This window comes from Gorilla gorilla, chromosome 14 (assembly GCF_029281585.2).
Source record: "Gorilla gorilla gorilla isolate KB3781 chromosome 14, NHGRI_mGorGor1-v2.1_pri, whole genome shotgun sequence".
NCBI lineage: Eukaryota > Metazoa > Chordata > Mammalia > Primates > Hominidae > Gorilla > Gorilla gorilla.
Window position 1 is genome coordinate 13,735,637 of NC_073238.2, and position 72,089 is coordinate 13,807,725.

Genomic DNA, 72,089 nt, shown 5'->3' on the forward strand with positions numbered 1-72,089 from the left:
CGGGAATGGAAATGGAACGGGAATGGTAATGGAACTGGAATGGAAATGGAACGGGAATGGAAAAGAAACGGGAATGGAAATGGAACGGGAATGGAAATGGAATGGGAATGGAAATGGAATGGAACGGAATGGAATGGAATGGAATGGAATGTACCGGAGTGGAGTGGAGTGGAGTGGAGTGGAGTAGAGTGCACTGGAACGGAATGGAATGGAATGGAATGGAATGGAACGGAACGGAATGTACCCGAGAAGCACGGAATGGAATGGAATGGAATGGAATGGAATGGAATGGAATGTACCGGAGTGGAGTGGAGTGGAATGGAGTGGAGTGGAGTGGAGTGGAGTGGAATGGAATGGAATGGAATGGAATGGAATGGAATGCAATGGAATGCAATGGAATGGAAAGGAATGGAATGGAATGGAATGGAATGGAATGGAATGGAATGGAATGGACAGCAGTAGAATGGAATGGAATGGAATGGAATGGAATGGAATGGAATGGAATGGAATTCAATGGAATGGAATGGAATGGAATGGAATGGAATTCAATTTAATGGAATGGAAGGGAGTGGAATGGAGTGGAGTGGAGTGGAGTGGAGTGCAGTGGAGTGGAATGGAATGGAGTGGAATGGAATGGAATGGAATGGAATGGAATGGAATGGAATGGAATGGAATGGAATTCAATGGAGTGGAATGGAATGGAATGGAATGGAATGGAATGGAACGGAATTCAATGCAATGGAATGGAATGGAATCGAATTGAGTCAAATGGAATGGAATGGAATAGAATGGAATCAACCCGAGTAGAACGGAACGGAACGCAACGGAACGGAACGGAACGGAACGGAACGGAATGGAATGTAATGGAATGGAATGGAATGGAATGGAATGGAGTGGAATGGAATGCAATGGAATGGAATGGAATGGAATGGAATGGAATGGAATGGAATGGAGTCGAATGGAATCGAATGGAATGGAATGGAATAGAATGGAATCAACCCGAGTAGAACGGTACGGAACGGAACGGAACGGAACGGAACGGAACGGAATGGAATGATCAACCCGTGTAGAATGGAATGGAATGGAATTGAATAGAATGGAATCAACCCTAGTTGAACGGAACGGAACGCAACGGAACGGAACGGAACGGAACGGAATGGAATGGAATGGAAAGGAACGGAATTCAATGGAATGGTATGGAATGGAATGGAATTCTATGGAATGGAATGGAATTCAATGGAATGGAATGGAATGGAATGGAATGGAATGGAATGGAATGGAATGGAATGGAATGGAATTCAATGGAATGGAATGGAATGGAATGGAATGGAATGGAATGGAATTCAAATGGAATGGAATGGAATGGAATTCTATGGAATGGAATGGAGTGGAATCGAATGGAATCGAATGGAATCGAATGGAATCGAATGGGATCGAATGGAATGGAATGAAATAGAATGGAATCAACCCGAGTAGAACGGAGCGGAACGCAACGGAACGGAACGGAACGGAACGGAACGGAAAGGAATGGAATGGAATGGAATGGAACGGAATTCAAAGGAATGGAATGGAACAGAATGGAATTCAATGGAAAGGAATGGAAAGGAATGGAATGGAATTCAATGGAATGGAATGGAATGGAATGGAATGGAATGGAATGGAATGGAACGGAATTCTATGGAATGGAATGGAATGGAATTCAATGGAATGGAATGGAATGGAATGGAATGGAATGGAACGGAATTCAATGGAATGGAATGGAATGGAATGGAATTCAATGGAATGGAATGGAATTCAATGGAATGGAATGGAATGGAATGGAATGGAATGGAATGGAATGGAATGGAATTCAATGGAATGGAATGGAATGGAATGGAATGGAATGGAATGGAATGGAATGGAATGGAATGGAATGGAATAGAATGGAATCAACACGAGTAGAACGGAATGGAATGGAATGGAATGGAATGGAATGGAATGGAATGGAATGGAATGGAATGGAATGTACCAAAGTAGAACGGAATGGAATGGAATGGAATGGAATGGAATGGAATGGAATGCAATGTACCCGAGTAGAACGGAATGGAATGGAATGGAATGGATTGGAATGGAATGGAATGGAATGGAATGGAATGTAACCGAGTAGAACGGAATGGAATGTAATTGAATGGAATGTAACCGGGTTGAACGGAACGGAAAAGAATGGAATGGAATGGAATGGAATGGAATGGAATGGAATGGAATGGAATTGAGTGCAATGCAATGCAATGGAATGCAATGGAATGGAAAGGAATGGAATGGAATGGAATGGAATCTACCCGAGTAGAACGGAATGGAATGGAATTGAATGGAATGTAACCGAGTAGAACGGAACGGAATGGAATGGAATGGAATGGAATGGAATGCAATGCAATGGAATGGAATGGAATGGAATGGAATGGAATGGAATGGACACCAGTAGAATGGAATGGAATGGAATGGAATGGAATGGAATGGAATGGAATGGAATGGAATGGAATGGAATCTACCCGAGTAGAACGGAATGGAACGGAATGGAATGGAATGGAATGGACAGGAGCAGAACGGAATGGAATGCAATGGAATGGAATGGAATGTACCCGAGCAGAACGGAATGGAATGAAATGGAAATGGAAAGGGAATGGAAATGGAACGGGAATGGAAATGGAACGGGAACGGAAATGGAACGGGAATGGAAATGGAACGGGAACGGAAACGGAACGAGAACGGAAATGGAACGGGAACGGAAACGGAACGGGAACGGAAATGGAACGGGAATGGTAACAGAACAGGAATGGAAATGGAACGGGAATGGAAAAGGAACGGGAATGGAAATGGATCGGGAATGGAAATGGAACGGGAATGGTAATGGAACGGGAATGGAAATGGAACGGGAATGGAAAAGAAACGGGAATGGAAATGGAACGGGAATGGAAATGGAATGGGAATGGAAATGGAATGGAATGGAATGGAATGGAATGGAATGTACCGGAGTGGAGTGGAGTGGAGTGGAGTAGAGTGCACTGGAACGGAATGGAATGGAATGGAATGGAATGGAACGGAACGGAATGTACCTGAGAAGCACGGAATGGAATGGAATGGAATGGAATGGAATGGAATGGAATGGAATGTACCGGAGTGGAGCGGAGTGGAATGGAGTGGAGTGGAGTGGTGAGGAGTGGAATGGAATGGAATGGAATGGAATGGAATGGAATGGAATGGAATGCAATGGAATGCAAAGGAATGGAAAGGAATGGAATGGAATGGAATGGAATGGAATGGAATGGAATGGAATGGAATGGACAACAGTAGAATGGAATGGAATGGAATGGAATGGAATGGAATGGAATGGAATGGAATGGAATGGAATGGAATGGAATTCAATGGAATGGAATGGAATGGAATGGAATTCAATGGAATGGAATGGAATGGAATGGAATTCAATGGAATGGAATGGAATGGAATGGAATTCAATGGAATGGAATGGAATGGAATGGAATTCTATGGAATGGAATGGAGTGGAATCGAATGGAATCGAATGGAATCGAATGGAATGGAAAGGAATAGAATGGAATCAACCCGAGTAGAACGGAGCGGAACGCAACGGAACGGAACGGAACGGAACGGGACGGAACGGAACGGAATGGAATGGAATGGAACGGAATTCCATGGAATGGAATGGAATGGAACGGATTTCAATGGAATGGAATGGAATGGAATGGAATGGAATGGAATGGAATGGAATGGAATGGAATGGAATGGAATGGAATTCAATGGAATGGAATGGAATGGAATGGAATGGAATGGAATGGAATGGAATGGAATTCCATGGAATGGAATGGAATGGAATGGAATGGAATGGAATGGAATTCAATGGAATGGAATGGAGTGGAATGGAATGGAATCGAATGGAATTGAATGGAATCGAATGGAATTGAATGGAATCGAAAGGAATCAAATGGGATCGAATGGAATGGAATGGAATAGAATGGAATCAACCCGAGTAGAACGGAATGGAATGGAATGGAATGGAATGGGATGGAATGGAATGGAATGGAATGGAATGGAATTCAATGGAATGGAATGGAATGGAATGGAATGGAATGGAATGGAATTCAATGGAATGGAATGGAACGGAATGGAATTCAATGGAATGGAATGGAATGGAATGGAATGGAATTCAATGGAATGGAATGGAATGGAATGGAATGGAATCTACCCGAGTAGAACGGAATGGAACGGAATGGAATGGAATGGAATGGACAGGAGCAGAACGGAATGGAATGCAATGGAATGGAATGGAATGTACCCGAGCAGAACGGAATGGAATGAAATGGAAATGGAAAGGGAATGGAAATGGAACGGGAATGGAAATGGAACGGGAACGGAAATGGAACGGGAACGGAAATGGAACGGGAACGGAAACGGAACGAGAACGGAAATGGAACGGGAACGGAAACGGAACGGGAACGGAAATGGAACGGGAATGGTAATGGAACGGGAATGGAAATGGAACGGGAATGGAAATGGAACGTGGATGGAAATGGATCGGGAATGGAAATGGAACGGGAATGGTAATGGAACTGGAATGGAAATGGAACGGGAATGGAAAAGAAACGGGAATGGAAATGGAACGGGAATGGAAATGGAATGGGAATGGAAATGGAATGGAACGGAATGGAATGGAATGGAATGGAATGTACCGGAGTGGAGTGGAGTGGAGTGGAGTGGAGTAGAGTGCACTGGAACGGAATGGAATGGAATGGAATGGAATGGAACGGAACGGAATGTACCCGAGAAGCACGGAATGGAATGGAATGGAATGGAATGGAATGGAATGTACCGGAGTGGAGTGGAGTGGAATGGAGTGGAGTGGAGTGGAGTGGAGTGGAATGGAATGGAATGGAATGGAATGGAATGGAATGCAATGGAATGCAATGGAATGGAAAGGAATGGAATGGAATGGAATGGAATGGAATGGAATGGAATGGAATGGACAGCAGTAGAATGGAATGGAATGGAATGGAATGGAATGGAATGGAATGGAATGGAATTCAATGGAATGGAATGGAATGGAATGGAATGGAATTCAATTTAATGGAATGGAAGGGAGTGGAATGGAGTGGAGTGGAGTGGAGTGGAGTGCAGTGGAGTGGAATGGAATGGAGTGGAATGGAATGGAATGGAATGGAATGGAATGGAATGGAATGGAATGGAATTCAATGGAGTGGAATGGAATGGAATGGAATGGAATGGAATGGAACGGAATTCAATGCAATGGAATGGAATGGAATCGAATTGAGTCAAATGGAATGGAATGGAATAGAATGGAATCAACCCGAGTAGAACGGAACGGAACGCAACGGAACGGAACGGAACGGAACGGAACGGAATGGAATGTAATGGAATGGAATGGAATGGAATGGAATGGAGTGGAATGGAATGCAATGGAATGGAATGGAATGGAATGGAATGGAATGGAATGGAATGGAGTCGAATGGAATCGAATGGAATGGAATGGAATAGAATGGAATCAACCCGAGTAGAACGGTACGGAACGGAACGGAACGGAACGGAACGGAACGGAATGGAATGATCAACCCGTGTAGAATGGAATGGAATGGAATTGAATAGAATGGAATCAACCCTAGTTGAACGGAACGGAACGCAACGGAACGGAACGGAACGGAACGGAATGGAATGGAATGGAAAGGAACGGAATTCAATGGAATGGTATGGAATGGAATGGAATTCTATGGAATGGAATGGAATTCAATGGAATGGAATGGAATGGAATGGAATGGAATGGAATGGAATGGAATGGAATGGAATGGAATGGAATGGAATTCAATGGAATGGAATGGAATGGAATGGAATGGAATGGAATGGAATTCAATGGAATGGAATGGAATGGAATGGAATGGAATTCAATGGAATGGAATGGAATGGAATGGAATGGAATGGAATGGAATGGAATCGAATGGAATCGAATGGAATCGAATGGAATCGAATGGAATCGAATGGAATGGAATGGAATAGAATGCAATCAACCCGAGTAGAATGGAATGGAATGGAATGGAATGGGATGGAATGGAATAGAATGGAATGGAATGGAATGGAATGGAATTCAAATGGAATGGAATGGAATGGAATTCTATGGAATGGAATGGAGTGGAATCGAATGGAATCGAATGGAATCGAATGGAATCGAATGGGATCGAATGGAATGGAATGAAATAGAATGGAATCAACCCGAGTAGAACGGAGCGGAACGCAACGGAACGGAACGGAACGGAACGGAACGGAAAGGAATGGAATGGAATGGAATGGAACGGAATTCAAAGGAATGGAATGGAACAGAATGGAATTCAATGGAAAGGAATGGAAAGGAATGGAATGGAATTCAATGGAATGGAATGGAATGGAATGGAATGGAATGGAATGGAATGGAACGGAATTCTATGGAATGGAATGGAATGGAATTCAATGGAATGGAATGGAATGGAATGGAATGGAATGGAACGGAATTCAATGGAATGGAATGGAATGGAATGGAATTCAATGGAATGGAATGGAATTCAATGGAATGGAATGGAATGGAATGGAATGGAATGGAATGGAATGGAATTCAATGGAATGGAATGGAATGGAATGGAATGGAATGGAATGGAATGGAATGGAATGGAATGGAATAGAATGGAATCAACCCGAGTAGAACGGAATGGAATGGAATGGAATGTAATGGAATGGAATGGAATGGAATGGAATGGAATGGAATGTACCAAAGTAGAACGGAATGGAATGGAATGGAATGGAATGGAATGGAATGGAATGCAATGTACCCGAGTAGAACGGAATGGAATGGAATGGAATGGATTGGAATGGAATGGAATGGAATGGAATGGAATGTAACCGAGTAGAACGGAATGGAATGTAATTGAATGGAATGTAACCGGGTTGAACGGAACGGAATGGAATGGAATGGAATGGAATGGAATGGAATGGAATGGAATGGAATTGAGTGCAATGCAATGCAATGGAATGCAATGGAATGGAAAGGAATGGAATGGAATGGAATGGAATCTACCCGAGTAGAACGGAATGGAATGGAATTGAATGGAATGTAACCGAGTAGAACGGAACGGAATGGAATGGAATGGAATGGAATGGAATGCAATGCAATGGAATGGAATGGAATGGAATGGAATGGAATGGAATGGACACCAGTAGAATGGAATGGAATGGAATGGAATGGAATGGAATGGAATGGAATGGAATGGAATGGAATGGAATGGAATCTACCCGAGTAGAACGGAATGGAACGGAATGGAATGGAATGGAATGGACAGGAGCAGAACGGAATGGAATGCAATGGAATGGAATGGAATGTACCCGAGCAGAACGGAATGGAATGAAATGGAAATGGAAAGGGAATGGAAATGGAACGGGAATGGAAATGGAACGGGAACGGAAATGGAACGGGAATGGAAATGGAACGGGAACGGAAACGGAACGAGAACGGAAATGGAACGGGAACGGAAACGGAACGGGAACGGAAATGGAACGGGAATGGTAACAGAACAGGAATGGAAATGGAACGGGAATGGAAAAGGAACGGGAATGGAAATGGATCGGGAATGGAAATGGAACGGGAATGGTAATGGAACGGGAATGGAAATGGAAGGGGAATGGGAAAGAAACGGGAATGGAAATGGAACGGGAATGGAAATGGAATGGGAATGGAAATGGAATGGAATGGAATGGAATGGAATGGAATGTACCGGAGTGGAGTGGAGTGGAGTGGAGTAGAGTGCACTGGAACGGAATGGAATGGAATGGAATGGAATGGAACGGAACGGAATGTACCTGAGAAGCACGGAATGGAATGGAATGGAATGGAATGGAATGGAATGGAATGGAATGTACCGGAGTGGAGCGGAGTGGAATGGAGTGGAGTGGAGTGGTGTGGAGTGGAATGGAATGGAATGGAATGGAATGGAATGGAATGGAATGGAATGCAATGGAATGCAAAGGAATGGAAAGGAATGGAATGGAATGGAATGGAATGGAATGGAATGGAATGGAATGGACAACAGTAGAATGGAATGGAATGGAATGGAATGGAATGGAATGGAATGGAATGGAATGGAATGGAATGGAATGGAATGGAATTCAATGGAATGGAATGGAATGGAATGGAATTCAATGGAATGGAATGGAATGGAATGGAATTCAATGGAATGGAATGGAATGGAATGGAATTCAATGGAATGGAATGGAATGGAATGGAATTCTATGGAATGGAATGGAGTGGAATCGAATGGAATCGAATGGAATCGAATGGAATGGAAAGGAATAGAATGGAATCAACCCGAGTAGAACGGAGCGGAACGCAACGGAACGGAACGGAACGGAACGGGACGGAACGGAACGGAATGGAATGGAATGGAACGGAATTCCATGGAATGGAATGGAATGGAACGGATTTCAATGGAATGGAATGGAATGGAATGGAATGGAATGGAATGGAATGGAATGGAATGGAATGGAATTCAATGGAATGGAATGGAATGGAATGGAATGGAATGGAATGGAATGGAATGGAATGGAATTCCATGGAATGGAATGGAATGGAATGGAATGGAATGGAATGGAATTCAATGGAATGGAATGGAGTGGAATGGAATGGAATCGAATGGAATTGAATGGAATCGAATGGAATTGAATGGAATCGAAAGGAATCAAATGGGATCGAATGGAATGGAATGGAATAGAATGGAATCAACCCGAGTAGAACGGAATGGAATGGAATGGAATGGAATGGGATGGAATGGAATGGAATGGAATGGAATGGAATTCAATGGAATGGAATGGAATGGAATGGAATGGAATGGAATGGAATTCAATGGAATGGAATGGAACGGAATGGAATTCAATGGAATGGAATGGAATGGAATGGAATGGAATTCAATGGAATGGAATGGAATGGAATGGAATGGAATCTACCCGAGTAGAACGGAATGGAACGGAATGGAATGGAATGGAATGGACAGGAGCAGAACGGAATGGAATGCAATGGAATGGAATGGAATGTACCCGAGCAGAACGGAATGGAATGAAATGGAAATGGAAAGGGAATGGAAATGGAACGGGAATGGAAATGGAACGGGAACGGAAATGGAACGGGAATGGAAATGGAACGGGAACGGAAACGGAACGAGAACGGAAATGGAACGGGAACGGAAACGGAACGGGAACGGAAATGGAACGGGAATGGTAATGGAACGGGAATGGAAATGGAACGGGAATGGAAATGGAACGTGGATGGAAATGGATCGGGAATGGAAATGGAACGGGAATGGTAATGGAACTGGAATGGAAATGGAACGGGAATGGAAAAGAAACGGGAATGGAAATGGAACGGGAATGGAAATGGAATGGGAATGGAAATGGAATGGAACGGAATGGAATGGAATGGAATGGAATGTACCGGAGTGGAGTGGAGTGGAGTGGAGTGGAGTAGAGTGCACTGGAACGGAATGGAATGGAATGGAATGGAATGGAACGGAACGGAATGTACCCGAGAAGCACGGAATGGAATGGAATGGAATGGAATGGAATGGAATGGAATGGAATGTACCGGAGTGGAGTGGAGTGGAATGGAGTGGAGTGGAGTGGAGTGGAGTGGAATGGAATGGAATGGAATGGAATGGAATGGAATGCAATGGAATGCAATGGAATGGAAAGGAATGGAATGGAATGGAATGGAATGGAATGGAATGGAATGGAATGGAATGGACAGCAGTAGAATGGAATGGAATGGAATGGAATGGAATGGAATGGAATGGAATGGAATTCAATGGAATGGAATGGAATGGAATGGAATGGAATTCAATTTAATGGAATGGAAGGGAGTGGAATGGAGTGGAGTGGAGTGGAGTGGAGTGCAGTGGAGTGGAATGGAATGGAGTGGAATGGAATGGAATGGAATGGAATGGAATGGAATGGAATGGAATGGAATTCAATGGAGTGGAATGGAATGGAATGGAATGGAATGGAATGGAACGGAATTCAATGCAATGGAATGGAATGGAATCGAATTGAGTCAAATGGAATGGAATGGAATAGAATGGAATCAACCCGAGTAGAACGGAACGGAACGCAACGGAACGGAACGGAACGGAACGGAACGGAATGGAATGTAATGGAATGGAATGGAATGGAATGGAATGGAGTGGAATGGAATGCAATGGAATGGAATGGAATGGAATGGAATGGAATGGAATGGAATGGAGTCGAATGGAATCGAATGGAATGGAATGGAATAGAATGGAATCAACCCGAGTAGAACGGTACGGAACGGAACGGAACGGAACGGAACGGAACGGAATGGAATGATCAACCCGTGTAGAATGGAATGGAATGGAATTGAATAGAATGGAATCAACCCTAGTTGAACGGAACGGAACGAAACGGAACGGAACGGAACGGAACGGAATGGAATGGAATGGAAAGGAACGGAATTCAATGGAATGGTAAGGAATGGAATGGAATTCTATGGAATGGAATGGAATTCAATGGAATGGAATGGAATGGAATGGAATGGAATGGAATGGAATGGAATGGAATGGAATGGAATGGAATGGAATGGAATGGAATGGAATTCAATGGAATGGAATGGAATGGAATGGAATGGAATGGAATGGAATTCAATGGAATGGAATGGAATTGAATGGAATGGAATTCAATGGAATGGAATGGAATGGAATGGAATGGAATGGAATGGAATTGAATCGAATGGAATCGAATGGAATCGAATGGAATCGAATGGAATCGAATGGAATGGAATGGAATAGAATGCAATCAACCCGAGTAGAATGGAATGGAATGGAATGGAATGGGATGGAATGGAATAGAATGGAATGGAATGGAATGGAATGGAATTCAAATGGAATGGAATGGAATGGAATTCTATGGAATGGAATGGAGTGGAATCGAATGGAATCGAATGGAATCGAATGGAATCGAATGGGATCGAATGGAATGGAATGAAATAGAATGGAATCAACCCGAGTAGAACGGAGCGGAACGCAACGGAACGGAACGGAACGGAACGGAACGGAAAGGAATGGAATGGAATGGAATGGAACGGAATTCAAAGGAATGGAATGGAACAGAATGGAATTCAATGGAAAGGAATGGAAAGGAATGGAATGGAATTCAATGGAATGGAATGGAATGGAATGGAATGGAATGGAATGGAATGGAACGGAATTCTATGGAATGGAATGGAATGGAATTCAATGGAATGGAATGGAATGGAATGGAATGGAATGGAACGGAATTCAATGGAATGGAATGGAATGGAATGGAATTCAATGGAATGGAATGGAATTCAATGGAATGGAATGGAATGGAATGGAATGGAATGGAATGGAATGGAATTCAATGGAATGGAATGGAATGGAATGGAATGGAATGGAATGGAATGGAATGGAATGGAATAGAATGGAATCAACCCGAGTAGAACGGAATGGAATGGAATGGAATGGAATGGAATGGAATGGAATGGAATGGAATGGAATGGAATGTACCAAAGTAGAACGGAATGGAATGGAATGGAATGGAATGGAATGGAATGGAATGGAATGCAATGTACCCGAGTAGAACGGAATGGAGTGGAATGGAATGGATTGGAATGGAATGGAATGGAATGGAATGGAATGTAACCGAGTAGAACGGAATGGAATGTAATTGAATGGAATGTAACCGGGTTGAACGGAACGGAATGGAATGGAATGGAATGGAATGGAATGGAATGGAATGGAATGGAATGCAATGGAATTGAGTGCAATGCAATGCAATGGAATGCAATGGAATGGAAAGGAATGGAATGGAATGGAATGGAATCTACCCGAGTAGAACGGAATGGAATGGAATTGAATGGAATGTAACCGAGTAGAACGGAACGGAATGGAATGGAATGGAATGGAATGGAATGCAATGCAATGGAATGGAATGGAATGGAATGGAATGGAATGGAATGGACACCAGTAGAATGGAATGGAATGGAATGGAATGGAATGGAATGGAATGGAATGGAATGGAATGGAATGGAATGGAATCTACCCGACTAGAACGGAATGGAACGGAATGGAATGGAATGGAATGGACAGGAGCAGAACGGAATGGAATGCAATGGAATGGAATGGAATGTACCCGAGCAGAACGGAATGGAATGAAATGGAAATGGAAAGGGAATGGAAATGGAACGGGAATGGAAATGGAACGGGAACGGAAATGGAACGGGAATGGAAATGGAACGGGAACGGAAACGGAACGAGAACGGAAATGGAACGGGAACGGAAACGGAACGGGAACGGAAATGGAACGGGAATGGTAACAGAACAGGAATGGAAATGGAACGGGAATGGAAAAGGAACGGGAATGGAAATGGATCGGGAATGGAAATGGAACGGGAATGGTAATGGAACGGGAATGGAAATGGAACGGGAATGGAAAAGAAACGGGAATGGAAATGGAACGGGAATGGAAATGGAATGGGAATGGAAATGGAATGGAATGGAATGGAATGGAATGGAATGGAATGGAATGTACCGGAGTGGAGTGGAGTGGAGTGGAGTAGAGTGCACTGGAACGGAATGGAATGGAATGGAATGGAATGGAACGGAACGGAATGTACCTGAGAAGCACGGAATGGAATGGAATGGAATGGAATGGAATGGAATGGAATGGAATGTACCGGAGTGGAGCGGAGTGGAATGGAGTGGAGTGGAGTGGTGTGGAGTGGAATGGAATGGAATGGAATGGAATGGAATGGAATGGAATGGAATGCAATGGAATGCAAAGGAATGGAAAGGAATGGAATGGAATGGAATGGAATGGAATGGAATGGAATGGAATGGAATGGACAACAGTAGAATGGAATGGAATGGAATGGAATGGAATGGAATGGAATGGAATGGAATGGAATGGAATGGAATGGAATTCAATGGAATGGAATGGAATGGAATGGAATTCAATGGAATGGAATGGAATGGAATGGAATTCAATGGAATGGAATGGAATGGAATGGAATTCAATGGAATGGAATGGAATGGAATGGAATTCTATGGAATGGAATGGAGTGGAATCGAATGGAATCGAATGGAATCGAATGGAATGGAAAGGAATAGAATGGAATCAACCCGAGTAGAACGGAGCGGAACGCAACGGAACGGAACGGAACGGAACGGGACGGAACGGAACGGAATGGAATGGAATGGAACGGAATTCCATGGAATGGAATGGAATGGAACGGATTTCAATGGAATGGAATGGAATGGAATGGAATGGAATGGAATGGAATGGAATGGAATGGAATGGAATGGAATGGAATTCAATGGAATGGAATGGAATGGAATGGAATGGAATGGAATGGAATTCCATGGAATGGAATGGAATGGAATTCCATGGAATGGAATGGAATGGAATGGAATTCAATGGAATGGAATGGAATGGAATCGAATGGAATGAAATGGAATGGAATGGAATGGAATAGAATGGAATCAACCCGAGTAGAACGGAATAGAATGGAATGGAATGGAATGGAATGGAATGGAATGGAATGGAATGGAATGGAATGGAATGGAATGGAATGTACCAAAGTAGAACGGAATGGAATGGAATGGAATGGAATGGAATGGAATGGAATGGAATGGAATGTACCCGAGTAGAACGGAATGGAATGGAATGGAATGGATTGGAATGGAATGGAATGGAATGGAATGGAATGGAATGTAACCGAGTAGAACGGAATGGAATGTAATTGAATGGAATGTAACCGAGTTGAACGGAACGGAATGGAATGGAATGGAATGGAATGGAATGGAATGGAATTGAGTGCAATGCAATGCAATGGAATGCAATGGAATGGAAAGGAATGGAATGGAATGGAATGGAATCTACCCGAGTAGAACGGAATGGAATGGAATTGAATGGAATGTAACCGAGTAGAACGGAACGGAATGGAATGGAATGGAATGGAATGCAATGGAATGGAATGGAATGGAATGGAATGGAATGGAATGGAATGGAATGGAATGGAATGGACACCAGTAGAATGGAATGGAATGGAATGGATTGGAATGGAATGGAATGGAATGGAATGGAATGGAATGGAATCTACCCGAGTAGAACGGAATGGAACGGAATGGAATGGAATGGAATGGACAGGAGCAGAACGGAATGGAATGCAATGGAATGGAATGGAATGTACCCGAGCAGAACGGAATGGAATGAAATGGAAATGGAAAGGGAATGGAAATGGAACGGGAATGGAAATGGAACGGGAACGGAAATGGAACGGGAATGGAAATGGAACGGGAACGGAAACGGAACGAGAACGGAAATGGAACGGGAACGGAAACGGAACGGGAACGGAAATGGAACGGGAATGGTAACGGAACGGGAATGGAAATGGAACGGGAATGGAAAAGGAACGGGAATGGAAATGGATCGGGAATGGAAATGGAACGGGAATGGTAATGGAACTGGAATGGAAATGGAACGGGAATGGAAAAGAAACGGGAATGGAAATGGAACGGGAATGGAAATGGAATGGGAATGGAAATGGAATGGAATGGAATGGAATGGAAAGGAATGGAATGTACCGGAGTGGAGTGGAGTGGAGTGGAGTGGAGTAGAGTGCACTGGAACGGAATGGAATGGAATGGAATGGAATGGAACGGAACGGAATGTACCCGAGAAGCACGGAATGGAATGGAATGGAATGGAATGGAATGGAATGGAATGTACCGGAGTGGAGTGGAGTGGAATGGAGTGGAGTGGAGTGGAGTGGAGTGGAATGGAATGGAATGGAATGGAATGGAATGGAATGCAATGGAATGCAATGGAATGGAAAGGAATGGAATGGAATGGAATGGAATGGAATGGAATGGAATGGACAGCAGTAGAATGGAATGGAATGGAATGGAATGGAATGGAATGGAATGGAATTCAATGGAATGGAATGGAATGGAATGGAATTCAATGGAATGGAATGCAATGGAATGGAATTCAATGGAATGGAATGGAATGGAATGGAATTCTATGGAATGGAATGGAGTGGAATCGAATGGAATCGAATGGAATCGAATGGAATGGAATGGAATAGAATGGAATCAACCCGAGTAGAACGGAACGGAACGCAACGGAACGGAACGGAACTGAACGGGACGGAACGGAACGGAATGGAATGGAATGGAACGGAATTCCATGGAATGGAAAGGAATGGAATGGAATGGAATGGAATGGAATGGAATTCAATGGAATGGAACGGAATGGATTGGAATGGAATGGAATAGAATGGAATCAACCCGAGTAGAACGGAACGGAACGCAACGGAACGGAACGGAACGGAACGGAACGGAATGGAATGGAATGGAACGGAATTCAGTGGAATGGAATGGAATGGAATGGAATTCTATGGAATGGAATGGAATGGAATGGAATGGAATGGAATTCCATGGAATGGAATGGAATGGAATGGAATGGAATGGAATGGAATGGAATTCAATGGAATGGAATGGAGTGGAATGGAATGGAATCGAATGGAATTGAATGGAATCGAATGGAATTGAATGGAATCGAATGGAATCAAATGGGATCGAATGGAATGGAATGGAATAGAATGGAATCAACCCGAGTAGAACGGAATGGAATGGAATGGAATGGAATGGGATGGAATGGAATGGAATGGAATGGAATGGAATGGAATTCCATGGAATGGAATGGAATGGAATGGAATGGAATGGAATGGAATTCAATGGAATGGAATGGAACGGAATGGAATTCAATGGAATGGAATGGAATGGAATGGAATGGAATGGAATTCAATGGAATGGAATGGAATGGAATGGAATGGAATCTACCCGAGTAGAACGGAATGGAACGGAATGGAATGGAATGGAATGGACAGGAGCAGAACGGAATGGAATGCAATGGAATGGAATGGAATGTACCCGAGCAGAACGGAATGGAATGAAATGGAAATGGAAAGGGAATGGAAATGGAACGGGAATGGAAATGGAACGGGAACGGAAATGGAACGGGAATGGAAATGGAACGGGAACGGAAACGGAACGAGAACGGAAATGGAACGGGAACGGAAACGGAACGGGAACGGAAATGGAACGGGAATGGTAATGGAACGGGAATGGAAATGGAACGGGAATGGAAATGGAACGTGGATGGAAATGGATCGGGAATGGAAATGGAACGGGAATGGTAATGGAACTGGAATGGAAATGGAACGGGAATGGAAAAGAAACGGGAATGGAAATGGAACGGGAATGGAAATGGAATGGGAATGGAAATGGAATGGAACGGAATGGAATGGAATGGAATGGAATGTACCGGAGTGGAGTGGAGTGGAGTGGAGTGGAGTAGAGTGCACTGGAACGGAATGGAATGGAATGGAATGGAATGGAACGGAACGGAATGTACCCGAGAAGCACGGAATGGAATGGAATGGAATGGAATGGAATGGAATGGAATGGAATGGAATGGAATGGACAGCAGTAGAATGGAATGGAATGGAATGGAATGGAATGGAATGGAATGGAATGGAATGGAATGGAATTCAATGGAATGGAATGGAATGGAATGGAATTCAATGGAATGGAATGGAATGGAATGGAATTCAATGGAATGGAATGGAATGGAATGGAATTCTATGGAATGGAATGGAATGGAATGGAATGGAATGGAATTCCATGGAATGGAATGGAATGGAATGGAATGGAATGGAATGGAATTCCATGGAATGTAATGGAGTGGAATGGAATGGAATCGAATGGAATTGAATGGAATCGAATGGAATCAAATGGGATCGAATGGAATGGAATGGAATAGAATGGAATCAACCCGAGTAGAACGGAATGGAATGGAATGGAATGGAATGGGATGGAATGGAATGGAATGGAATGGAATGGAATGGAATTCAATGGAATGGAATGGAATGGAATGGAATGGAATGGAATGGAATTCAATGGAATGGAATGGAACGGAATGGAATTCAATGGAATGGAATGGAATGGAATTCAATGGAATGGAATGGAATGGAATGGAATGGAATCTACCCGAGTAGAACGGAATGGAACGGAATGGAATGGAATGGAATGGACAGGAGCAGAACGGAATGGAATGCAATGGAATGGAATGGAATGTACCCGAGCAGAACGGAATGGAATGAAATGGAAATGGAAAGGGAATGGAAATGGAACGGGAATGGAAATGGAACGGGAACGGAAATGGAACGGGAATGGAAATGGAACGGGAACGGAAACGGAACGAGAACGGAAATGGAACGGGAACGGAAACGGAACGGGAACGGAAATGGAACGGGAATGGTAATGGAACGGGAATGGAAATGGAACGGGAATGGAAATGGAACGTGGATGGAAATGGATCGGGAATGGAAATGGAACGGGAATGGTAATGGAACTGGAATGGAAATGGAACGGGAATGGAAAAGAAACGGGAATGGAAATGGAACGGGAATGGAAATGGAATGGGAATGGAAATGGAATGGAACGGAATGGAATGGAATGGAATGGAATGTACCGGAGTGGAGTGGAGTGGAGTGGAGTGGAGTAGAGTGCACTGGAACGGAATGGAATGGAATGGAATGGAATGGAACGGAACGGAATGTACCCGAGAAGCACGGAATGGAATGGAATGGAATGGAATGGAATGGAATGGAATGGACAGCAGTAGAATGGAATGGAATGGAATGGAATGGAATGGAATGGAATGGAATGGAATGGAATTCAATGGAATGGAATGGAATGGAATGGAATTCAATGGAATGGAATGGAATGGAATGGAATTCAATGGAATGGAATGGAATGGAATGGAATGGAATTCTATGGAATGGAATGGAGTGGAATGGAATTCAATGGAATGGAATGGAATGGAATGGAATTCAATGGAATGGAATGGAATGGAATGGAATTCAATGGAATGGAATGGAATGGAATGGAATTCTATGGAATGGAATGGAGTGGAATCGAATGGAATCGAATGGAATCGAATGGAATGGAATGGAATAGAATGGAATCAACCCGAGTAGAACGGAACTGAACGCAACGGAACGGAACGGAACGGAACGGGACGGAACGGAACGGAATGGAATGGAATGGAACGGAATTCCATGGAATGGAATGGAATGGAATGGAATGGAATGGAATGGAATGGAATGGAATTCAATGGAATGGAACGGAATGGATTGGAATGGAATGGAATAGAATGGAATCAACCCGAGTAGAACGGAACGGAACGCAACGGAACGGAACGGAACGGAACGGAATGGAATGGAATGGAACGGAATTCAGTGGAATGGAATGGAATGGAATGGAATTCTATGGAATGGAATGGAATGGAATGGAATGGAATGGAATTCCATGGAATGGAATGGAATGGAATGGAATGGAATTCAATGGAATGGAATGGAGTGGAATGGAATGGAATCGAATGGAATTGAATGGAATCGAATGGCATCAAATGGGATCGAATGGAATGGAATGGAATAGAATGGAATCAACCAGAGTAGAACGGAATGGAATGGAATGGAATGGAATGGGATGGAATGGAATGGAATGGAATGGAATGGAATGGAATTCAATGGAATGGAATGGAATGGAATGGAATGGAATGGAATGGAATTCAATGGAATGGAATGGAACGGAATGGAATTCAATGGAATGGAATGGAATGGAATGGAATGGAATTCAATGGAATGGAATGGAATGGAATGGAATGGAATGGAATGGAATGGAATGGAATTCCATGGAATGGAATGGAATGGAATGGAATTCTATGGAATGGAATGGAATGGAATGGAATGGAATGGAATGGAATGGAATGGAATGGAATAGAATGGAATCAACCTGAGTAGAACGGAATGGAATGGAATGTAATGTAATGTAATGGAATGGAATGGAATGGAATGGAATGGAATGGAATGTACCAAAGTAGAACGGAAAGGAATGGAGTGGTATGGAATGGAATGGAATGGAATGGAACGGAAGGTACCCGAGTAGAACGGAATGGAATGGATTGGAATGGAATGGAATGGAATGGAATGGAATGTAACCGAGTAGAACGGAATGGAATGTAATTGAATGGAATGTAACCGAGTTGAACGGAACGGAATGGAATGGAATGGAATGGAATGGAATGGAATGGAATGGAATTGAGTGCAATGCAATGCAATGGAATGCAATGGAATGGAAAGGAATGGAATGGAATGGAATGGAATCTACCCGAGTAGAACGGAATGGAATGGAATTGAATGGAATGTAACCGAGTAGAACGGAACGGAATGGAATGGAATGGAATGGAATGGAATGCAATGGAATGGAATGGAATGGAATGGAATGGAATGGACACCAGTAGAATGGAATGGAATGGAATGGAATGGAATGGAATGGAATGGAATGGAATGGAATGGAATGGAATGGACACCAGTTGAATGGAATGGAATGGAATGGAATGGAATGGAATGGAATGGAATGGAATGGAATGGAATGGAATTCAATGGAATGGAACGGAATGGATTGGAATGGAATGGAATAGAATGGAATCAACCCGAGTAGAACGGAACGGAACGCAACGGAACGGAACGGAACGGAACGGAATGGAATGGAATGGAACGGAATTCAGTGGAATGGAATGGAATGGAATGGAATTCTATGGAATGGAATGGAATGGAATGGAATGGAATGGAATTCCATGGAATGGAATGGAATGGAATGGAATGGAATGGAATGGAATTCAATGGAATGGAATGGAGTGGAATGGAATGGAATCGAATGGAATTGAATGGAATCGAATGGCATCAAATGGGATCGAATGGAATGGAATGGAATAGAATGGAATCAACCAGAGTAGAACGGAATGGAATGGAATGGAATGGAATGGGATGGAATGGAATGGAATGGAATGGAATGGAATGGAATTCAATGGAATGGAATGGAATGGAATGGAATGGAATGGAATGGAATGGAATTCAATGGAATGGAATGGAACGGAATGGAATTCAATGGAATGGAATGGAATGGAATGGAATGGAATTCAATGGAATGGAATGGAATGGAATGGAATGGAATGGAATGGAATGGAATGGAATGGAATGGAATGGAATGGAATGGAATGGAATGGAATTCCATGGAATGGAATGGAATGGAATGGAATTCTATGGAATGGAATGGAATGGAATGGAATGGAATGGAATGGAATGGAATGGAATGGAATAGAATGGAATCAACCTGAGTAGAACGGAATGGAATGGAATGTAATGTAATGTAATGGAATGGAATGGAATGGAATTCAATGGAATGGAATGGAATGTACCAAAGTAGAACGGAAAGGAATGGAGTGGTATGGAATGGAATGGAATGGAATGGAACGGAAGGTACCCGAGTAGAACGGAATGGAATGGATTGGAATGGAATGGAATGGAATGGAATGGAATGTAACCGAGTAGAACGGAATGGAATGTAATTGAATGGAATGTAACCGAGTTGAACGGAACGGAATGGAATGGAATGGAATGGAATGGAATGGAATGGAATGGAATTGAGTGCAATGCAATGCAATGGAATGCAATGGAATGGAAAGGAATGGAATGGAATGGAATGGAATCTACCCGAGTAGAACGGAATGGAATGGAATTGAATGGAATGTAACCGAGTAGAACGGAACGGAATGGAATGGAATGGAATGGAATGGAATGCAATGGAATGGAATGGAATGGAATGGAATGGAATGGACACCAGTAGAATGGAATGGAATGGAATGGAATGGAATGGAATGGAATGGAATGGAATGGAATGGAATGGAATGGACACCAGTTGAATGGAATGGAATGGAATGGAATGGAATGGAATGGAATGGAATGGAGTGGAATGGAATGGAATGCAATGGAATGGAATGGAGTGGAATGGCATGGAATGGAATGGAATGGAATGGAATGGAATGTAATGGAATGGAATGGAATGGAATGGAATGGAATGGAATGTCCCAAAGTAGAACGGAATGGAATGGAATGGAATGGAATGGAATGGAATGGAATGGAATGGAATGTACCCGAGTAGAACGGAATGGAATGGAATGGAATGGATTGGAATGGAATGGAATGGAATGGAATGGAATGAAACCGAGTAGAACGGAATGGAATGTAATTGAATGGAATGTAACCGAGTTGAACGGAACGGAATGGAATGGAATGGAATGGAATGGAATGGAATGGAATGGAATGGAATGGAATTGAGTGCAATGCAATGCAATGGAATGCAATGGAATGGAAAGGAATGGAATGGAATGGAATGGAATCTACCCGAGTAGAACGGAATGGAATGGAATTGAATGGAATGTAACCGAGTAGAACGGAACGGAATGGAATGGAATGGAATGGAATCCAATGGAATGGAATGGAATGGAATGGACACCAGTAGAATGGAATGGAATGGAATGGAATGGAATGGAATGGAATGGAATGGAATGGAATGGAATCTACCCGAGTAGAACGGAATGGAACGGAATGGAATGGAATGGAATGGACAGGAGCAGAACGGAATGGAATGCAATGGAATGGAATGGAATGTACCCGAGCAGAACGGAATGGAATGAAATGGAAATGGAAAGGGAATGGAAATGGAACGGGAATGGAAATGGAACGGGAACGGAAACGGAACGGGAATGGAAATGGAACGGGAACGGAAACGGAACGAGAACGGAAATGGAACGGGAACGGAAACGGAACGGGAACGGAAATGGAACGGGAATGGTAATGGAACGGGAATGGAAATGGAACGGGAATGGAAATGGAACGGGAATGGAAATGGATCGGGAATGGAAATGGAACGGGAATGGTAATGGAACTGGAATGGAAATGGAACGGGAATGGAAAAGAAACGGGAATGGAAATGGAACGGGAATGGAAATGGAATGGGAATGGAAATGGAATGGAATGGAATGGAATGGAATGGAATGTAACGGAGTGGAGTGGAGTGGAGTGGAGTGCAGTAGAGTGCACTGGAACGGAATGTAATGGAATGGAATGGAATGGAACGGAACGGAATGTACCCGAGAAGCACGGAATGGAATGGAATGGAATGGAATGGAATGGAATGGAATGGAATGTACCGGAGTGGAGTGGAGTGGAATGGAGTGGAGTGGAGTGGAGTGGAGTGGAATGGAATGGAATGGAATGGAATGGAATTCAATGGAATGGAATGGAATGGAATGGAATGGAATTCAATGGAATGGAATGGAATGGAATGGAATGGAATGGAATGGAATGGAATTCAATGGAATGGAATGGAGTGGAATGGAATGGAATCGAATGGAATTGAATGGAATCGAATGGAATCAAATGGGATCGAATGGAATGGAATGGAATAGAATGGAATCAACCCGAGTAGAACGGAATGGAATGGAATGGAATGGAATGGGATGGAATGGAATGGAATGGAATGGAATGGAATTCAATGGAATGGAATGGAATGGAATGGAATGGAATGGAATGGAATGGAATTCAATGGAATGGAATGGAAGGGAATGGAATTCAATGGAATGGAATGGAATGGAATGGAATGGAATTCAATGGAATGGAATGGAATGGAATGGAATGGAATGGAATGGAATTCCATGGAATGGAATGGAATGGAATGGAATTCAATGGAATGGAATGGAATGGAATGGAATGGAATGTACCAAAGTAGAACGGAATGGAATGGAATGGAATGGAATGGAATGGAATGGAATGGAATGGAATGGAATGGAATGTACCCGAGTAGAACGGAATGGAATGGAATGGAATGGATTGGAATGGAATGGAATGGAATGGAATGGAATGTAACCGAGTAGAACGGAATGGAATGTAATTGAATGGAATGTAACCGAGGTGAACGGAACGGAATGGAATGGAATGGAATGGAATGGAATGGAATGGAATGGAATGGAATTGAGTGCAATGCAATGCAATGGAATGCAATGGAATGGAAAGGAATGGAATGGAATGGAATGGAATCTACCCGAGTAGAACGGAATGGAATGGAATTGAATGGAATGTAACCGAGTAGAACGGAACGGAATGGAATGGAATGGAATGGAATGCAATGGAATGGAATGGAATGGAATGGAATGGAAAGGAATGGACACCAGTAGAATGGAATGGAATGGAATGGAATGGAATGGAATGGAATGGAATGGAATGGAATGGAATGGAATGCAATGGAATGCAATGGAATGGAAAGGAATGGAATGGAATGGAATGGAATGGAATGGAATGGAATGGAATGGACAACAGTAGAATGGAATGGAATGGAATGGAATGGAATGGAATGGAATGGAATGGAATTCTATGGAATGGAATGGAATGGAATGGAATTCAATGGAATGGAATGGAATGGAATGGAATTCTATGGAATGGAATGGAGTGGAATCGAATGGAATCGAATGGAATCGAATGGAATGGAATGGAATAGAATGGAATCAACCCGAGTAGAACGGAACGGAACGCAACCGAACGGAACGGAACGGAACGGGACGGAACGGAACGGAATGGAATGGAATGGAACGTAATTCCATGGAATGGAATGGAATGGAATGGAATGGAATGGAATGGAATGGAATGGAATTCAATGGAATGGAACGGAATGGATTGGAATGGAATGGAATAGAATGGAATCAACCCGAGTAGAACGGAACGGAACACAACGGAACGGAACGGAACGCAACGGAACGGAACGGAACGGAACGGAACGGAATGGAATGGAATGGAAAGGAATTCAGTGGAATGGAATGGAATGGAATGGAATTCTATGGAATGGAATGGAATGGAATGGAATGGAATGGAATTCCATGGAATGGAATGGAATGGAATGGAATGGAATGGAATGGAATTCAATGGAATGGAACGGAGTGGAATGGAATTGAATCGAATGGAATTGAATGGAATAGAATGGAATCAAATGGGATCGAATGGAATGGAATGGAATGGAATGGAATAGAATGGAATCAACCCGAGTAGAACGGAATGGAATGGAATGGAATGGAATGGGATGGAATGGAATGGAATGGAATGGAATGGAATGGAATTCAATGGAATGGAATGGAATGGAATGGAATGGAATGGAATGGAATGGAATTCAATGGAATGGAATGGAACGGAATGGAATTCCATGGAATGGAATGGAATGGAATGGAATGGAATGGAATGGAATGGAATGGAATGGAATGGAATCGAATGGAATGGAATGGAATGGAATGGAATCGAATGGAATGGAATAGAATGGAATCAACCTGAGTAGAACGGAATGGAATGGAATGGAATAGAATGGAATGGAATGGAATGGAATGGAATGTACCAAAGTAGAACGGAATGGAATGGAATGGAATGGAATGGAATGGAATGGAATGGAATGGAATGGAATGGAATGGAATGGAATGGAATGTACACGAGTAGAACGGAATGGAATGGAATGGAATGGATTGGAATGGAATGGAATGGAATGGAATGGAAAGTAACCGAGTAGAACGGAATGGAATGTAATTGAATGGAATGTAACCGAGTTGAACGGAACGGAATGGAATGGAATGGAATGGAATGGAATGGAATGGAATGGAATGGAATGGAATTGAGTGCAATGCAATGCAATGGAATGCAATGGAATGGAAAGGAATGGAATGGAATGGAATGGAATCTACCCGAGTAGAACGGAATGGAATGGAATTGAATGGAATGTAACCGAGTAGAACGGAACGGAATGGAATGGAAAGGAATGGAATACAATGGAATGGAATGGAATGGAATGGAATGGAATGGAATGGAATGGAATGGAATGGACACCAGTTGAATGGAATGGAATGGAATGGAATGGAATGGAATGGAATGGAATGGAATGGAATGGAATGGAATCTACCCGAGTAGAACGGAATGGAACGGAATGGAATGGAATGGAATGGAATGGAATGTACCCGAGCAGAATGGAATGGAATGAAATGGAAATGGAAAGGGAATGGAAATGGAACGGGAATGGAAATGGAACGGGAACGGAAATGGAACGGGAATGGAAATGGAATGGGAACGGAAACGGAACGAGAACGGAAATGGAACGGGAACGGAAACGGAACGAGAACGGAAATGGAACGGGAACGGAAACGGAACGGGAACGGAAATGGAACGGGAATGGTAATGGAACGGGAATGGAAATGGAACGGGAATGGAAATGGAACGGGAATGGAAATGGATCGGGAATGGAAATGGAACGGGAATGGTAATGGAACTGGAATGGAAATGGAACGGGAATGGTAATGGAACGGGAATGGTAATGGAACGGGAATGGAAATGGAACGGGAATGGAAATGGAACGGGAATGGAAATGGATCGGGAATGGAAATGGAACGGGAATGGTAATAGAACTGGAATGGAAATGGAACGGGAATGGAAAAGAAACGGGAATGGAAATGGAACGGGAATGGAAATGGAATGGGAATGGAAATGGAATGGAATGGAATGGAATGGAATGGAATGGAATGGAATGGAATGTACCGGAGTGGAGTGGAGTGGAGTGGAGTGGAGTAGAGTGCACTGGAACGGAATGGAATGGAATGGAATGGAATGGAACGGAACGGAATGTACCCGAGAAGCACGGAATGGAATGGAATGGAATGGAATGGAATGGAATGGAATGGAATGGAATGGAATGTACCGGAGTGGAGTGGAGTGGAATGGAGTGGAGTGGAGTGGAGTGGAGTGGAATGTAATGGAATGGAATGGAATGGAATGGAATGGAATGCAATGGAATGGAATGGAATGGAATGGAATGGAATGCAATTCAATGGAATGGAATGGAATGGAATGGAATTCTATGGAATGGAATGGAATGGAATGGAATTCAATGGAATGGAAAGGAATGGAATGGAATTCTATGGAATGGAATGGAGTGGAATCGAATGGAATCGAATGGAATCGAATGGAATGGAATGGAATAGAATGGAATCAACCCTAGTAGAACGGAACGGAACGCAACGGAAAGGAACGGAACGGAACGGGACGGAACGGAACGGAATGGAATGGAATGGAACGGAATTCCATGGAATTCCATGGAATGGAATGGAATGGAATGGAATGGAATGGAATGGAATGGAATGGAATGGAATTCAATGGAATGGAACGGAATGGATTGGAATGGAATGGAATAGAATGGAATCAACCCGAGTAGAACGGAACGGAACACAACGGAACGGAACGGAACGCAACGGAACGGAACGGAACGGAACGGAACGGAACGGAATGGAATGGAATGGAACGGAATTCAGTGGAATGGAATGGAATGGAATGGAATTCTATGGAATGGAATGGAATGGAATGGAATGGAATGGAATGGAATGGAATGGAATGGAATGGAATGGAATGGAATGGAATGGAATTCCATGGAATGGAATGGAATGGAATGGAATGGAATGGAATGGAATGGAATTCAATGGAATGGAATGGAGTGGAATGGAATGGAATCGAATGGAATTGAATGGAATCGAATGGAATCAAATGGGATCGAATGGAATGGAATGGAATAGAATGGAATCAACCCGAGTAGAACGGAATGGAATGGAATGGAATGGAATGGGATGGAATGGAATGGAATGGAATGGAATGGAATGGAATTCAATGGAATGGAATGGAATGGAATGGAATGGAATGGAATGGAATGGAATTCAATGGAATGGAATGGAACGGAATGGAATTCAATGGAATGGAATGGAATGGAATGGAATGGAATGGAATTCAATGGAATGGAATGGAATGGAATGGAATGGAATGGAATGGAATGGAATGGAATTCCATGGAATGGAATGGAATGGAATGGAATGGAATGGAATGGAATGGAATGGAATGGAATGGAATTCAATGGAATGGAATGGAATGGAATCGAATGGAATGGAATGGAATGGAATGGAATGGAATGGAATGGAATAGAATGGAATCAACCTGAGTAGAACGGAATGGAATGGAATGTAATGTAATGGAATGGAATGGAATGGAATGGAATGGAATGGAATGTACCAAAATAGAACGGAAAGGAATGGAATGGAATGGAATGGAATGGAATGGAACGGAAGGTACCCGAGTAGAACGGAATGGAATGGAATGGAATGGATTGGAATGGAATGGAATGGAATGGAATGGAATGTAACCGAGTAGAACGGAATGGAATGTAATTGAATGGAATGTAACCGAGTTGAACGGAACGGAATGGAATGGAATGGAATGGAATGGAATGGAATGGAATGGAATGGAATTGAGTGCAATGCAATGCAATGGAATGCAATGGAATGGAAAGGAATGGAATGGAATGGAATGGAATCTACCCGAGTAGAACGGAATGGAATGGAATTGAATGGAATGTAACCGAGTAGAACGGAACGGAAAGGAATGGAATGGAATGGAATGCAATGGAATGGAATGGAATGGAATGGAATGGAATGGAATGGAATGGAATGGAATGGAATGGACACCAGTAGAATGGAATGGAATGGAATGGAATGGAATGGAATGGAATGGAATGGAATGGAATCTACCCGAGTAGAACGGAATGGAACGGATTGGAATGGAATGGAATGGACAGGAGCAGAACGGAATGGAATGCAATGGAATGGAATGGAATGTACCCGAGCAGAACGGAATGGAATGAAATGGAAATGGAAAGGGAATGGAAATGGAACGGGAATGGAAATGGAACGGGAACGGAAATGGAACGGGAATGGAAATGGAACGGGAACGGAAACGGAACGAGAACGGAAATGGAACGGGAACGGAAACGGAACGGGAACGGAAAAGGAACGGGAATGGTAATGGAACAGGAATGGAAATGGAACGGGAATGGAAAAGGAACGGGAATTGAAATGGATCGGGAATGGAAATGGAACGGGAATGGTAATGGAACTGGAATGGAAATGGAACGGGAATGGAAAAGAAACGGGAATGGAAATGGAAAGGGAATGGAAATGGAATGGGAATGGAAATGGAATGGAATGGAATGGAATGGAATGTACCGGAGTGGAGTGGAGTGGAGTGGAGTGCAGTAGAGTGCACTGGAACGGAATGGAATGGAATGGAATGGAATGGAACGGAACGGAATGTACCCGAGAAGCACGGAATGGAATGGAATGGAATGTACCGGAGTGGAGTGGAGTGGAATGGAGTGGAGTGGAGTGGAGTGGAGTGGAAAGGAATGGAATGGAATGGAATGGAATGGAATTCAATGGAATGGAATGGAATGGAATTCAATGGAATGGAATGGAATGGAATGGAATGGAATGGAATGGAATGGAATGGACACCAGTAGAATGGAATGGAATGGAATGGAATGGAATGGAATGGAATTCCATGGAATGGAATGGAATTCAATGGAATGGAATGGAATGGAATGGAATTCAATGGAATGGAATGGAATGGAATGGAATGGAATTCAATGGAATGGAATGGAATGGAATGGAATGGAATGGAATGGAATGGAACGGAATTCCATGGAATGGAATGGAATGGAATGGAATTCAATGGAATGGAATGGAATGGAATGGAATGGAATGGAATTCAATGGAATGGAATGGAATGGAATGGAATTCAATGGAATGGAATGGAATGGAATGGAATGGAAAGGAATGGAATTCAATGGAATGGAATTCAATGGAATTCAATGGAATGGAATGCAATGGAATGGAATGGAATGGAATGGAATGGAATGGAATTCAATGTAATAGAATGGAATGGAATGGAATGGAAACGAATGGAATCGAATGGAATCGAACGGAATCGAATGGAATCGAATGGAATGGAATGGAATAGAATGGAATCAACCCGAGTAGAACGGAATGGAATGGAATGGAATGGAATGGAATGGAATGGAATGGAATGAAATGTTATGGAATGGAATGGAATGGAATTCAATGCAATTCAATTGAATGGAATGGAAGGGAATGGAATGGAGTGGAGTGGAGTGGAGTGGAGTGGAATGGAATGGAGTGGAATGGAATGGAATGGAATGGAATGGAATGGAATGGAATGGAATGGAATTCAATTTAATGGAATGGAAGGGAGTGGAATGGAGTGGAGTGGAGTGGAGTGGAGTGCAGTGGAGTGGAATGGAATGGAGTGGAATGGAATGGAATGGAATGGAATGGAATGGAATGGAATTCAATGGAGTGGAATGGAATGGAATGGAATGGAATTGAATGGAATGGAATTCAATGCAATGGAATGGAATGGAATCGAATGGAGTCAAATGGAATGGAATGGAATAGAATGGAATCAACCCGAGTAGAACGGAACGGAACGCAACGGAACGGAACGGAACGGAACGGAACGGAATGGAATGTAATGGAATGGAATGGAATGGAATGGAATGGAGTGGAATGGAATGCAATGGAATGGAATGGAATGGAATGGAATGGAATGGAATGGAATGGAATGGAGTCGAATGGAATCGAATGGAATGGAATGGAATAGAATGGAATCAACCCGAGTAGAACGGTACGGAACGGAACGGAACGGAACGGAACGGAACGGAATGGAATGATCAACCCGTGTAGAATGGAATGGAATGGAATGGAATTGAATAGAATGGAATCAACCCTAGTTGAACGGAACGGAACGCAACGGAACGGAACGGAACGGAACGGAATGGAATGGAATGGAAAGGAACGGAATTCAATGGAATGGAATGGAATGGAATGGAATTCTATGGAATGGAATGGAATTCAATGGAATGGAATGGAATGGAATGGAATGGAATGGAATGGAATGGAATGGAATGGAATGGAATGGAATTCAATGGAATGGAATGGAATGGAATGGAATGGAATTCAATGGAATGGAATGGAATGGAATGGAATGGAATGGAATGGAATGGAATGGAATCGAATGGAATCGAATGGAATCGAATGGAATCGAATGGAATGGAATGGAATAGAATGCAATCAACCCGAGTAGAATGGAATGGAATGGAATGGAATGGGATGGAATGGAATAGAATAGAATGGAATGGAATGGAATGGAATTCAAATGGAATGGAATGGAATGGAATTCTATGGAATGGAGTGGAGTGGAATCGAATGGAATCGAATGGAATCGAATGGAATCGAATGGGATCGAATGGAATGGAATGGAATAGAATGGAATCAACCCGAGTAGAACGGAGCGGAACGCAACGGAACGGAACGGAACGGAACGGAACGGAAAAGAATGGAATGGAATGGAATGGAACGGAATTCAAAGGAATGGAATGGAACAGAATGGAATTCAATGGAAAGGAATGGAATGGAATGGAATGGAATGGAATGGAATGGAATGGAATGGAATGGAATGGAATGGAATGGAACGGAATTCTATGGAATGGAATGGAATGGAATTCAATGGAATGGAATGGAATGGAATGGAATGGAACGGAATTCAATGGAATGGAATGGAATGGAATGGAATTCAATGGAATGGAATGGAATGGAATGGAATGGAATGGAATGGAATGGAATTCAATGGAATGGAATGGAATGGAATGGAATGGAATGGAATTCAATGGAATGGAATGGAGTGGAATCGAATGGAATCGAATGGAATCGAATGAGATCGAATGGAATGGAATGGAATAGAATGGAATCAACCCGAGTAGAACGGAATGGAATGGAATGGAATGGAATGGAATGGAATGGAATGGAATTCAATGGAATGGAATGGAATGGAATGGAATGGAATGGAATGGAATGGAATGGAATGGAATGGAATGGAATCAACCCGAGTAGAACGGAACGGCACGCAACGGAACGGAACGGAACGGAACGGGACGGAACGGAACGGAATGGAATATAATGCAACGGAATTCAATGGAATGGAATGGAATGGAATGGAATTCAATGGAATCGAATGGAATCGAATGGAATCGATTGGAATCGAATGGAATCGAATAGAATGGAATGGAATAGAATTTAATCAACCCGAGTAGAACGGAACGGAACGCAACGGAACGGAACGGAACGGAACGGGACGGAACGGAACGGAATGGAATGGAATGGAACGGAATTCAATTGAATGGAATGGAATGGAATGGAATTCAATGGAATGGAATGGAATGGAATGGAATGGAATTCAATGGAATGGAATGGAATGGAATGGAAAGGAATGGAATGGAATGGAATGGAATCTACCCGAGTAGAACGGAATGGAATGGAATTGAATGGAATGTAACCGAGTAGAACGGAACGGAATGGAATGGAATGGAATGGAATGGAATGCAATGGAATGGAATGGAATGGAATGGAATGGAATGGAATGGACACCAGTAGAATGGAATGGAATGGAATGGAATGGAATGGAATGGAATGGAATGGAATGGAATGGAATGGAATGGAATCTACCCGAGTAGAACGGAATGGAACGGAATGGAATGGAATGGAATGGACAGGAGCAGAACGGAATGGAATGCAATGGAATGGAATGGAATGTACCCGAGCAGAACGGAATGGAATGAAATGGAAATGGAAAGGGAATGGAAATGGAACGGGAATGGAAATGGAACGGGAACGGAAATGGAACGGGAATGGAAATGGAACGGGAACGGAAACGGAACGAGAACGGAAATGGAACGGGAACGGAAACGGAACGGGAACGGAAATGGAACGGGAATGGTAACAGAACAGGAATGGAAATGGAACGGGAATGGAAAAGGAACGGGAATGGAAATGGATCGGGAATGGAAATGGAACGGGAATGGTAATGGAACGGGAATGGAAATGGAACGGGAATGGAAAAGAAACGGGAATGGAAATGGAACGGGAATGGAAATGGAATGGGAATGGAAATGGAATGGAATGGAATGGAATGGAATGGAATGGAATGGAATGTACCGGAGTGGAGTGGAGTGGAGTGGAGTAGAGTGCACTGGAACGGAATGGAATGGAATGGAATGGAATGGAATGGAACGGAACGGAATGTACCTGAGAAGCACGGAATGGAATGGAATGGAATGGAATGGAATGGAATGGAATGTACCGGAGTGGAGCGGAGTGGAATGGAGTGGAGTGGAGTGGTGTGGAGTGGAATGGAATGGAATGGAATGGAATGGAATGGAATGGAATGGAATGGAATGGAATGGAATGCAATGGAATGCAAAGGAATGGAAAGGAATGGAATGGAATGGAATGGAATGGAATGGAATGGAATGGAATGGAATGGAATGGACAACAGTAGAATGGAATGGAATGGAATGGAATGGAATGGAATGGAATGGAATGGAATGGAATGGAATGGAATTCAATGGAATGGAATGGAATTCAATGGAATGGAATGGAATGGAATGGAATTCAATGGAATGGAATGGAATGGAATGGAATTCTATGGAATGGAATGGAGTGGAATCGAATGGAATCGAATGGAATCGAATGGAATGGAAAGGAATAGAATGGAATCAACCCGAGTAGAACGGAGCGGAACGCAACGGAACGGAACGGAACGGAACGGGACGGAACGGAACGGAATGGAATGGAATGGAACGGAATTCCATGGAATGGAATGGAATGGAACGGATTTCAATGGAATGGAATGGAATGGAATGGAATGGAATGGAATGGAATGGAATGGAATGGAATGGAATGGAATGGAATGTACCAAAGTAGAACGGAATGGAATGGAATGGAATGGAATGGAATGGAATGGAATGGAATGTACCCGAGTAGAACGGAATGGAATGGAATGGAATGGATTGGAATGGAATGGAATGGAATGGAATGGAATGTAACCGAGTAGAACGGAATGGAATGTAATTGAATGGAATGTAACCGAGTTGAACGGAACAGAATGGAATGGAATGGAATGGAATGGAATGGAATGGAATGGAATTGAGTGCAATGCAATGCAATGGAATGCAATGGAATGGAAAGGAATGGAATGGAATGGAATGGAATCTACCCGAGTAGAACGGAATGGAATGGAATTGAATGGAATGTAACCGAGTAGAACGGAACGGAATGGAATGGAATGGAATGGAATGCAATGGAATGGAATGGAATGGAATGGAATGGAATGGAATGGACACCAGTAGAATGGAATGGAATGGAATGGAATGGAATGGAATGGAATGGAATGGAATGGAATGGAATGGAATGGAATCTACCCGAGTAGAACGGAATGGAACGGAATGGAATGGAATGGAATGGACAGGAGCAGAACGGAATGGAATGCAATGGAATGGAATGGAATGTACCCGAGCAGAACGGAATGGAATGAAATGGAAATGGAAAGGGAATGGAAATGGAACGGGAATGGAAATGGAACGGGAACGGAAATGGAACGGGAATGGAAATGGAACGGGAACGGAAAAGGAACGAGAACGGAAATGGAACGGGAACGGAAACGGAACGGGAACGGAAATGGAACGGGAATGGTAACGGAACGGGAATGGAAATGGAACGGGAATGGAAAAGGAACGGGAATGGAAATGGATCGGGAATGGAAATGGAACGGGAATGGTAATGGAACTGGAATGGAAATGGAACGGGAATGGAAAAGAAACGGGAATGGAAATGGAACGGGAATGGAAATGGAATGGGAATGGAAATGGAATGGAATGGAATGGAATGGAAAGGAATGGAATGTACCGGAGTGGAGTGGAGTGGAGTGGAGTGGAGTAGAGTGCACTGGAACGGAATGGAATGGAATGGAACGGAACGGAATGTACCCGAGAAGCACGGAATGGAATGGAATGGAATGGAATGGAATGGAATGGAATGTACCGGAGTGGAGTGGAGTGGAATGGAGTGGAGTGGAGTGGAGTGGAGTGGAATGGAATGGAATGGAATGGAATGCAATGGAATGCAATGGAATGGAAAGGAATGGAATGGAATGGAATGGAATGGAATGGAATGGAATGGAATGGACAGCAGTAGAATGGAATGGAATGGAATGGAATGGAATGGAATGGAATGGAATGGAATGGAATTCAATGGAATGGAATGGAATGGAATGGAATTCAATGGAATGGAATGGAATGGAATGGAATTCAATGGAATGGAATGGAATGGAATGGAATTCTATGGAATGGAATGGAGTGGAATCGAATGGAATCGAATGGAATCGAATGGAATGGAATGGAGTAGAATGGAATCAACCCGAGTAGAACGGAACGGAACGCAACGGAACGGAACGGAACTGAACGGGACGGAACGGAACGGAATGGAATGGAATGGAACGGAATTCCATGGAATGGAAAGGAATGGAATGGAATGGAATGGAATGGAATGGAATGGAATGGAATGGAATTCAATGGAATGGAACGGAATGGATTGGAATGGAATGGAATAGAATGGAATCAACCCGAGTAGAACGGAACGGAACGCAACGGAACGGAACGGAACGGAACGGAACGGAATGGAATGGAATGGAACGGAATTCAGTGGAATGGAATGGAATGGAATGGAATTCTATGGAATGGAATGGAATGGAATGGAATGGAATGGAATTCCATGGAATGGAATGGAATGGAATGGAATGGAATGGAATTCCATGGAATGGAATGGAATGGAATGGAATGGAATGGAATGGAATGGAATGGAATTCAATGGAATGGAATGGAGTGGAATGGAATGGAATCGAATGGAATTGAATGGAATCGAATGGAATTGAATGGAATCGAAAGGAATCAAATGGGATCGAATGGAATGGAATGGAATAGAATGGAATCAACCCGAGTAGAACGGAATGGAATGGAATGGAATGGAATGGGATGGAATGGAATGGAATGGAATGGAATGGAATTCAATGGAATGGAATGAAATGGAATGGAATGGAATGGAATGGAATTCAATGGAATGGAATGGAACGGAATGGAATTCAATGGAATGGAATGGAATGGAATGGAATGGAATTCAATGGAATGGAATGGAATGGAATGGAATGGAATGGAATCTACCCGAGTAGAACGGAATGGAACGGAATGGAATGGAATGGAATGGACAGGAGCAGAACGGAATGGAATGCAATGGAATGGAATGGAATGTACCCGAGCAGAACGGAATGGAATGAAATGGAAATGGAAAGGGAATGGAAATGGAACGGGAATGGAAATGGAACGGGAACGGAAATGGAACGGGAATGGAAATGGAACGGGAACGGAAACGGAACGAGAACGGAAATGGAACGGGAACGGAAACGGAACGGGAACGGAAATGGAACGGGAATGGTAATGGAACGGGAATGGAAATGGAACGGGAATGGAAATGGAACGTGGATGGAAATGGATCGGGAATGGAAATGGAACGGGAATGGTAATGGAACTGGAATGGAAATGGAACGGGAATGGAAAAGAAACGGGAATGGAAATGGAACGGGAATGGAAATGGAATGGGAATGGAAATGGAATGGAACGGAATGGAATGGAATGGAATGGAATGTACCGGAGTGGAGTGGAGTGGAGTGGAGTGGAGTAGAGTGCACTGGAACGGAATGGAATGGAATGGAATGGAATGGAACGGAACGGAATGTACCCGAGAAGCACGGAATGGAATGGAATGGAATGGAATGGAATGGAATGGAATGTACCGGAGTGGAGTGGAGTGGAATGGAGTGGAGTGGAGTGGAGTGGAGTGGAATGGAATGGAATGGAATGGAATGGAATGGAATGCAATGGAATGCAATGGAATGGAAAGGAATGGAATGGAATGGAATGGAATGGAATGGAATGGAATGGAATGGACAGCAGTAGAATGGAATGGAATGGATTGGAATGGAATGGAATGGAATGGAATGGAATTCAATGGAATGGAATGGAATGGAATGGAATGGAATTCAATTTAATGGAATGGAAGGGAGTGGAATGGAGTGGAGTGGAGTGGAGTGGAGTGCAGTGGAGTGGAATGGAATGGAGTGGAATGGAATGGAATGGAATGGAATGGAATGGAATGGAATGGAATGGAATTCAATGGAGTGGAATGGAATGGAATGGAATGGAATGGAATGGAACGGAATTCAATGCAATGGAATGGAATGGAATCGAATTGAGTCAAATGGAATGGAATGGAATAGAATGGAATCAACCCGAGTAGAACGGAACGGAACGCAACGGAACGGAACGGAACGGAACGGAACGGAATGGAATGTAATGGAATGTAATGGAATGGAATGGAATGGAGTGGAATGGAATGCAATGGAATGGAATGGAATGGAATGGAATGGAATGGAATGGAATGGAGTCGAATGGAATCGAATGGAATGGAATGGAATAGAATGGAATCAACCCGAGTAGAACGGTACGGAACGGAACGGAACGGAACGGAACGGAACGGAATGGAATGATCAACCCGTGTAGAATGGAATGGAATGGAATTGAATAGAATGGAATCAACCCTAGTTGAACGGAACGGAACGCAACGGAACGGAACGGAACGGAACGGAATGGAATGGAATGGAAAGGAACGGAATTCAATGGAATGGTATGGAATGGAATGGAATTCTATGGAATGGAATGGAATTCAATGGAATGGAATGGAATGGAATGGAATGGAATGGAATGGAATGGAATGGAATGGAATTCAATGGAATGGAATGGAATGGAATGGAATGGAATGGAATGGAATTCAATGGAATGGAATGGAATGGAATGGAATGGAATTCAATGGAATGGAATGGAATGGAATGGAATGGAATGGAATGGAATGGAATCGAATGGAATCGAATGGAATCGAATGGAATCGAATGGAATCGAATGGAATGGAATGGAATAGAATGCAATCAACCCGAGTAGAATGGAATGGAATGGAATGGAATGGGATGGAATGGAATAGAATGGAATGGAATGGAATGGAATGGAATTCAAATGGAATGGAATGGAATGGAATTCTATGGAATGGAATGGAGTGGAATCGAATGGAATCGAATGGAATCGAATGGAATCGAATGGGATCGAATGGAATGGAATGAAATAGAATGGAATCAACCCGAGTAGAACGGAGCGGAACGCAACGGAACGGAACGGAACGGAACGGAACGGAAAGGAATGGAATGGAATGGAATGGAACGGAATTCAAAGGAATGGAATGGAACAGAATGGAATTCAATGGAAAGGAATGGAATGGAATGGAATGGAATTCAATGGAATGGAATGGAACGGAATGGAATGGAATGGAATGGAATGGAATTCTATGGAATGGAATGGAGTGGAATCGAATGGAATCGAATGGAATCGAATGGAATCGAATAGGATCGAATGGAATGGAAAGAAATAGAATGGAATCAACCCAAGTAGAACGGAGCGGAACGCAACGGAACGGAACGGAACGGAACGGAACGGAAAGGAATGGAATGGAATGGAATGGAACGGAATTCAAAGGAATGGAATGGAACAGAATGGAATTCAATGGAAAGGAATGGAAAGGAATGGAATGGAATTCAATGGAATGGAATGGAATGGAATGGAATGGAATGGAATGGAATGGAATGGAACGGAATTCTATGGAATGGAATGGAATGGAATTCAATGGAATGGAATGGAATGGAATGGAATGGAATGGAACGGAATTCAATGGAATGGAATGGAATGGAATGGAATTCAATGGAATGGAATGGAATTCTATGGAATGGAATGGAATGGAATGGAATGGAATGGAATGGAATGGAATGGAATTCAATGGAATGGAATGGAATGGAATGGAATAGAATGGAATCAACCCGAGTAGAACGGAATGGAATGGAATGGAATGTAATGGAATGGAATGGAATGGAATGGAATGGAATGGAATGTACCAAAGTAGAACGGAATGGAATGGAATGGAATGGAATGGAATGGAATGGAATGCAATGTACCCGAGTAGAACGGAATGGAATGGAATGGAATGGATTGGAATGGAATGGAATGGAATGGAATGGAATGGAATGTAACCGAGTAGAACGGAATGGAATGTAATTGAATGGAATGTAACCGGGTTGAACGGAACGGAAAAGAATGGAATGGAATGGAATGGAATGGAATGGAATGGAATGGAATGGAATTGAGTGCAATGCAATGCAATGGAATGCAATGGAATGGAAAGGAATGGAATGGAATGGAATGGAATCTACCCGAGTAGAACGGAATGGAATGGAATTGAATGGAATGTAACCGAGTAGAACGGAACGGAATGGAATGGAATGGAATGGAATGGAATGCAATGCAATGGAATGGAATGGAATGGAATGGAATGGAATGGAATGGACACCAGTAGAATGGAATGGAATGGAATGGAATGGAATGGAATGGAATGGAATGGAATGGAATGGAATGGAATGGAATGGAATCTACCCGAGTAGAACGGAATGGAACGGAATGGAATGGAATGGAATGGACAGGAGCAGAACGGAATGGAATGCAATGGAATGGAATGGAATGTACCCGAGCAGAACGGAATGGAATGAAATGGAAATGGAAAGGGAATGGAAATGGAACGGGAATGGAAATGGAACGGGAACGGAAATGGAACGGGAATGGAAATGGAACGGGAACGGAAACGGAACGAGAACGGAAATGGAACGGGAACGGAAACGGAACGGGAACGGAAATGGAACGGGAATGGTAACAGAACAGGAATGGAAATGGAACGGGAATGGAAAAGGAACGGGAATGGAAATGGATCGGGAATGGAAATGGAACGGGAATGGTAATGGAACGGGAATGGAAATGGAACGGGAATGGAAAAGAAACGGGAATGGAAATGGAACGGGAAAGGAAATGGAATGGGAATGGAAATGGAATGGAATGGAATGGAATGGAATGGAATGGAATGGAATGTACCGGAGTGGAGTGGAGTGGAGTGGAGTAGAGTGCACTGGAACGGAATGGAATGGAATGGAATGGAATGGAACGGAACGGAATGTACCTGAGAAGCACGGAATGGAATGGAATGGAATGGAATGGAATGGAATGGAATGGAATGTACCGGAGTGGAGCGGAGTGGAATGGAGTGGAGTGGAGTGGTGTGGAGTGGAATGGAATGGAATGGAATGGAATGGAATGGAATGGAATGGAATGCAATGGAATGCAAAGGAATGGAAAGGAATGGAATGGAATGGAATGGAATGGAATGGAATGGAATGGAATGGACAACAGTAGAATGGAATGGAATGGAATGGAATGGAATGGAATGGAATGGAATGGAATGGAATGGAATGGAATTCAATGGAATGGAATGGAATGGAATGGAATTCAATGGAATGGAAAGGAATGGAATGGAATTCAATGGAATGGAATGGAATGGAATGGAATTCAATGGAATGGAATGGAATGGAATGGAATTCTATGGAATGGAATGGAGTGGAATCGAATGGAATCGAATGGAATCGAATGGAATGGAAAGGAATAGAATGGAATCAACCCGAGTAGAACGGAGCGGAACGCAACGGAACGGAACGGAACGGAACGGGACGGAACGGAACGGAATGGAATGGAACGGAACGGAATTCCATGGAATGGAATGGAATGGAACGGATTTCAATGGAATGGAATGGAATGGAATGGAATTGAATGGAATGGAATGGAATGGAATGGAATGGAATTCCATGGAATGGAATGGAATGGAATGGAATGGAATGGAATGGAATGGAATGGAATTCCATGGAATGGAATGGAATGGAATGGAATGGAATGGAATGGAATTCAATGGAATGGAATGGAGTGGAATGGAATGGAATCGAATGGAATTGAATGGAATCGAATGGAATTGAATGGAATCGAAAGGAATCAAATGGGATCGAATGGAATGGAATGGAATAGAATGGAATCAACCCGAGTAGAACGGAATGGAATGGAATGGAATGGAATGGGATGGAATGGAATGGAATGGAATGGAATGGAATTCAATGGAATGGAATGGAATGGAATGGAATGGAATGGAATGGAATTCAATGGAATGGAATGGAACGGAATGGAATTCAATGGAATGGAATGGAATGGAATGGAATGGAATTCAATGGCATGGAATGGAATGGAATGGAATGGAATCTACCCGAGTAGAACGGAATGGAACGGAATGGAATGGAATGGAATGGACAGGAGCAGAACGGAATGGAATGCAATGGAATGGAATGGAATGTACCCGAGCAGAACGGAATGGAATGAAATGGAAATGGAAAGGGAATGGAAATGGAACGGGAATGGAAATGGAACGGGAACGGAAATGGAACGGGAATGGAAATGGAACGGGAACGGAAACGGAACGAGAACGGAAATGGAACGGGAACGGAAACGGAACGGGAACGGAAATGGAACGGGAATGGTAATGGAACGGGAATGGAAATGGAACGGGAATGGAAATGGAACGTGGATGGAAATGGATCGGGAATGGAAATGGAACGGGAATGGTAATGGAACTGGAATGGAAATGGAACGGGAATGGAAAAGAAACGGGAATGGAAATGGAACGGGAATGGAAATGGAATGGGAATGGAAATGGAATGGAACGGAATGGAATGGAATGGAATGGAATGTACCGGAGTGGAGTGGAGTGGAGTGGAGTGGAGTAGAGTGCACTGGAACGGAATGGAATGGAATGGAATGGAATGGAACGGAACGGAATGTACCCGAGAAGCACGGAATGGAATGGAATGGAATGGAATGGAATGGAATGGAATGTACCGGAGTGGAGTGGAGTGGAATGGAGTGGAGTGGAGTGGAGTGGAATGGAATGGAATGGAATGGAATGGAATGGAATGCAATGGAATGCAATGGAATGGAAAGGAATGGAATGGAATGGAATGGAATGGAATGGAATGGAATGGAATGGACAGCAGTAGAATGGAATGGAATGGAATGGAATGGAATGGAATGGAATGGAATGGAATTCAATGGAATGGAATGGAATGGAATGGAATGGAATTCAATTTAATGGAATGGAAGGGAGTGGAATGGAGTGGAGTGGAGTGGAGTGGAGTGCAGTGGAGTGGAATGGAATGGAGTGGAATGGAATGGAATGGAATGGAATGGAATGGAATGGAATGGAATGGAATTCAATGGAGTGGAATGGAATGGAATGGAATGGAATGGAATGGAACGGAATTCAATGCAATGGAATGGAATGGAATCGAATTGAGTCAAATGGAATGGAATGGAATAGAATGGAATCAACCCGAGTAGAACGGAACGGAACGCAACGGAACGGAACGGAACGGAACGGAACGGAATGGAATGTAATGGAATGGAATGGAATGGAATGGAATGGAGTGGAATGGAATGCAATGGAATGGAATGGAATGGAATGGAATGGAATGGAATGGAGTCGAATGGAATCGAATGGAATGGAATGGAATAGAATGGAATCAACCCGAGTAGAACGGTACGGAACGGAACGGAACGGAACGGAACGGAACGGAATGGAATGATCAACCCGTGTAGAATGGAATGGAATGGAATTGAATAGAATGGAATCAACCCTAGTTGAACGGAACGGAACGCAACGGAACGGAACGGAACGGAACGGAATGGAATGGAATGGAAAGGAACGGAATTCAATGGAATGGTATGGAATGGAATGGAATTCTATGGAATGGAATGGAATTCAATGGAATGGAATGGAATGGAATGGAATGGAATGGAATGGAATGGAATGGAATGGAATGGAATGGAATTCAATGGAATGGAATGGAATGGAATGGAATGGAATGGAATGGAATTCAATGGAATGGAATGGAATGGAATGGAATGGAATTCAATGGAATGGAATGGAATGGAATGGAATGGAATGGAATGGAATGGAATCGAATGGAATCGAATGGAATCGAATGGAATCGAATGGAATCGAATGGAATGGAATGGAATAGAATGCAATCAACCCGAGTAGAATGGAATGGAATGGAATGGAATGGGATGGAATGGAATAGAATGGAATGGAATGGAATGGAATGGAATTCAAATGGAATGGAATGGAATGGAATTCTATGGAATGGAATGGAGTGGAATCGAATGGAATCGAATGGAATCGAATGGAATCGAATGGGATCGAATGGAATGGAATGAAATAGAATGGAATCAACCCGAGTAGAACGGAGCGGAACGCAACGGAACGGAACGGAACGGAACGGAACGGAAAGGAATGGAATGGAATGGAATGGAACGGAATTCAAAGGAATGGAATGGAACAGAATGGAATTCAATGGAAAGGAATGGAAAGGAATGGAATGGAATTCAATGGAATGGAATGGAATGGAATGGAATGGAATGGAATGGAATGGAATGGAACGGAATTCTATGGAATGGAATGGAATGGAATTCAATGGAATGGAATGGAATGGAATGGAATGGAATGGAATGGAACGGAATTCAATGGAATGGAATGGAATGGAATGGAATTCAATGGAATGGAATGGAATTCAATGGAATGGAATGGAATGGAATGGAATGGAATGGAATGGAATGGAATGGAATTCAATGGAATGGAATGGAATGGAATGGAATGGAATGGAATGGAATGGAATGGAATGGAATGGAATAGAATGGAATCAACCCGAGTAGAACGGAATGGAATGGAATGGAATGTAATGGAATGGAATGGAATGGAATGGAATGGAATGGAATGTACCAAAGTAGAACGGAATGGAATGGAATGGAATGGAATGGAATGGAATGGAATGCAATGTACACGAGTAGAACGGAATGGAATGGAATGGAATGGATTGGAATGGAATGGAATGGAATGGAATGGAATGTAACCGAGTAGAACGGAATGGAATGTAATTGAATGGAATGTAACCGGGTTGAACGGAACGGAATGGAATGGAATGGAATGGAATGGAATGGAATGGAATGGAATGGAATGGAATTGAGTGCAATGCAATGCAATGGAATGCAATGGAATGGAAAGGAATGGAATGGAATGGAATGGAATCTACCCGAGTAGAACGGAATGGAATGGAATTGAATGGAATGTAACCGAGTAGAACGGAACGGAATGGAATGGAATGGAATGGAATGGAATGCAATGCAATGGAATGGAATGGAATGGAATGGAATGGAATGGAATGGACACCAGTAGAATGGAATGGAATGGAATGGAATGGAATGGAATGGAATGGAATGGAATGGAATGGAATGGAATGGAATGGAATCTACCCGAGTAGAACGGAATGGAACGGAATGGAATGGAATGGAATGGACAGGAGCAGAACGGAATGGAATGCAATGGAATGGAATGGAATGTACCCGAGCAGAACGGAATGGAATGAAATGGAAATGGAAAGGGAATGGAAATGGAACGGGAATGGAAATGGAACGGGAACGGAAATGGAACGGGAATGGAAATGGAACGGGAACGGAAACGGAACGAGAACGGAAATGGAACGGGAACGGAAACGGAACGGGAACGGAAATGGAACGGGAATGGTAACAGAACAGGAATGGAAATGGAACGGGAATGGAAAAGGAACGGGAATGGAAATGGATCGGGAATGGAAATGGAACGGGAATGGTAATGGAACGGGAATGGAAATGGAACGGGAATGGAAAAGAAACGGGAATGGAAATGGAACGGGAATGGAAATGGAATGGGAATGGAAATGGAATGGAATGGAATGGAATGGAATGGAATGGAATGGAATGGAATGTACCGGAGTGGAGTGGAGTGGAGTGGAGTAGAGTGCACTGGAACGGAATGGAATGGAATGGAATGGAATGGAACGGAACGGAATGTACCTGAGAAGCACGGAATGGAATGGAATGGAATGGAATGGAATGGAATGGAATGGAATGTACCGGAGTGGAGCGGAGTGGAATGGAGTGGAGTGGAGTGGTGTGGAGTGGAATGGAATGGAATGGAATGGAATGGAATGGAATGGAATGGAATGGAATGCAATGGAATGCAAAGGAATGGAAAGGAATGGAATGGAATGGAATGGAATGGAATGGAATGGAATGGAATGGACAACAGTAGAATGGAATGGAATGGAATGGAATGGAATGGAATGGAATGGAATGGAATGGAATGGAATGGAATTCAATGGAATGGAATGGAATGGAATGGAATTCAATGGAATGGAATGGAATGGAATGGAATTCAATGGAATGGAATGGAATGGAATGGAATTCAATGGAATGGAATGGAATGGAATGGAATTCTATGGAATGGAATGGAGTGGAATCGAATGGAATCGAATGGAATCGAATGGAATGGAAAGGAATAGAATGGAATCAACCCGAGTAGAACGGAGCGGAACGCAACGGAACGGAACGGAACGGAACGGGACGGAACGGAACGGAATGGAATGGAATGGAACGGAATTCCATGGAATGGAATGGAATGGAACGGATTTCAATGGAATGGAATGGAATGGAATGGAATGGAATGGAATGGAATGGAATGGAATGGAATGGAATGGAATTCAATGGAATGGAATGGAATGGAATGGAATGGAATGGAATGGAATGGAATGGAATTCCATGGAATGGAATGGAATGGAATGGAATGGAATGGAATGGAATTCAATGGAATGGAATGGAGTGGAATGGAATGGAATCGAATGGAATTGAATGGAATCGAATGGAATTGAATGGAATCGAAAGGAATCAAATGGGATCGAATGGAATGGAATGGAATAGAATGGAATCAACCCGAGTAGAACGGAATGGAATGGAATGGAATGGAATGGGATGGAATGGAATGGAATGGAATGGAATGGAATTCAATGGAATGGAATGGAATGGAATGGAATGGAATGGAATGGAATTCAATGGAATGGAATGGAACGGAATGGAATTCAATGGAATGGAATGGAATGGAATGGAATGGAATTCAATGGAATGGAATGGAATGGAATGGAATGGAATCTACCCGAGTAGAACGGAATGGAACGGAATGGAATGGAATGGAATGGACAGGAGCAGAACGGAATGGAATGCAATGGAATGGAATGGAATGTACCCGAGCAGAACGGAATGGAATGAAATGGAAATGGAAAGGGAATGGAAATGGAACGGGAATGGAAATGGAACGGGAACGGAAATGGAACGGGAATGGAAATGGAACGGGAACGGAAACGGAACGAGAACGGAAATGGAACGGGAACGGAAACGGAACGGGAACGGAAATGGAACGGGAATGGTAATGGAACGGGAATGGAAATGGAACGGGAATGGAAATGGAACGTGGATGGAAATGGATCGGGAATGGAAATGGAACGGGAATGGTAATGGAACTGGAATGGAAATGGAACGGGAATGGAAAAGAAACGGGAATGGAAATGGAACGGGAATGGAAATGGAATGGGAATGGAAATGGAATGGAACGGAATGGAATGGAATGGAATGGAATGTACCGGAGTGGAGTGGAGTGGAGTGGAGTGGAGTAGAGTGCACTGGAACGGAATGGAATGGAATGGAATGGAATGGAACGGAACGGAATGTACCCGAGAAGCACGGAATGGAATGGAATGGAATGGAATGGAATGGAATGGAATGTACCGGAGTGGAGTGGAGTGGAATGGAGTGGAGTGGAGTGGAGTGGAGTGGAATGGAATGGAATGGAATGGAATGGAATGGAATGCAATGGAATGCAATGGAATGGAAAGGAATGGAATGGAATGGAATGGAATGGAATGGAATGGACAGCAGTAGAATGGAATGGAATGGAATGGAATGGAATGGAATGGAATGGAATGGAATTCAATGGAATGGAATGGAATGGAATGGAATGGAATTCAATTTAATGGAATGGAAGGGAGTGGAATGGAGTGGAGTGGAGTGGAGTGGAGTGCAGTGGAGTGGAATGGAATGGAGTGGAATGGAATGGAATGGAATGGAATGGAATGGAATGGAATGGAATGGAATTCAATGGAGTGGAATGGAATGGAATGGAATGGAATGGAATGGAACGGAATTCAATGCAATGGAATGGAATGGAATCGAATTGAGTCAAATGGAATGGAATGGAATAGAATGGAATCAACCCGAGTAGAACGGAACGGAACGCAACGGAACGGAACGGAACGGAACGGAACAGAATGGAATGTAATGGAATGGAATGGAATGGAATGGAATGGAGTGGAATGGAATGCAATGGAATGGAATGGAATGGAATGGAATGGAATGGAATGGAATGGAGTCGAATGGAATCGAATGGAATGGAATGGAATAGAATGGAATCAACCCGAGTAGAACGGTACGGAACGGAACGGAACGGAACGGAACGGAACGGAATGGAATGATCAACCCGTGTAGAATGGAATGGAATGGAATTGAATAGAATGGAATCAACCCTAGTTGAACGGAACGGAACGCAACGGAACGGAACGGAACGGAACGGAATGGAATGGAATGGAAAGGAACGGAATTCAATGGAATGGTATGGAATGGAATGGAATTCTATGGAATGGAATGGAATTCAATGGAATGGAATGGAATGGAATGGAATGGAATGGAATGGAATGGAATGGAATGGAATTCAATGGAATGGAATGGAATGGAATGGAATGGAATGGAATGGAATTCAATGGAATGGAATGGAATGGAATGGAATGGAATTCAATGGAATGGAATGGAATGGAATGGAATGGAATGGAATGGAATGGAATCGAATGGAATCGAATGGAATCGAATGGAATCGAATGGAATCGAATGGAATGGAATGGAATAGAATGCAATCAACCCGAGTAGAATGGAATGGAATGGAATGGAATGGGATGGAATGGAATAGAATGGAATGGAATGGAATGGAATGGAATTCAAATGGAATGGAATGGAATGGAATTCAAATGGAATGGAATGGAATGGAATTCTATGGAATGGAATGGAGTGGAATCGAATGGAATCGAATGGAATCGAATGGAATCGAATGGGATCGAATGGAATGGAATGAAATAGAATGGAATCAACCCGAGTAGAACGGAGCGGAACGCAACGGAACGGAACGGAACGGAACGGAACGGAAAGGAATGGAATGGAATGGAATGGAACGGAATTCAAAGGAATGGAATGGAACAGAATGGAATTCAATGGAAAGGAATGGAAAGGAATGGAATGGAATTCAATGGAATGGAATGGAATGGAATGGAATGGAATGGAATGGAATGGAACGGAATTCTATGGAATGGAATGGAATGGAATTCAATGGAATGGAATGGAATGGAATGGAATGGAATGGAACGGAATTCAATGGAATGGAATGGAATGGAATGGAATTCAATGGAATGGAATGGAATTCAATGGAATGGAATGGAATGGAATGGAATGGAATGGAATGGAATGGAATGGAATTCAATGGAATGGAATGGAATGGAATGGAATGGAATGGAATGGAATGGAATGGAATGGAATGGAATAGAATGGAATCAACCCGAGTAGAACGGAATGGAATGGAATGGAATGTAATGGAATGGAATGGAATGGAATGGAATGGAATGGAATGTACCAAAGTAGAACGGAATGGAATGGAATGGAATGGAATGGAATGGAATGGAATGCAATGTACCCGAGTAGAACGGAATGGAGTGGAATGGAATGGATTGGAATGGAATGGAATGGAATGGAATGGAATGTAACCGAGTAGAACGGAATGGAATGTAATTGAATGGAATGTAACCGGGTTGAACGGAACGGAATGGAATGGAATGGAATGGAATGGAATGGAATGGAATGGAATGGAATGGAATGGAATGGAATTGAGTGCAATGCAATGCAATGGAATGCAATGGAATGGAAAGGAATGGAATGGAATGGAATGGAATCTACCCGAGTAGAACGGAATGGAATGGAATTGAATGGAATGTAACCGAGTAGAACGGAACGGAATGGAATGGAATGGAATGGAATGGAATGCAATGCAATGGAATGGAATGGAATGGAATGGAATGGAATGGAATGGACACCAGTAGAATGGAATGGAATGGAATGGAATGGAATGGAATGGAATGGAATGGAATGGAATGGAATGGAATGGAATGGAATCTACCCGAGTAGAACGGAATGGAACGGAATGGAATGGAATGGAATGGACAGGAGCAGAACGGAATGGAATGCAATGGAATGGAATGGAATGTACCCGAGCAGAACGGAATGGAATGAAATGGAAATGGAAAGGGAATGGAAATGGAACGGGAATGGAAATGGAACGGGAACGGAAATGGAACGGGAATGGAAATGGAACGGGAACGGAAACGGAACGAGAACGGAAATGGAACGGGAACGGAAACGGAACGGGAACGGAAATGGAACGGGAATGGTAACAGAACAGGAATGGAAATGGAACGGGAATGGAAAAGGAACGGGAATGGAAATGGATCGGGAATGGAAATGGAACGGGAATGGTAATGGAACGGGAATGGAAATGGAACGGGAATGGAAAAGAAACGGGAATGGAAATGGAACGGGAATGGAAATGGAATGGGAATGGAAATGGAATGGAATGGAATGGAATGGAATGGAATGGAATGGAATGGAATGTACCGGAGTGGAGTGGAGTGGAGTGGAGTAGAGTGCACTGGAACGGAATGGAATGGAATGGAATGGAATGGAACGGAACGGAATGTACCTGAGAAGCACGGAATGGAATGGAATGGAATGGAATGGAATGGAATGGAATGGAATGTACCGGAGTGGAGCGGAGTGGAATGGAGTGGAGTGGAGTGGTGTGGAGTGGAATGGAATGGAATGGAATGGAATGGAATGGAATGGAATGGAATGCAATGGAATGCAAAGGAATGGAAAGGAATGGAATGGAATGGAATGGAATGGAATGGAATGGAATGGAATGGAATGGAATGGACAACAGTAGAATGGAATGGAATGGAATGGAATGGAATGGAATGGAATGGAATGGAATGGAATGGAATGGAATGGAATTCAATGGAATGGAATGGAATGGAATGGAATTCAATGGAATGGAATGGAATGGAATGGAATTCAATGGAATGGAATGGAATGGAATGGAATTCAATGGAATGGAATGGAATGGAATGGAATTCTATGGAATGGAATGGAGTGGAATCGAATGGAATCGAATGGAATCGAATGGAATGGAAAGGAATAGAATGGAATCAACCCGAGTAGAACGGAGCGGAACGCAACGGAACGGAACGGAACGGAACGGGACGGAACGGAACGGAATGGAATGGAATGGAACGGAATTCCATGGAATGGAATGGAATGGAACGGATTTCAATGGAATGGAATGGAATGGAATGGAATGGAATGGAATGGAATGGAATGGAATGGAATGGAATGGAATGGAATGGAATTCAATGGAATGGAATGGAATGGAATGGAATGGAATGGAATGGAATTCCATGGAATGGAATGGAATGGAATTCCATGGAATGGAATGGAATGGAATGGAATTCAATGGAATGGAATGGAATGGAATCGAATGGAATGGAATGGAATGGAATGGAATGGAATAGAATGGAATCAACCCGAGTAGAACGGAATAGAATGGAATGGAATGGAATGGAATGGAATGGAATGGAATGGAATGGAATGGAATGGAATGTACCAAAGTAGAACGGAATGGAATGGAATGGAATGGAATGGAATGGAATGGAATGGAATGTACCCGAGTAGAACGGAATGGAATGGAATGGAATGGATTGGAATGGAATGGAATGGAATGGAATGGAATGGAATGGAATGTAACCGAGTAGAACGGAATGGAATGTAATTGAATGGAATGTAACCGAGTTGAACGGAACGGAATGGAATGGAATGGAATGGAATGGAATGGAATGGAATTGAGTGCAATGCAATGCAATGGAATGCAATGGAATGGAAAGGAATGGAATGGAATGGAATGGAATCTACCCGAGTAGAACGGAATGGAATGGAATTGAATGGAATGTAACCGAGTAGAACGGAACGGAATGGAATGGAATGGAATGGAATGCAATGGAATGGAATGGAATGGAATGGAATGGAATGGAATGGAATGGAATGGACACCAGTAGAATGGAATGGAATGGAATGGATTGGAATGGAATGGAATGGAATGGAATGGAATGGAATGGAATCTACCCGAGTAGAACGGAATGGAACGGAATGGAATGGAATGGAATGGACAGGAGCAGAACGGAATGGAATGCAATGGAATGGAATGGAATGTACCCGAGCAGAACGGAATGGAATGAAATGGAAATGGAAAGGGAATGGAAATGGAACGGGAATGGAAATGGAACGGGAACGGAAATGGAACGGGAATGGAAATGGAACGGGAACGGAAACGGAACGAGAACGGAAATGGAACGGGAACGGAAACGGAACGGGAACGGAAATGGAACGGGAATGGTAACGGAACGGGAATGGAAATGGAACGGGAATGGAAAAGGAACGGGAATGGAAATGGATCGGGAATGGAAATGGAACGGGAATGGTAATGGAACTGGAATGGAAATGGAACGGGAATGGAAAAGAAACGGGAATGGAAATGGAACGGGAATGGAAATGGAATGGGAATGGAAATGGAATGGAATGGAATGGAATGGAAAGGAATGGAATGTACCGGAGTGGAGTGGAGTGGAGTGGAGTGGAGTAGAGTGCACTGGAACGGAATGGAATGGAATGGAATGGAATGGAACGGAACGGAATGTACCCGAGAAGCACGGAATGGAATGGAATGGAATGGAATGGAATGGAATGGAATGTACCGGAGTGGAGTGGAGTGGAATGGAGTGGAGTGGAGTGGAGTGGAGTGGAATGGAATGGAATGGAATGGAATGGAATGGAATGCAATGGAATGCAATGGAATGGAAAGGAATGGAATGGAATGGAATGGAATGGAATGGAATGGAATGGACAGCAGTAGAATGGAATGGAATGGAATGGAATGGAATGGAATGGAATGGAATTCAATGGAATGGAAAGGAATGGAATGGAATTCAATGGAATGGAATGCAATGGAATGGAATTCAATGGAATGGAATGGAATGGAATGGAATTCTATGGAATGGAATGGAGTGGAATCGAATGGAATCGAATGGAATCGAATGGAATGGAATGGAATAGAATGGAATCAACCCGAGTAGAACGGAACGGAACGCAACGGAACGGAACGGAACTGAACGGGACGGAACGGAACGGAATGGAATGGAATGGAACGGAATTCCATGGAATGGAAAGGAATGGAATGGAATGGAATGGAATGGAATGGAATGGAATGGAATGGAATTCCATGGAATGGAACGGAATGGATTGGAATGGAATGGAATAGAATGGAATCAACCCGAGTAGAACGGAACGGAACGCAACGGAACGGAACGGAACGGAACGGAACGGAATGGAATGGAATGGAACGGAATTCAGTGGAATGGAATGGAATGGAATGGAATTCTATGGAATGGAATGGAATGGAATGGAATGGAATGGAATTCCATGGAATGGAATGGAATGGAATGGAATGGAATGGAATGGAATGGAATTCAATGGAATGGAATGGAGTGGAATGGAATGGAATCGAATGGAATTGAATGGAATCGAATGGAATTGAATGGAATCGAATGGAATCAAATGGGATCGAATGGAATGGAATGGAATAGAATGGAATCAACCCGAGTAGAACGGAATGGAATGGAATGGAATGGAATGGGATGGAATGGAATGGAATGGAATGGAATGGAATGGAATTCAATGGAATGGAATGGAATGGAATGGAATGGAATGGAATGGAATTCAATGGAATGGAATGGAACGGAATGGAATTCAATGGAATGGAATGGAATGGAATGGAATGGAATGGAATTCAATGGAATGGAATGGAATGGAATGGAATGGAATCTACCCGAGTAGAACGGAATGGAACGGAATGGAATGGAATGGAATGGACAGGAGCAGAACGGAATGGAATGCAATGGAATGGAATGGAATGTACCCGAGCAGAACGGAATGGAATGAAATGGAAATGGAAAGGGAATGGAAATGGAACGGGAATGGAAATGGAACGGGAACGGAAATGGAACGGGAATGGAAATGGAACGGGAACGGAAACGGAACGAGAACGGAAATGGAACGGGAACGGAAACGGAACGGGAACGGAAATGGAACGGGAATGGTAATGGAACGGGAATGGAAATGGAACGGGAATGGAAATGGAACGTGGATGGAAATGGATCGGGAATGGAAATGGAACGGGAATGGTAATGGAACTGGAATGGAAATGGAACGGGAATGGAAAAGAAACGGGAATGGAAATGGAACGGGAATGGAAATGGAATGGGAATGGAAATGGAATGGAACGGAATGGAATGGAATGGAATGGAATGTACCGGAGTGGAGTGGAGTGGAGTGGAGTGGAGTAGAGTGCACTGGAACGGAATGGAATGGAATGGAATGGAATGGAACGGAACGGAATGTACCCGAGAAGCACGGAATGGAATGGAATGGAATGGAATGGAATGGAATGGAATGGAATGGAATGGAATGGACAGCAGTAGAATGGAATGGAATGGAATGGAATGGAATGGAATGGAATGGAATGGAATGGAATTCAATGGAATGGAATGGAATGGAATGGAATTCAATGGAATGGAATGGAATGGAATGGAATTCAATGGAATGGAATGGAATGGAATGGAATTCTATGGAATGGAATGGAATGGAATGGAATGGAATGGAATTCCATGGAATGGAATGGAATGGAATGGAATGGAATGGAATGGAATTCCATGGAATGTAATGGAGTGGAATGGAATGGAATCGAATGGAATTGAATGGAATCGAATGGAATCAAATGGGATCGAATGGAATGGAATGGAATAGAATGGAATCAACCCGAGTAGAACGGAATGGAATGGAATGGAATGGAATGGGATGGAATGGAATGGAATGGAATGGAATGGAATGGAATTCAATGGAATGGAATGGAATGGAATGGAATGGAATGGAATGGAATTCAATGGAATGGAATGGAACGGAATGGAATTCAATGGAATGGAATGGAATGGAATGGAATGGAATTCAATGGAATGGAATGGAATGGAATGGAATGGAATCTACCCGAGTAGAACGGAATGGAACGGAATGGAATGGAATGGAATGGACAGGAGCAGAACGGAATGGAATGCAATGGAATGGAATGGAATGTACCCGAGCAGAACGGAATGGAATGAAATGGAAATGGAAAGGGAATGGAAATGGAACGGGAATGGAAATGGAACGGGAACGGAAATGGAACGGGAATGGAAATGGAACGGGAACGGAAACGGAACGAGAACGGAAATGGAACGGGAACGGAAACGGAACGGGAACGGAAATGGAACGGGAATGGTAATGGAACGGGAATGGAAATGGAACGGGAATGGAAATGGAACGTGGATGGAAATGGATCGGGAATGGAAATGGAACGGGAATGGTAATGGAACTGGAATGGAAATGGAACGGGAATGGAAAAGAAACGGGAATGGAAATGGAACGGGAATGGAAATGGAATGGGAATGGAAATGGAATGGAACGGAATGGAATGGAATGGAATGGAATGTACCGGAGTGGAGTGGAGTGGAGTGGAGTGGAGTAGAGTGCACTGGAACGGAATGGAATGGAATGGAATGGAATGGAACGGAACGGAATGTACCCGAGAAGCACGGAATGGAATGGAATGGAATGGAATGGAATGGAATGGAATGGACAGCAGTAGAATGGAATGGAATGGAATGGAATGGAATGGAATGGAATGGAATGGAATGGAATTCAATGGAATGGAATGGAATGGAATGGAATTCAATGGAATGGAATGGAATGGAATGGAATTCAATGGAATGGAATGGAATGGAATGGAATGGAATTCTATGGAATGGAATGGAGTGGAATGGAATTCAATGGAATGGAATGGAATGGAATGGAATTCAATGGAATGGAATGGAATGGAATGGAATTCAATGGAATGGAATGGAATGGAATGGAATTCTATGGAATGGAATGGAGTGGAATCGAATGGAATCGAATGGAATCGAATGGAATGGAATGGAATAGAATGGAATCAACCCGAGTAGAACGGAACTGAACGCAACGGAACGGAACGGAACGGAACGGGACGGAACGGAACGGAATGGAATGGAATGGAACGGAATTCCATGGAATGGAATGGAATGGAATGGAATGGAATGGAATGGAATGGAATGGAATTCAATGGAATGGAACGGAATGGATTGGAATGGAATGGAATAGAATGGAATCAACCCGAGTAGAACGGAACGGAACGCAACGGAACGGAACGGAACGGAACGGAATGGAATGGAATGGAACGGAATTCAGTGGAATGGAATGGAATGGAATGGAATTCTATGGAATGGAATGGAATGGAATGGAATGGAATGGAATTCCATGGAATGGAATGGAATGGAATGGAATGGAATGGAATGGAATTCAATGGAATGGAATGGAGTGGAATGGAATGGAATCGAATGGAATGGAATGGAATAGAATGGAATCAACCAGAGTAGAACGGAATGGAATGGAATGGAATGGAATGGGATGGAATGGAATGGAATGGAATGGAATGGAATGGAATTCAATGGAATGGAATGGAATGGAATGGAATGGAATGGAATGGAATTCAATGGAATGGAATGGAACGGAATGGAATTCAATGGAATGGAATGGAATGGAATGGAATGGAATTCAATGGAATGGAATGGAATGGAATGGAATGGAATGGAATGGAATGGAATTCCATGGAATGGAATGGAATGGAATGGAATTCTATGGAATGGAATGGAATGGAATGGAATGGAATGGAATGGAATGGAATGGAATAGAATGGAATCAACCTGAGTAGAACGGAATGGAATGTAATGTAATGTAATGTAATGGAATGGAATGGAATGGAATGGAATGGAATGGAATGGAATGTACCAAAGTAGAACGGAAAGGAATGGAGTGGTATGGAATGGAATGGAATGGAATGGAACGGAAGGTACTCGAGTAGAACGGAATGGAATGGATTGGAATGGAATGGAATGGAATGGAATGGAATGTAACCGAGTAGAACGGAATGGAATGTAATTGAATGGAATGTAACCGAGTTGAACGGAACGGAATGGAATGGAATGGAATGGAATGGAATGGAATGGAATGGAATTGAGTGCAATGCAATGCAATGGAATGCAATGGAATGGAAAGGAATGGAATGGAATGGAATGGAATCTACCCGAGTAGAACGGAATGGAATGGAATTGAATGGAATGTAACCGAGTAGAACGGAACGGAATGGAATGGAATGGAATGGAATGGAATGCAATGGAATGGAATGGAATGGAATGGAATGGAATGGACACCAGTAGAATGGAATGGAATGGAATGGAATGGAATGGAATGGAATGGAATGGAATGGAATGGAATGGACACCAGTTGAATGGAATGGAATGGAATGGAATGGAATGGAATGGAATGGAATGGAGTGGAATGGAATGGAATGCAATGGAATGGAATGGAGTGGAATGGCATGGAATGGAATGGAATGGAATGGAATGGAATGTAATGGAATGGAATGGAATGGAATGGAATGGAATGGAATGTACCAAAGTAGAACGGAATGGAATGGAATGGAATGGAATGGAATGGAATGGAATGGAATGGAATGGAATGTACCCGAGTAGAACGGAATGGAATGGAATGGAATGGATTGGAATGGAATGGAATGGAATGGAATGGAATGAAACCGAGTAGAACGGAATGGAATGTAATTGAATGGAATGTAACCGAGTTGAACGGAACGGAATGGAATGGAATGGAATGGAATGGAATGGAATGGAATGGAATGGAATGGAATTGAGTGCAATGCAATGCAATGGAATGCAATGGAATGGAAAGGAATGGAATGGAATGGAATGGAATCTACCCGAGTAGAACGGAATGGAATGGAATTGAATGGAATGTAACCGAGTAGAACGGAACGGAATGGAATGGAATGGAATGGAATGCAATGGAATGGAATGGAATGGAATGGACACCAGTAGAATGGAATGGAATGGAATGGAATGGAATGGAATGGAATGGAATGGAATGGAATGGAATGGAATGGAATGGAATGGAATGGAATGGAATGGAATGGAATGGAATGGAATGGAATCTACCCGAGTAGAACGGAATGGAACGGAATGGAATGGAATGGAATGGACAGGAGCAGAACGGAATGGAATGCAATGGAATGGAATGGAATGTACCCGAGCAGAACGGAATGGAATGAAATGGAAATGGAAAGGGAATGGAAATGGAACGGGAATGGAAATGGAACGGGAACGGAAACGGAACGGGAATGGAAATGGAACGGGAACGGAAACGGAACGAGAACGGAAATGGAACGGGAACGGAAACGGAACGGGAACGGAAATGGAACGGGAATGGTAATGGAACGGGAATGGAAATGGAACGGGAATGGAAATGGAACGGGAATGGAAATGGATCGGGAATGGAAATGGAACGGGAATGGTAATGGAACTGGAATGGAAATGGAACGGGAATGGAAAAGAAACGGGAATGGAAATGGAACGGGAATGGAAATGGAATGGGAATGGAAATGGAATGGAATGGAATGGAATGGAATGGAATGTAACGGAGTGGAGTGGAGTGGAGTGGAGTGCAGTAGAGTGCACTGGAACGGAATGTAATGGAATGGAATGGAATGGAACGGAACGGAATGTACCCGAGAAGCACGGAATGGAATGGAATGGAATGGAATGGAATGGAATGGAATGGAATGGAATGTACCGGAGTGGAGTGGAGTGGAATGGAGTGGAGTGGAGTGGAGTGGAGTGGAATGGAATGGAATGGAATGGAATTCAATGGAATGGAATGGAATGGAACGGAATGGAATTCAATGGAATGGAATGGAATGGAATGGAATGGAATGGAATGGAATGGAATTCAATGGAATGGAATGGAGTGGAATGGAATGGAATCGAATGGAATTGAATGGAATCGAATGGAATCAAATGGGATCGAATGGAATGGAATGGAATAGAATGGAATCAACCCGAGTAGAACGGAATGGAATGGAATGGAATGGAATGGGATGGAATGGAATGGAATGGAATGGAATGGAATTCAATGGAATGGAATGGAATGGAATGGAATGGAATGGAATGGAATGGAATGGAATTCAATGGAATGGAATGGAAGGGAATGGAATTCAATGGAATGGAATGGAATGGAATGGAATGGAATTCAATGGAATGGAATGGAATGGAATGGAATGGAATGGAATGGAATTCCATGGAATGGAATGGAATGGAATGGAATTCAATGGAATGGAATGGAATGGAATGGAATGGAATGTACCAAAGTAGAACGGAATGGAATGGAATGGAATGGAATGGAATGGAATGGAATGGAATGGAATGGAATGGAATGTACCCGAGTAGAACGGAATGGAATGGAATGGAATGGATTGGAATGGAATGGAATGGAATGGAATGGAATGTAACCGAGTAGAACGGAATGGAATGTAATTGAATGGAATGTAACCGAGGTGAACGGAACGGAATGGAATGGAATGGAATGGAATGGAATGGAATGGAATGGAATGGAATGGAATGGAGTGCAATGCAATGCAATGGAATGCAATGGAATGGAAAGGAATGGAATGGAATGGAATGGAATCTACCCGAGTAGAACGGAATGGAATGGAATTGAATGGAATGTAACCGAGTAGAACGGAACGGAATGGAATGGAATGGAATGGAATGCAATGGAATGGAATGGAATGGAATGGAATGGAAAGGAATGGACACCAGTAGAATGGAATGGAATGGAATGGAATGGAATGGAATGGAATGGAATGGAATGGAATGGAATGGAATGGAATGCAATGGAATGCAATGGAATGGAAAGGAATGGAATGGAATGGAATGGAATGGAATGGAATGGAATGGAATGGACAACAGTAGAATGGAATGGAATGGAATGGAATGGAATGGAATGGAATGGAATGGAATTCAATGGAATGGAATGGAATGGAATGGAATTCTATGGAATGGAATGGAATGGAATGGAATTCAATGGAATGGAATGGAATGGAATGGAATTCTATGGAATGGAATGGAGTGGAATCGAATGGAATCGAATGGAATCGAATGGAATGGAATGGAATAGAATGGAATCAACCCGAGTAGAACGGAACGGAACGCAACCGAACGGAACGGAACGGAACGGGACGGAACGGAACGGAATGGAATGGAATGGAACGTAATTCCATGGAATGGAATGGAATGGAATGGAATGGAATGGAATGGAATGGAATGGAATTCAATGGAATGGAACGGAATGGATTGGAATGGAATGGAATAGAATGGAATCAACCCGAGTAGAACGGAACGGAACACAACGGAACGGAACGGAACGCAACGGAACGGAACGGAACGGAACGGAACGGAATGGAATGGAATGGAAAGGAATTCAGTGGAATGGAATGGAATGGAATGGAATTGTATGGAATGGAATGGAATGGAATGGAATGGAATTCCATGGAATGGAATGGAATGGAATGGAATGGAATGGAATGGAATTCAATGGAATGGAACGGAGTGGAATGGAATTGAATCGAATGGAATTGAATGGAATAGAATGGAATCAAATGGGATCGAATGGAATGGAATGGAATGGAATGGAATAGAATGGAATCAACCCGAGTAGAACGGAATGGAATGGAATGGAATGGAATGGGATGGAATGGAATGGAATGGAATGGAATGGAATGGAATGGAATTCAATGGAATGGAATGGAATGGAATGGAATGGAATGGAATGGAATGGAATTCAATGGAATGGAATGGAACGGAATGGAATTCCATGGAATGGAATGGAATGGAATGGAATGGAATGGAATGGAATGGAATGGAATGGAATCGAATGGAATGGAATGGAATGGAATGGAATCGAATGGAATGGAATAGAATGGAATCAACCTGAGTAGAACGGAATGGAATGGAATGGAATAGAATGGAATGGAATGGAATGGAATGGAATGTACCAAAGTAGAACGGAATGGAATGGAATGGAATGGAATGGAATGGAATGGAATGGAATGGAATGGAATGGAATGGAATGTACACGAGTAGAACGGAATGGAATGGAATGGAATGGATTGGAATGGAATGGAATGGAATGGAATGGAAAGTAACCGAGTAGAACGGAATGGAATGTAATTGAATGGAATTTAACCGAGTTGAACGGAACGGAACGGAATGGAATGGAATGGAATGGAATGGAATGGAATGGAATGGAATGGAATTGAGTGCAATGCAATGCAATGGAATGCAATGGAATGGAAAGGAATGGAATGGAATGGAATGGAATCTACCCGAGTAGAACGGAATGGAATGGAATTGAATGGAATGTAACCGAGTAGAACGGAACGGAATGGAATGGAAAGGAATGGAATACAATGGAATGGAATGGAATGGAATGGAATGGAATGGAATGGAATGGAATGGAATGGAATGGACACCAGTTGAATGGAATGGAATGGAATGGAATGGAATGGAATGGAATGGAATGGAATGGAATGGAATGGAATGGAATCTACCCGAGTAGAACGGAATGGAACGGAATGGAATGGAATGGAATGGAATGGAATGTACCCGAGCAGAATGGAATGGAATGAAATGGAAATGGAAAGGGAATGGAAATGGAACGGGAATGGAAATGGAACGGGAACGGAAATGGAACGGGAATGGAAATGGAATGGGAACGGAAACGGAACGAGAACGGAAATGGAACGGGAACGGAAACGGAACGAGAACGGAAATGGAACGGGAACGGAAACGGAACGGGAACGGAAATGGAACGGGAATGGTAATGGAACGGGAATGGAAATGGAACGGGAATGGAAATGGAACGGGAATGGAAATGGATCGGGAATGGAAATGGAACGGGAATGGTAATGGAACTGGAATGGAAATGGAACGGGAATGGAAAAGAAACGGGAATGGAAATGGAACGGGAATGGAAATGGAATGGGAATGGAAATGGAATGGAATGGAATGTACCGGAGTGGAGTGGAGTGGAGTGGAGTGGAGTAGAGTGCACTGGAACGGAATGGAATGGAATGGAATGGAATGGAATGGAACGGAACGGAATGTACCCGAGAAGCACGGAATGGAATGGAATGGAATGGAATGGAATGGAATGTACCGGAGTGGAGTGGAGTGGAATGGAGTGGAGTGGAGTGGAGTGGAGTGTAATGGAATGGAATGGAATGGAATGGAATGGAATGGAATGCAATGGAATGCAATGGAATGGAAAGGAATGGAATGGAATGGAATGGAATGGAATGGAATGGAATGGAATGGAATGGACACCAGTAGAATGGAATGGAATGGAATGGAATGGAATGGAATGGAATGGAATGGAATGGAATGGAATGGAATGGAATGGAATGGAATGGAATTCCATGGAATGGAATGGAGTGGAATGGAATGGAATCGAATGGAATTGAATGGAATCGAAAGGAATCAAATGGGATCGAATGGAATGGAATGGAATAGAATGGAATCAACCCGAGTAGAACGGAATGGAATGGAATGGAATGGAATGGGATGGAATGGAATGGAATGGAATGGAAAGGAATGGAATGGAATTCAATGGAATGGAATGGAATGGAATGGAATGGAATGGAATGGAATGGAATTCAATGGAATGGAATGGAACGGAATGGAATTCAATGGAATGGAATTGAATGGAAAGGAATGGAATTCAATGGAATGGAATGGAATGGAATGGAATGGAATGGAATGGAATTCCATGGAATGGAATGGAATGGAATGGAATTCAATGGAATGGAATGGAATCGAATGGAATGGAATGGAATGGAATGGAATGGAATGGAATAGAATGGAATCAACCCGAGTAGAACGGAATGGAATGGAATGGAATGGAATGGAATGGAATGGAATGGAATGGAATGGAATGGAATGGAATGGAATGTACCAAAGTAGAACGGAATGGAATGGAATGGAATGGAATGGAATGGAATGGAATGGAATGGAATGGAATGGAATGGAATGTACCCGAGTAGAACGGAATGGAATGGAATGGAATGGATTGGAATGGAATGGAATGGAATGGAATGGAATGTAACCGAGTAGAACGGAATGGAATGTAATTGAATGGAATGTAACCGAGGTGAACGGAACGGAATGGAATGGAATGGAATGGAATGGAATGGAATGGAATGGAATGGAATTGAGTGCAATGCAATGCAATGGAATGCAATGGAATGGAAAGGAATGGAATGGAATGGAATGGAATCTACCCGAGTAGAACGGAATGGAATGGAATTGAATGGAATGTAACCGAGTAGAACGGAACGGAATGGAATGGAATGGAATGGAATGCAATGGAATGGAATGGAATCGAATGGAATGGAATGGAATGGACACCAGTAGAATGGAATGGAATGGAATGGAATGGAATGGAATGGAATGGAATGGAATGGAATGGAATGGAATGGAATGGAATGGAATGGAATCTACCCGAGTAGAACGGAATGGAACGGAATGGAATGGAATGGAATGGACAGGAGCAGAACGGAATGGAATGCAATGGAATGGAATGGAATGTACCCGAGCAGAACGGAATGGAATGAAATGGAAATGGAAAGGGAATGGAAATGGAACGGGAATGGAAATGGCACGGGAACGGAAATGGAACGGGAATGGAAATGGAACGGGAACGGAAACGGAACGAGAACTGAAATGGAACGGGAACGGAAATGGAACGGGAACGGAAATGGAACGGGAATGGTAACGGAACGGGAATGGAAATGGAACGGGAATGGAAAAGGAACGGGAATGGAAATGGATCGGGAATGGAAATGGAACGGGAATGGTAATGGAACTGGAATGGAAATGGAACGGGAATGGAAAAGAAACGCGAATGGAAATGGAACGGGAATGGAAATGGAATGGGAATGGAAATGGAATGGAATGGAATGGAATGGAATGTACCGGAGTGGAGTGGAGTGGAGTGGAGTGGAGTAGAGTGCACTGGAACGGAATGGAATGGAATGGAATGGAATGGAACGGAACGGAATCTACCCGAGAAGCACGGAATGGAATGGAATGGAATGGAATGGAATGGAATGGAATGTACCTGAGTGGAGTGGAGTGGAATGGAGTGGAGTGGAGTGGAGTGGAGTGGAATGGAATGGAATGGAATGGAATGGAATGGAATGGAATGCAATGGAATGCAATGGAATGGAAAGGAATGGAATGGAATGGAATGGAATGGAATGGAATGGAATGGAATGGAATGGAATGGACAACAGTAGAATGGAATGGAATGGAATGGAATGGAATGGAATGGAATGGAATGGAATGGAATTCAATGGAATGGAATGGAATGGAATGGAATTCAATGGAATGGAATGGAATTCCATGGAATGGAATGGAATGGAATGGAATTCAATGGAATGGAATGGAATGGAATGGAATGGAATGGAATGGAATGGAATTCAATGGAATGGAATGGAGTGGAATGGAATGGAATCGAATGGAATTGAATGGAATCGAATGGAATCAAATGGGATCGAATGGAATGGAATGGAATAGAATGGAATCAACCCGAGTAGAACGGAATGGAATGGAATGGAATGGAATGGGATGGAATGGAATGGAATGGAATGGAATGGAATTCAATGGAATGGAATTCAATGGAATGGAATGGAATGGAATGGAATGGAATGGAATTCAATGGAATGGAATGGAAGGGAATGGAATTCAATGGAATGGAATGGAATGGAATGGAATGGAATTCAATGGAATGGAATGGAATGGAATGGAATGGAATGGAATGGAATTCCATGGAATGGAATGGAATGGAATGGAATTCAATGGAATGGAATGGAATGGAATGGAATGGAATGTACCAAAGTAGAACGGAATGGAATGGAATGGAATGGAATGGAATGGAATGGAATGGAATGGAATGGAATGTACCCGAGTAGAACGGAATGGAATGGAATGGAATGGATTGGAATGGAATGGAATGGAATGGAATGGAATGTAACCGAGTAGAACGGAATGGAATGTAATTGAATGGAATGTAACCGAGGTGAACGGAACGGAATGGAATGGAATGGAATGGAATGGAATGGAATGGAATGGAATGGAATGGAATTGAGTGCAATGCAATGCAATGGAATGCAATGGAATGGAAAGGAATGGAATGGAATGGAATGGAATCTACCCGAGTAGAACGGAATGGAATGGAATTGAATGGAATGTAACCGAGTAGAACGGAACGGAATGGAATGGAATGGAATGGAATGCAATGGAATGGAATGGAATGGAATGGAATGGAAAGGAATGGACACCAGTAGAATGGAATGGAATGGAATGGAATGGAATGGAATGGAATGGAATGGAATGGAATGGAATGGAATGGAATGCAATGGAATGCAATGGAATGGAAAGGAATGGAATGGAATGGAATGGAATGGAATGGAATGGAATGGAATGGACAACAGTAGAATGGAATGGAATGGAATGGAATGGAATGGAATGGAATGGAATGGAATGGAATTCAATGGAATGGAATGGAATGGAATGGAATTCTATGGAATGGAATGGAATGGAATGGAATTCAATGGAATGGAATGGAATGGAATGGAATTCTATGGAATGGAATGGAGTGGAATCGAATGGAATCGAATGGAATCGAATGGAATGGAATGGAATAGAATGGAATCAACCCGAGTAGAACGGAACGGAACGCAACCGAACGGAACGGAACGGAACGGGACGGAACGGAACGGAATGGAATGGAATGGAACGTAATTCCATGGAATGCAATGGAATGGAATGGAATGGAATGGAATGGAATTCAATGGAATGGAACGGAATGGATTGGAATGGAATGGAATAGAATGGAATCAACCCGAGTAGAACGGAACGGAACACAACGGAACGGAACGGAACGCAACGGAACGGAACGGAACGGAACGGAACGGAATGGAATGGAATGGAAAGGAATTCAGTGGAATGGAATGGAATGGAATGGAATTCTATGGAATGGAATGGAATGGAATGGAATGGAATTCCATGGAATGGAATGGAATGGAATGGAATGGAATGGAATGGAATTCAATGGAATGGAACGGAGTGGAATGGAATTGAATCGAATGGAATTGAATGGAATAGAATGGAATCAAATGGGATCGAATGGAATGGAATGGAATGGAATGGAATAGAATGGAATCAACCCGAGTAGAACGGAATGGAATGGAATGGAATGGAATGGGATGGAATGGAATGGAATGGAATGGAATGGAATGGAATTCAATGGAATGGAATGGAATGGAATGGAATGGAATGGAATGGAATGGAATTCAATGGAATGGAATGGAACGGAATGGAATTCCATGGAATGGAATGGAATGGAATGGAATGGAATGGAATGGAATGGAATGGAATGGAATCGAATGGAATGGAATGGAATGGAATGGAATCGAATGGAATGGAATAGAATGGAATCAACCTGAGTAGAACGGAATGGAATGGAATGGAATAGAATGGAATGGAATGGAATGGAATGGAATGTACCAAAGTAGAACGGAATGGAATGGAATGGAATGGAATGGAATGGAATGGAATGGAATGGAATGGAATGGAATGGAATGGAATGTACACGAGTAGAACGGAATGGAATGGAATGGAATGGATTGGAATGGAATGGAATGGAATGGAATGGAAAGTAACCGAGTAGAACGGAATGGAATGTAATTGAATGGAATGTAACCGAGTTGAACGGAACGGAATGGAATGGAATGGAATGGAATGGAATGGAATGGAATGGAATGGAATTGAGTGCAATGCAATGCAATGGAATGCAATGGAATGGAAAGGAATGGAATGGAATGGAATGGAATCTACCCGAGTAGAACGGAATGGAATGGAATTGAATGGAATGTAACCGAGTAGAACGGAACGGAATGGAATGGAAAGGAATGGAATACAATGGAATGGAATGGAATGGAATGGAATGGAATGGAATGGAATGGAATGGAATGGAATGGACACCAGTTGAATGGAATGGAATGGAATGGAATGGAATGGAATGGAATGGAATGGAATGGAATGGAATCTACCCGAGTAGAACGGAATGGAACGGAATGGAATGGAATGGAATGGAATGGAATGTACCCGAGCAGAATGGAATGGAATGAAATGGAAATGGAAAGGGAATGGAAATGGAACGGGAATGGAAATGGAACGGGAACGGAAATGGAACGGGAATGGAAATGGAATGGGAACGGAAACGGAACGAGAACGGAAATGGAACGGGAACGGAAACGGAACGAGAACGGAAATGGAACGGGAACGGAAACGGAACGGGAACGGAAATGGAACGGGAATGGTAATGGAACGGGAATGGAAATGGAACGGGAATGGAAATGGAACGGGAATGGAAATGGATCGGGAATGGAAATGGAACGGGAATGGTAATGGAACTGGAATGGAAATGGAACGGGAATGGAAAAGAAACGGGAATGGAAATGGAACGGGAATGGAAATGGAATGGGAATGGAAATGGAATGGAATGGAATGTACCGGAGTGGAGTGGAGTGGAGTGGAGTGGAGTAGAGTGCACTGGAACGGAATGGAATGGAATGGAATGGAATGGAATGGAATGGAACGGAACGGAATGTACCCGAGAAGCACGGAATGGAATGGAATGGAATGGAATGGAATGGAATGTACCGGAGTGGAGTGGAGTGGAATGGAGTGGAGTGGAGTGGAGTGGAGTGTAATGGAATGGAATGGAATGGAATGGAATGGAATGGAATGCAATGGAATGCAATGGAATGGAAAGGAATGGAATGGAATGGAATGGAATGGAATGGAATGGAATGGAATGGAATGGACACCAGTAGAATGGAATGGAATGGAATGGAATGGAATGGAATGGAATGGAATGGAATGGAATGGAATGGAATGGAATGGAATTCCATGGAATGGAATGGAGTGGAATGGAATGGAATCGAATGGAATTGAATGGAATCGAAAGGAATCAAATGGGATCGAATGGAATGGAATGGAATAGAATGGAATCAACCCGAGTAGAACGGAATGGAATGGAATGGAATGGAATGGGATGGAATGGAATGGAATGGAATGGAATGGAATGGAATGGAATTCAATGGAATGGAATGGAATGGAATGGAATGGAATGGAATGGAATGGAATTCAATGGAATGGAATGGAACGGAATGGAATTCAATGGAATGGAATTGAATGGAAAGGAATGGAATTCAATGGAATGGAATGGAATGGAATGGAATGGAATGGAATGGAGTGGAATTCCATGGAATGGAATGGAATGGAATGGAATTCAATGGAATGGAATGGAATCGAATGGAATGGAATGGAATGGAATGGAATGGAATGGAATGGAATAGAATGGAATCAACCCGAGTAGAACGGAATGGAATGGAATGGAATGGAATGGAATGGAATGGAATGGAATGGAATGGAATGGAATGGAATGGAATGTACCAAAGTAGAACGGAATGGAATGGAATGGAATGGAATGGAATGGAATGGAATGGAATGGAATGGAATGGAATGTACCCGAGTAGAACGGAATGGAATGGAATGGAATGGATTGGAATGGAATGGAATGGAATGGAATGGAATGTAACCGAGTAGAACGGAATGGAATGTAATTGAATGGAATGTAACCGAGGTGAACGGAACGGAATGGAATGGAATGGAATGGAATGGAATGGAATGGAATGGAATGGAATTGAGTGCAATGCAATGCAATGGAATGCAATGGAATGGAAAGGAATGGAATGGAATGGAATGGAATCTACCCGAGTAGAACGGAATGGAATGGAATTGAATGGAATGTAACCGAGTAGAACGGAACGGAATGGAATGGAATGGAATGGAATGCAATGGAATGGAATGGAATCGAATGGAATGGAATGGAATGGACACCAGTAGAATGGAATGGAATGGAATGGAATGGAATGGAATGGAATGGAATGGAATGGAATGGAATGGAATGGAATGGAATGGAATCTACCCGAGTAGAACGGAATGGAACGGAATGGAATGGAATGGAATGGACAGGAGCAGAACGGAATGGAATGCAATTGAATGGAATGGAATTTACCCGAGCAGAACGGAATGGAATGAAATGGAAATGGAAAGGGAATGGAAATGGAACGGGAATGGAAATGGCACGGGAACGGAAATGGAACGGGAATGGAAATGGAACGGGAACGGAAACGGAACGAGAACGGAAATGGAACGGGAACGGAAATGGAACGGGAACGGAAATGGAACGGGAATGGTAACGGAACGGGAATGGAAATGGAACGGGAATGGAAAAGGAACGGGAATGGAAATGGATCGGGAATGGAAATGGAACGGGAATGGTAATGGAACTGGAATGGAAATGGAACGGGAATGGAAAAGAAACGCGAATGGAAATGGAACGGGAATGGAAATGGAATGGGAATGGAAATGGAATGGAATGGAATGGAATGGAATGGAATGTACCGGAGTGGAGTGGAGTGGAGTGGAGTGGAGTAGAGTGCACTGGAACGGAATGGAATGGAATGGAATGGAATGGAACGGAACGGAATCTACCCGAGAAGCACGGAATGGAATGGAATGGAATGGAATGGAATGGAATGGAATGGAATGTACCGGAGTGGAGTGGAGTGGAATGGAGTGGAGTGGAGTGGAGTGGAGTGGAATGGAATGGAATGGAATGGAATGGAATGGAATGGAATGCAATGGAATGCAATGGAATGGAAAGGAATGGAATGGAATGGAATGGAATGGAATGGAATGGAATGGAATGGAATGGAATGGACAACAGTAGAATGGAATGGAATGGAATGGAATGGAATGGAATGGAATGGAATGGAATGGAATTCAATGGAATGGAATGGAATGGAATGGAATTCAATGGAATGGAATGGAATTCCATGGAATGGAATGGAATGGAATGGAATTCTATGGAATGGAATGGAGTGGAATCGAATGGAATCGAATGGAATCGAATGGAATGGAATGGAATAGAATGGAATCAACCCGAGTAGAACGGAACGGAACGCAACAGAACGGAACGGAACTGAACGGGACGGAACGGAACGGAATGGAATGGAATGGAACGTAATTCCATGGAATGGAATGGAATGGAATGGAATGGAATGGAATGGAATGGAATGGAATGGAATGGAATGGAATGGAATGGAATGGAATTCAATGGAATGGAACGGAATGGATTGGAATGGAATGGAATAGAATGGAATCAACCCGAGTAGAACGGAACGGAACACAACGGAACGGAACGGAACGCAACGGAACGGAACGGAACGGAACGGAACGGAATGGAATGGAATGGAAAGGAATTCAGTGGAATGGAATGGAATGGAATGGAATTCTATGGAATGGAATGGAATGGAATGGAATGGAATTCCATGGAATGGAATGGAATGGAATGGAATGGAATGGAATGGAATGGAATTCAATGGAATGGAATGGAGTGGAATGGAATGGAATCGAATGGAATTGAATGGAATCGAATGGAATCAAATGGGATCGAATGGAATGGAATGGAATAGAATGGAATCAACCCGAGTAGAACGGAATGGAATGGAATGGAATGGAATGGGATGGAATGGAATGGAATGGAATGGAATGGAATGGAATTCAATGGAATGGAATGGAATGGAATGGAATGGAATGGAATGGAATGGAATGGAATGGAATTCAATGGAATGGAATGGAACGGAATGGAATTCAATGGAACGGAATGGAATGGAATGGAATGGAAGGGAATGGAATGGAATTCCATGGAATGGAATGGAATGGAATTCCATGGAATGGAATGGAATGGAATGGAATTCAATGGAATGGAATGGAATGGAATCGAATGGAATGGAATGGAATGGAATGGAATGGAATGGAATGGAATGGAATCGAATGGAATCAACCTGAGTAGAACGGAATGGAATGCAATGGAATAGAATGGAATGGAATTGAATGGAATGGAATGTACCAAAGTAGAACGGAATGGAATGGAATGGAATGGAATGGAATGGAAGGGAATGGAATGGAATGGAATGGAATGGAATGGAATGGAATGGAATGGAATGTACACGAGTAGAACGGAATGGAATGGAATGGAATGGATTGGAATGGAATGGAATGGAATGGAATGGAATGTAACCGAGTAGAACGGAATGGAATGTAATTGAATGGAATGTAACCGTGTTGAACGGAACGGAATGGAATGGATTGGAATGGAATGGAATGGAATGGAATGGAATGGAATGGAATGGAATTGAGTGCAATGCAATGCAATGGAATGCAATGGAATGGAAAGGAATGGAATGGAATGGAATGGAATCTACCCGAGTAGAACGGAATGGAATGGAATTGAATGGAATGTAACCGAGTAGAACGGACCGGAATGGAATGGAATGGAATGGAATGCAATGGAATGGAATGGAATGGAATGGAATGGACACCAGTTGAATGGAATGGAATGGAATGGAATGGAATGGAATGGAACGGAATGGAACGGAATGGAATGGAATGGAATGGACAGGAGCAGAACGGAATGGAATGCAATGGAATGGAATGGAATGTACCCGAGCAGAACGGAATGGAATGAAATGGAAATGGAAAGGGAATGGAAATGGAACGGGAATGGAAATGGAACGGGAACGGAAATGGAACGGGAATGGAAATGGAACGGGAACGGAAACGGAACGAGAACGGAAATGGAACGGGAACGGAAACGGAACGGGAACGGAAATGGAACGGGAATGGTAATGGAACGGGAATGGAAATGGAACGGGAATGGAAATGGAACGGGGATGGAAATGGATCGGGAATGGAAATGGAACGGGAATGGTAATGGAACTGGAATGGAAATGGAACGGGAATGGAAAAGAAACGGGAATGGAAATGGAACGGGAATGGAAATGGAATGGGAATGGAAATGGAATGGAATGGAATGGAATGGAATGGAATGGAATGGAATGGAATGTACCGGAGTGGAGTGGAGTGGAGTGGAGTGCAGTAGAGTGCACTGGAACGGAATGGAATGGAATGGAATGGAATGGAACGGAACGGAATGTACCCGAAAAGCACGGAATGGAATGGAATGGAATGGAATGGAATGGAATGGAATGTACCGGAGTGGAGTGGAGTGGAATGGAGTGGAGTGGAGTGGAGTGGAGTGGAATGGAATGGAACGGAATGGAATGGAATGGAATGGAATGCAATGGAATGCAATGGAATGGAAAGGAATGGAATGGAATGGAATGGAATGGAATGGAATGGAATGGAATGGACAGCAGTAGAATGGAATGGAATGGAATGGAATGGAATGAAATGGAATGGAATGGAATTCAATGGAATGGAATGGAATGGAATGGAATTCAATGGAATGGAATGGAATGGAATGGAATGGAATGGAATGGAATGGAATGTACCGGAGTGGAGTGGAGTGGAGTGGAGTGGAGAAGAGTGCACTGGAACGGAATGGAATGGAATGGAATGGAATGGAACGGAACGGAATGTACCCGAGAAGCACGGAATGGAATGGAATGGAATGGAATGGAATGGAATGGAATGGAATGGAATGTACCGGAGTGGAGTGGAGTGGAATGGAGTGGAGTGGAGTGGAGTGGAGTGGAATGGAATGGAATGGAATGGAATGGAATGGAATGGAATGCAATGGAATGCAATGGAATGGAAAGGTATGGAATGGAATGGAATGGAATGGAATGGAATGGAATGGAATGGAATGGAATGGAATGGAATGGAATTCAATGGAATGGAATGGAATGGAATGGAATTCCATGGAATGGAATGGAATGGAATGGAATTCCATGGAATGGAATGGAATGGAATGGAATTCTATGGAATGGAATGGAGTGGAATCGAATGGAATCGAATGGAATCGAATGGAATGGAATGGAATAGAATGGAATCAACCCGAGTAGAACGGAACGGAACGCAACGGAACGGAACGGAACGGAACGGGACGGAACGGAACGGAATGGAATGGAATGGAACGTAATTCCATGGAATGGAATGGAATGGAATGGAATGGAATGGAATGGAATGGAATGGAATGGAATTCCATGGAATGGAACGGAATGGATTGGAATGGAATGGAATAGAATGGAATCAACCCGAGTAGAACGGAACGGAACACAACGGAACGGAACGGAACGCAACGGAACGGAACGGAACGGAATGGAATGGAATGGAAAGGAATTCAGTGGAATGGAATGGAATGGAATGGAATTCTATGGAATGGAATGGAATGGAATGGAATGGAATTCCATGGAATGGAATGGAATGGAATGGATTGGAATTCCATGGAATGGAATGGAATGGAATGGAATGGAATGGAATGGAATGGAATTCAATGGAATGGAATGGAGTGGAATGGAATGGAATCGAATGGAATTGAATGGAATCGAATAGAATCAAATGGGATCGAATGGAATGGAATGGAATAGAATGGAATCAACCCGAGTAGAACGGAATAGAATGGAATGGAATGGAATGGGATGGAATGGAATGGAATGGAATGGAATGGAATGGAATTCAATGGAATGGAATGGAATGGAATGGAATGGAATGGAATGGAATGGAATGGAATGGAACGGAATGGAATTCAATGGAATGGAATGGAATGGAATGGAATGGAATGGAATGGAATGGAATGGAATGGAATGGAATGGAATGGAATGGAATTCAATGGAATGGAATGGAATGGAATGGAATTCAATGGAATGGAATGGAATGGAATCGAATGGAATCGAATGGAATCGAATGGAATCGATTGGAATCGAATGGAATCGAATAGAATGGAATGGAATAGAATGGAATCAACCCGAGTAGAACGGAACGGAACACAACGGAATGGAACGGAACGGAACGGGACGGAACGGAACGGAATGGAATGGAATGGAACGGAATTCAATGGAATGGAATGGAATGGAATGGAACGGAATGGAATGGAATGGAACGGAATGGAATGGAATGGAAT